Here is a 72,089-nt window from a genome sequence, read left to right as displayed (position 1 = left end):
CAGTTTCAGAGTCCATGACCATCATGGCAGGGAGCATGTCAGCAGGCAGGCTAGCAAGGTGCTGGAGCAGCTGCTGAGAGTCCACATCTTTATCCACAGCAGGAGACAAGGATTGCTAACTGGGATTGGCATGGACTTTTGAAATTGCAAACCCAGCCCAGTAACACACCTCCTTCAACATGGCCATACCTCCTAACCCTTCCTAAAGAACTGGGGACCAAGTATTGAAATGAGCCTGTACAAGCCATTCTCATTCAAATGACCACATGACCTCAGTGGTTACAAAATGGAGAAGCTGACTTCAATTCAGTCTCTGAAGAGCAGCCCGCCTATGCATGAATTGTGAACAATGAACCAGTTGCCTTAGCTGTCCCCAGGAGAGGCTCAGTGCACCAGAGCTCTCAGACTTCATTTGGTCTTTGTTCTCAAACCTAGAACTGTTTTCTTATGAACTATCCAATGCAATTAGCACTCTCCTAAGACTGCTTTGGCAAAACAGCTACAAACAAGCAATTTAAGTTTCTATAAACACAGGAATGTTTCCAGCAGCTCAAAAATCTTAAATGCCTTCTGGTCGCTGATCTTCCCATGTCTTATTTTGGGTTTTGTCTTGTGAAGTTTCAGCATGATAGCCAAAAACTGATTGCCAATGCCACCAAAAAAACAAGGGACTTCCCCTGCACTTTCATTCAGGGCTTTGTAGCTCCAGGCTCAGGTTTAATCTACTTGAGTTGCCTTTTGTGTGGTATGAGGATCTAGTTTTATTCTTGAACATAGGAAATTCTGTTTTCCCAAAACTATTTACTAAGGAGAATGTCCCTTCCCATTGAATCTTCTTGGTGGCCTTGTCACAGATCTTTTGAGCATGTGTGCTATGTGAGCTTATTTCTGAGTCCTCCATTTTCTTCCACTAGCCTATCTGTTTTAATGCCATTGCCAGGCTGTTCTAATTACTGTAGTTTTGCAATATGCTTGAAATCAGAGGTGTGGGAAATCCATCACCGCTTCTTTCTAAAGATGGATGTGGCTATTTGGACTCTTTCTCTGTTCCACATGAATTTTAGTTTAAGTGTGAGGGGGACACAAGAGAGGAGACATTGAGGTAAACAAGCACAATCCTCTGTTCTGTGGGAGGAAAAAGTCCAGAGATCTAACTGGTTGTGAAGACAATAGTTAATGACACCACAGGGTGACTTTCAAGTCACCAGGAAGCAGCTCAGCTGCTGGTTCCAAGAGACAATGGATGTGGTGCTTTGATGGATCACAGTCACATAGCATGTGAGACATGCTATCCTAAGTCTTACAAACCACTGTTCCTCACTCAAGATCTCTACCCCTATGGACTGAACATACAGAAAATGCCAAATGCAACAAAATTAGGAAGTCCCCTTGTGTGGACCAGAGCTTTTGGTGTTTTCATGAAGATCCCAAGGTGGAGTGGAGTGGCCAGAGCGCATAGAAGTTGTCTCCCCAAATTGATAAGAACAGAAGAGACAAGGACCCCAACATAGCACTTTTGAGAATGCCCCTCCTGGAGGCCAGGGATGCCAAAGAGAGTTCTGCTCCTGGCTGCTTGTTGTTTGCCACCCTTGCCTGGAAGCCATGTATGTGGATATGACCAAAAGTGAAAGGGTTCACTTGGACACCTTGTGATTGGACCAGGTGGACTGACCAGCTCATCTTACCTTACCCATGCCTCCCCCCAGTTTCTGCTATAAGTACCCATGCCTCCCCCCAGTCTCTGCTGTAAGTCTCCATGCCTCCCCCCAGTTTCTGCCATAGGTCCCTTTTTAAAGCCCCTCAACTAGCAGTTTCACCATATCCTACTTCTGGGGACCTCCCCTGCTCTACAGAAGCTCTCTCTTCTTCCTGCCTCTTAAGTGCCCAGCTATGAGTCTGCAACAACTATTTTCTATAACAACTCATCCTCTGTGGTCCACACATTGAATTCTTTAAATTCATGAAGTAAAAACCTGGTAGACACTAAGTGTAAATCTTGTGTAACCAGGGGCTTCATGCACCCTAGGTCCTAAGCTAAAGCCCACTCACAAGCAAAGGAAGACTGTAACTTTCAAAGACATCCCAATGTTTTCCATAGTAAACTGGGTGGTCTCATTGTTGGGGAAAATCTGAAAGAGGAGTGCATGGAGACTACTCTAGCAAGGATGTGAGACCATGTGACAACAGTATCTAGCGTGGGACCAGATACACTGAAATCCTATGGTGGTCATGTTGCAAAGTCTTCTTGGGATTTCTTCCCCCAAATATTTGGAAAATGCCTCTACTCCTTATCCCTGGGCAGAGGGCTGCTGGATCTGAGGCTCACTCTGCTTTTGGAGTTGTCTGTGGGTGTCTCTTCTTCCTCATGCTCTCCAATAATTGCTTCTCTGACACTCAGCAGGGGTAACTGAGGATAACACTTGGAATTTTAATCATCATTTCTAATACGCTATTCTCTCAACTGTCTTTGTCTCTTTAATTGCAGGCTCTATGCCACAAAGACTGTTTCCATAAAAATTGTTCTGCTTTCCCTGCCTATTCAAACTCAAGGTACTTGGGCAACAGGGCTGTTTTGTTTGTTTTGTTCAGGTTAATGGCTAAGAATTTTCTATAGAAGAATTGCTTTTTTTTTAACTGACAGCTTTCTCTGGGGTGATGGTGGTAGCCCAGTTCTTTCTAATAGTTATCCATTGGTAAGTCTTAACTGTGAATGGGTGACACCCTTGCCTGCAGTATACTATTAATGTTATTAATGGAACCACAGTCATACAGTCTTCTCATGCCTATCTCCCCTTCACAAAGCTCCTTCTGAGTCACTTCAACCCATTCCTGTGACCTGAGACATTCTCACCCCATGTGAGAGGACCCTTCTGTGTACCTTTCCTGCTGTGCCAGATACTTTCCTTTTTGATATGCCCCTCTTACTTCACCCTCCTGTGCTCCCCCCCTGGATCAGCCCTGGAAACTGCACTGGGCACTGCAGGAAGGCAGCCTGAGGTCAAGATATCATTCATTGGTCTGGTTTTATCTGGGTTCTGGGGAGACTTTTCAGCTCCGGCTGTTACCTACTGTCACAGTCAGTATATTTGTTCCACTTGATAAGGGGTTAGCCACAAGTCAAAACTCAGTTAGCAAGGCTACTTCCTCATTGTACCATGCCACACAGTCTCCAGATGTAGGTGCAGCAAATAGCAGCTATGGCCTGAAGTGTTTCAAATGGCCTGAGCCACCCTGGCTCTCATTCTTGTAATTAACTCTGTGCTGATTTAAATGTCTCTAGTCTGAATTTTCCAATTAAGGTCTGCTGTTCAGGTGATAATGTTTTGTGTGTGCTGAGATTGACCATTGGGAGCTGCCAGCAACAACAGCATTGCATGATGTTATATGTGTGTGCTGAGATTGACCATCGGGAGCTGCCATCAACAACAGCATTGCAGAAAAGCACACACAGAAGCAACTCTGCAAGACCTTACCAGGATGCTTCCTCCAGGACCCAGGATCTGAAGGCCCTGTGCTCTTTCTGTTGATAGGAGGGGGTAGGAGGGGATGGGGAGAATACATACAGGGTGGTATGAGGAAGGGAGGGAGGGGAAGGAAGGGAGGGAGGGAGGAAGGGAGGAAGGGAGGGAGGGAGGAGGAGGAGAGGCAAGAGCAACAGCTTGCTTCCAGGGTTTTGAATTTCTGTCTCATTGGCCCTTTCTACCAGTGCACTCACCCTGCCTCCCCTCAGTACCATGCTCACACACTGATCTTTGGACTGGGGTGTTTCATGTGGCTGGAGTTGCAGTTCAGTTGACAGAGGTTTTCCTATCCCCAGCAAAGCCCTGGGTTTGACTTACACGAGGCACAGTGGCCCACCTTGCAATAACTAATCTTGGTTGGCAATTGACACACCTGGAAAGAACAATGGGCAAGTGAGACATTGCCTCCATCAGGTTGGCCTGCATGCATTTCTATGAGGCCTTTTCTTTATTGCCAATTGATACAGGAGGATCCAGTCCACAGTGGGTGGTGCTATCCCTAGCCATGCAGGCTTAAGCTATATAAGAAAGCTAGCTGAGCAAGCCAGAGAAGCCAATCCACTCATTCAGCAACATCCCTCTATGGCAGCAGTTCCCAACCATGGGTTGTGACCCCTTTGGGGGATGTCAAAGGACCCTTTCACAGGGGTCACCTGAGACCATTGGAAAACACAGATATTTACATTACAATTCATAACAGTAGTAAAGTTACAGTTGTGAATTAGCAACAAAAAATAATTTTACAGTTGGGAGTCAACTATATTAAAGAGTGGCAGCATTAGGAAGGTTGAGAACAACTGCTCTATGGTCTCTGCCTCAGTTACTGCCTCCAGATTTCTGAACCCCTGCCTTGTCTTCCCCAGATGTTGGACTGTGACCTGTAAACTGAAATAAACACTTTCCTCCCAAAGTTGCTTTGGACAGTGTTTATCACAACAGCAGAAGAGTAGATAATGTACACCTATATTCCACACACTAGGGAGGCACAGGCAGGGGCGGGGAAGGGGAATTCACGGCCATCCTTAGCTACACAGTGAGTTCAAGGCCAACCTAGGATATAAGAGACCCTGTATTGTACCAGTGCTTACTTACCAAGATGGGGTTACCTGGTCAGTGGGAATTAAAACCAGGTCTGGATGGAGATGCCACAGCAAGATGGAGCCTGTGACCATTTATTGCAAGCAATCAGACATTTTACATTTATCATAAACAGAGTGAAATGGCAGTTTCCAGGATACAATAACATTTGCAAACTCTACCAGGTATACAAGATTAATGTCTAATTAATTGTCCTGTCAAGCTTCTATAGGCTTCATTGACTTCTAGAGAACACAGAGAAGCACGAGTGATCTGAGTGTTTTCACTGCCTGGGTTGCTCAGGAACTGAAAGGTGCACACGGCACCCTAGGAGTCAAAGTCTCTAACCAGAAGAGACCTATGACTATGATGCATGCCTCTCAGCATGGCTAGAGCAGACAAACTCCATGGTTCCCTGCACCGAATCAAAGAAAGAAAAAAGAATCAAAGAACAGATTGGAGCTGAATCTCAGCACAGTATGGTTACCTGACTGCTCACAACCTGGCTCCCGACCAGTGTTGATGAAGCGCCATTACAGAAGGCCTCAAGAATGCAGACAAAGGTGAGGAGCCCTGAACCCCATGATGAGGCTTAAATGGGGGAAGAAGACATCTCCATCAATTCTTTACAGATTCGGTTATGTAACAAACTCAGAATAGGGGGCCTACAATAAGCATTGCTCACATTCTACTGAAACTAGCATCTTATCTTGGGATGCGTCGTAATCCCATAGGAGTTTCCTATTGCAAAACCTTCCTTTATGGCAGGGGAGATAGCTCAGTGGATAAAGTGTATGCCATACAAGTGTGCAGACCAGAGTTCAAATCCCATCATTCAGATAAAAATGAGCCAGGCTGGCATGGTCACCTGCCTGTAATTCCAGAACTTGTGAGGCAGAGACACGGGGTCCTTAGGACAGCTACACTAGTGAAATCAGTAAACTCAGGGGTCAGTGAAAGACTGTTATGTGGGGGAAATGCCCATTGACTTAATTGCAACCTCTGGCCTCTACATATGCATTACACACACACACACACACACACACACACACACACACACACACACACACACACACAGGTGCGTGCAGCCTTACACATGCAAACATGCATATGCACAACATAGACACATAGGCATGCAAAAACAAAATCTTCCTTTGGTTTTTCCAATCACTGAGAAAGGAAATAGATAGATAAATAAATCCCTTGGCCTCATGGGTGGAGATTAGGGTTTGACAACTGGGCAGAAGGCTGTAGTTCTCAATTTTTGATGTGTGTGAGTTCCGCATAGCATTGAGAGTGCCACTTGTATTGAAGGCCAATTTCCAATATCTGAGTTTGTGACACCAATGGCCATTTCTTGGTCCCAGCATTGCCTTAGCTCTTTCCAAAGCTTTCTTTCTGAAACTCTGACCTCGTGATGTCACACAACCTGTGTCCTCTATCCTGTGCACTGCAGAGGTGTCTCAACCTGCACCCCTTTGATCAATCCCAGCTGTTGACTCAGGCCACCTATCACTTTAATGTGCCTTCTCCTGGAGTCAATGATACCCATATTTGCCTTGCTGGTCCAGTTTTCTTGTAGAACTGGATGTTTGTCTACTTCAGGTGTCCCCTTGCACATCTAGTGCCACCTACAGGCTGCACATTGGCAGGAAGCAGCCTGTATGCTTCCACAACCTCCACGCTACAGACATATCCAGCCTCAGCAGCTGGGATGAAAGTGCAGCTCCTTCTTCTCTCCTCCCTCAGTGAAGCCCAGAGGCTTGCACTACAAGTCACGACTTACACTACCACTCAGGCCACTTCCACAACTTCACTGCCACTCATCCATCATTCACCTAAAAGAAGTGTTCTACTGGGTTTCTGCTTGCCCTGTGTCTATTCCCTCCAGCAGCCAGCATGATTGTTTAGAAGACTATCACTATCCGCTACCCATATCCTTCACCCATATTGGTCAGTGTGCAATACCAAGGTGAGATAACCTGGTCCCCTGAACACTATGGATCCCACTATAATCACTCCCCCAAAGGAGGGCAATAAAAGGCTATGGAGAAGACTGGAGATAGCAAGAAATAACCTGGCTCTGGCTTGTGACCTAGCCCCTACACAGCACCACAATTCTAATCAGTTAGTCAGCCCTGAAGAAGGGTAGGGGAAGGTGTGGTTCTCTTCGGGAACAGTCCTTTACAGCATAGACCTTCTTGCTCCTATGGAGACCATGGCCTCCACTGCTGATAGCTATGCAGGTACTACTGGTCTAGGACATCTGCAGAGAGCTTTGGCAGACCCAGAGGGAAGCAGAGAGCACAGCTGTAAAGTCATCCTCAATAGGGTAGGACACGGGAGCAACTGGAGACTAGGAGACATCCCTTTCACACTGGTTCTGTGTGTCACAACCTCATATTGTATTTCAAGCACTTTACCAATCACAGGCGTAGCCTCAGCCTGTGATTAATGTTCACCAAGTTAAATCTGATGGGATTTCCCTCTTTGTGTCTTTTGTGACATGGGCAAAAGTCCCTTCAATGTTTTCTGTGTTTAAGGACCTCCAGCACCCAAGATAAACCAAACTGCTATTCAGTGATGGTGAGAGGCTCAGCACATGAACAGATTGCATTGCAGAGGCCAAGATGATCCTCTGAATCCACATAAGAGAGCAAGTTATGGTGGCAAGTCCATCCTTGCCATCTTAGCCTGGGGAGGTGGAGACTCCTATCTCTCTGGAGCTGGCTGGCCAGCTTGAACTTAGCCCAAGTTAGTGCAAGGTCCTGACTCAAGAAAACCAAGTGGGAGGTTCTGGAGGAATGACATCCAGGTCCTTGTTGGGGACACAGTGTTTTTCCACTCTTCCTGCCACCAATTCTCTGTCTGATTTCAGGTGGCCTCTGGCCTTTCTGGGCTTTATAAGTAAGTTACTTCTAAGACTCTTTCCAGCCTTTGTCACCAGTGTTGATTTATTTGTCAGGCTAAAAATAAAGTTCTCAGAATAGGAGCATCAAGTGGGTAACTTTATTACATTTCCCCTTTTTGATAACCGCATTTGACATCTCATTTTTCTCTAATAACAGGTTATCGTCACTTGGTGGTCCAAGACACAAAGAAAGTGGTGGGTCTACTGAGACTGTAAAGTTCTCACCAGGCTTCTGAATTGCCTTCCTTCCCTGCAGCACCTCACATTATTAGTTTTATTTTTAATTTGACAGCAGCCTCTGTTGGGTATCTATATTTTTTATTATATTTATCAAAATTTCTTCCTTGTGCCCATAAGGCATATTCCTACCTGATTACTGTATGAAGAAAAAAAATAAAAGAAAACACAAATGGACTGTAGCCAAACTCCCATGGCTATGCTAGTTTTTGTATTTGGGAGCGTCTTGTGTATTCCTTTTACAATTTAAGTGTTCCTCGTTGCTTGGTACAAATATGATTTTTCTGTGTCTGAAATCCCCCCTCCCCGTGTTTTACCTGCTGAAGCCCATCCAGTCAGTTTTGCAGACAACAAGACAATAATCCAGATGAAACTCAATTACCGAAGGGTTTGTGGGTAGGCATCAACTTGTCTCAGAAGAGTCTGGGAGTGTTATAATCTCCCCACTTTCCTGACGGCTTGGGTCATTGCAGACTTTCTCTACTTCAGGGGATTGCCACTGTTGGTCCCTCCTCCTCCTGAGAAACATGACAAGGTCCTTGGCTAGTTATGAGTGGTCTTGGTTTCCAGAAAAGGTAAAGAAGAAAGACAAAGGGCTGATAGTCATAGCCATTCATCTTGCTCATTCCTTCTCCCCTCTGCCCCTTCATTCTCTGTAGTAAAGTTTTATTAAATGTGTTTACTATGAAGGCCCCCTGTCACTATCTCCTGAGGAATCTGATTGTAAGGATAAGTCTTTACTCCATCCGCTGGAGCCCCACCACCACGTGGGCGCCCAGAATAACACACAGTGTCTTATATTAGTTTACAATGCTGCTGGCCAATTGACTAGGATTTCTTATATGCTAGCTCAGTCTTAATTATCATAAATCTATATATTTTATAAGACATATTATCGAGGATGCCTTCCGCTGACATCCTGTCCTCTTCCCGGGATCACATGGCAGCTCTGTAGAGAAGAAAGCAAGAGGAAGAGGAAGCGCCCTGCTTATATTCTGAGTCTGCCTGCTATTTCACTTCCTGCCTGGATCACAAGACCTCTTACTACATTTCCCAGAATCCTCCTCGACTCCTAGTCTCACCTATCCTGCTTCCTCATTGGCCAAACAGTGCTTTATTCAACAACCAATAAGATAAACATACACAGAAGGACATTCCCCATCATCTGATAGTATAGGAGAAAAAGTAGGGATGTTCATATTTATACAAAGAGCATTTTACTAAAGAAAAATAATACTGAGTTCTGCAGATCTTGGTAGCACACACCTATAAGGCTAGCACCCAGGAGACTGGGGCAAGATGTTTGAGGCCACCATGGGCTACTTGGTGAGTTTCAGACTAGCCTGAACTACACTTGAGACTCTGTCTCAAAAAAACCCTTCTCTGAAAAAAACAAAAAAAGAATTAACATCTAAGAGCTGTGAACTTCAGGGAGATGAAAATAGCAACATGGGCTTGTCTCAGAGCCTGTTTCTTCCTGGAAGGTCCCTGGGTTACTGGATCACTGTGGGGATCAAGTGTTTCTAGGTAGTTGGCATCTTATTCAGAGACTTGGTGACACGCACATAGATTGTAAAGTGACAAGGACACTTTGTTCAAAAGCAAACCAAAGAGGCGACATGCTGGTGGCACTTTTGTTTTCTTTCTTTCACCTCCTTTTTCATTAAGAATGTCACTCACATTTATGGTGGGTCCTCCCTCCTCAGTCACTCCTGTCCAGAAATGTCTTCACAGAGACACCCAGGAGTGTGTGTGCGCTGGGTCAAGCTGACAGTGGCAGTGGCCTGACTGTTACAAAGGAGCAGTGTGCTGCAGGTCCACATTCCCATGCACAGGTCTGGGCAACTATTGTCATATGAACTTCTTCATGGCACTGAAGTCAGAGTGTCAAGCAACTTTTCCTTACTATCTTAGAAATGGAACTAAAATTCCACATCTCTCACATTGTGTCAGTGATAGTCTGTCAGTGTGTGGCACTGAATGAGAAAGTACTTTAAAGTTTTCAAACACTTTTTCCCCAGATAATTCTAAAGAGTGAAATCTACTCTAAATACACAAAACAGGGGATAAAGAACAATATAAACAGTTTTTCTAACATTCTACTTGGAATTATAAAATTTAATTAGATTTTCATGTAAACATTGGACCCATGTCTATTCTTCCTTTGGCCGACAGGCTATTGAAACAATGGGTTCTACTTTCATTCTGTTGCTATGATAAAACACTCCAACCAATAACAACATGGGAAGGGAGGGTTTGTTTAAGGTCACAACGGTACGGGCTGGTTTTCTTTGTCACCTTAACACAAGCTAGAGTCATCAGAGGAAGGAACCTCAGCTAAAGAAATGCCTCCATGAGATCTAGCTATAAGGCATTCTCTCATTAGTGATCAATGGAGGAAAGCCCAGCCCATTGTGGGTGGTGCCATCCCTGGGCTGCTGGTCCTGGGTTCTATAAGAAAGCAGGCTTAGCAAGAGATGGGAAACAAGCCAGAAAGCAGTTACCCACTATGGCCTCTCCATCATCTCCTGTCTCTGGGATCCTGCCCTGTTTTTGAGTTCCAGTCCTGACTCCCTTCAATAGAGAACAGCAATGCTGGACTGTAAGCCTAATAAACCCTTTCCTCCCCAACTTGCTCTTTGGTCATGGTGTTTCATCTCAGCAACAGAAACCCTAACTAAGAAGATAGCACATCATTTAGGGAGGTCAAAGTGGGAACTCAGGACAGATCTTGAAGCAAAGGCCATGGAGGAAGCTTATTCCTCAGCTAACTTTCTGGTACAGCCTAGACCCACCCACCTAGGAGTCGTGCCACCCACAGTGGACTGAGCCCTCCCACATCAATCCTTAGCCAACACAATCCCTCAGAGGCATGGCCATGAGCCACTCTGGTCTGGGTTGTCACTCAATTGATATGCCCTTAAATGATTCTAGGCCATGTCAAGTTGAGAGATGAAGCTAACTAGGACACATGAAACCAAGAAATTGAAATTTCCTTAGAAATCTCATAGTGGGAGAAGGCTGAAGCCTGATGCTAGCTAGAGGAGAAACTTGTCTCTCTGTAAGAGATTTCACACATTTCTGCAACTTGTCATACTACTTTGTGGGTAAGACTGGAACCTAGGCAATGGTAAGCCAAGGATGGGTAGGGCCACATGGTGACAAGGACTGATAAGCTACGCAGATCCCTTGCTTCTTACTTCGACAAACCCCCCTGTCTGGATGCTGAAGATGGGTTTGTGGGGAGAAGCCACTGGACTCCTTTGTCCCTCTTCCCAATTTGGACACAATGAATCTTGCTTTTTTACTAGCTTACTATTTTTTATCTTGCATTTTACTATTATTTCTTAGTTTAATAGGCTTATTGAGGGTAGGTGGCTAAATCTGCTTGTTAGAGGGATCAGTTCTGTCCCTGACTCCAGTCAAAGCACCACACATGCGAGTCACGTGGAGTATTTAAGGGGCAAGGGACACAACCTCAATCAGTTCTTGATGATCAGTGTGTGCTACCACAGAGCAGCCCCCGTGTCCTGACCAACTTCCAGCATAGAACCATTGGTTTACTGGATTGTTTCCCTTCTGGACTCTCCGGAGGGCATCAATCTTAGTGTCTTGTTCACACTTACTGGCTCTGCATTTATCACTGCTTCTGGCACACAATAGATATCCAAACTCAAGTGTTGAATGCCTTGGTGGCCGCAGCACATTGGGAAAGGTTTTGCAAAGAATGACTTGGATCTTGAAGCAGGCCCATTTCTCATGTTTCCAAAGGAACAGGGCACCAGCTGGGATATTCTCTTGAGTACAGAAAAGCCTTCTGCCCATGACAGTGACAAATATATTAGCCAATTTGAGAGGTACAGGTTTGACTGTGATGTTCCAATTATGCAAAAGTGACAACAAACAGAGCTCAGGCAAATCATGCCACAGCCCTCTTTTTCCAGGCCTGCTGCTGCTGGGCCTCCTCTCTTGAGCTACAGGAGGGCCAACAGGAGGAAATGATAGGAATGATTAAGTATCTGGAGAGTTGGTGAACTGGAATGAAAACCTATGCAAAGTTAACTACCAAATAAAAATGATTTATAAATGCCAGTCGTACAGTCCAGACAATGAATGATGTTCCAATCAGGACAGAGCAGGGTAGGCTGACCTTTCAAGAATCAATCCCAAAGCAAAAAATTCACTGAGCTTCTCTTGCCCCCCGACTTATTAGTATAAGGAGGTATTCTTTCCACCATTTACAGTTTTCTTCTAGTCCTACTTTCTCCAGGCGGCATGACCATAGGACCTGTTGTGAGGGCAGAGCACAGTTATTCACTATGTGGGCACCTTTTTACACAGAATCAAGAGATTTTAACAAGTGAATGTTTCATTATAAACCATTCATACCATATTGTTCAAAAATAATGTTAGCACTATAACTTTTTTAAATGTTGATTACATCTTTTTATTAAACCAAGTGTACCCACAAGTACTTAAATTGTGCATGCAAATCAACTGAAAACACAAAACCTTCGGGCAGAGTGCAGGTGAATTCTGATTAAGAAAAAACCTTTCGTAGCAAAAGACAAAAGAACTTAAAGGAAAATAGTAATACACTCAGCTATTTAAAATTGCCATCTTAATCAAAACTGCGCCCAAAATAGACATACAGCAAAGTTTGCAAAAGCAGTGCCAGGGAAAATAAGGAAATAGAGGAAACAGTCAGATTATGACCTTGGATTCTCTACCACCACTGCCTCCTACCTCCCACCACACCACAGCAATCTAATCCACGACTTCATAGCTCTGGTCACTTCAACCATGATGGTTTCCAGTGTTTCTTTACCTTCCTTAGAATAGGGAAGTTTTCCAGTCTGATCCAGTCATCCATGTTTCTGGTACTCATCTTCCTTGACTCACTATCTCACTGAACATTCCTCCATGGGTCCAAACTCCCCTAACCATAAGAAGATCCTTACTTCTGACAAAGCACACCCTGCTCTGCACATGGCTAACCTCTTCATCTTTGGACTTCAGCCTCGAGGTGACCCTTGAACTGCTTTCCTTCAACATGTAATGGAAGGCAATCTTTTCCTTCCATCTAAATGTCTCCATCTTGAGGTGCCTTGCTTGTGCTTATGCCCCTGCTTCAAGTCTGCCAGCTCTGTGAGAGAGGCATATGCTCTGGGTTTTGTTTGTTTGACACTCGACCTACAAGGTGAGACTTCTTCTAATGCACTGAGAACTCACAGAGCTTCTGAATGAACACTGACAGAATGACCTCATGACTATGTGATACACACCAGCCATCATGACCACTATGTAAAGAGTCTATGTGTTGTCTCATCAGACCCTCCTGGATTCCTACCAGTAGAACACTGAGGTATTACTTTCAGTGACTCACTCTAGACCACAGATAGTGGTAAGCCTACTGTAGATTATCAATATAAGTCTTAATCGATAAACATACTCTTAGCTGGTATATGTATCATATCTTTATATCTACAAAAATACTTCTTTCTTTTAAATATTTTTAAAATTTGATTTTATTCTGAATGGCTCATGAAGCTGTGTGCTGGAATTAGCTGCATCTGGTCTGGCATCTGTCTAGCTGTGCACAGGACACAGTGCCTAAAACACAGAAAGTACTGTGTAGCACCCAGGCATAACTCATGCCACTTTCTTAAATGAGGTTTTCCAAGGACAGACTGTGGAATATTCCTTTGCACTTTGTAAATTACACTGTAATTGGTTTAATTAAAAAAAAGCTGACTGGCCAATAGATGGACAGGATAAGGTTAGGTGGGAAAAAAACAGACTAGGGACTCTGGGAAGAGAAGAGGGGAGTCAGAGGGGTCACTATCCAGACACAGAGAGGAAACAGGAGGTGCAAGATAAAAGAGAGGTAATGTCATGTGGCAGAATGTAGAATAACATAAATGGGTTAATTTAAGTTGTAAGAGCTAGTTAGTAATAAGCCTGAGCTATTAATAATTCATATTAAGTCTTCTTGTCAGTTATTTTGGAACTGGCAGGAGGGAAAGAAAAGTCTATCTCTTTTCCTGACCTGGAGATTATTGTTCCCATGGTGTGTCAGGATGTCAGAAAGATGCCTCACTGTCTGTAATATATCCTTCATCTCCTAGGGACAGCTGGAGAAATACAGCTGAATCACACTTCCTCGGGAACATGCCAGCTGTAATTCTGGGTGGGACGGGTGGCAGAGAGATCTTTATTCTTTAAGCAGCTACACTTGGTGGACAGACTCTACTCCACATAATTCAGAGTTGAATCCTTAACCTCCAGCGTCCATATTTGGAATAAGGATTTTAGGAAAATCATTAAGATTCAATGAGTCAAAAAAACTGACAGATTTATGCAGTAGGATTAGTATCTTTGGAAACTAGTGTGTTTTCTCTCTTTATGAATGGAGAAAATGCTGATTGATGACACAAGACAGCAGTCATCTACAAGGAGAATTCTCAGCAGAAACCAATCCTGGGACCATGGCCTCTCCAAGCTTCAGAACTATAAGAAGAAAATTTCTATTTTTTAAGCACCTTTATTATGGAACTCTGTTATGACAGGCCAAGATGATTAAGATGCTTCAGTGGGTAAAGACTGCAGATGCCCAGCCTTGTGTGGAATCATATCCCTATCTGCCATGGTTATCCAAGTAGAAACAAAACATTTTCATGACTAAGCCTAGCCCGTGAGTGATGGCATTCAGTTTTAATGTATAAACTGTGATTCCTCTGGACCACTGCATAATCCATGATTACACAATCATCTGCAATCCTCAGATTTCCCCCATGGGAAATGCCACCTGGTGCTTCTGACACGTTCCTTGAGAGTACTGAACTGTGCCTCAGTATGCAAATACAATTCAAATAACAGTAGTCAACCTGTAGTGAGACTCTAAAATGTGCCAGGCACTATCCTAGGAATTCTGTACACATTATTTAAGACTTCCTGAAGCCCTAAGACACCACCGCTATCTAACTTAGGAAAACGGGACACATCTGGGAAGTGATGAGGAACTAGATGCCGGACACCTGACTCCAGAGTCAGCTTCTCAGAGCCATGTACAAGCTGGGGGATGGGGACATGCAAAACAGATTTGTTCATGTCTATGTGGCCCTCCACATCTTCCCCAGCGTCTGTATCTCCCCCACAGGCTAGTTACTCTGGAAACTGGTATACCCACCTTTCCTTTTTCAGCAAAACTATCATGTCCATCACCATATGCTCAGCAAACACAGGTTAGCAGTGTGGCACTCACCTTTTAAATTCCCCACTTGGCATTCTTTCTCTTGTACATGTTCATCTTTTCAGTGAGCAGGGAACTTGGGTCAGCCTGTTGGGGAAGGTTCTAGTAAAGTTATCCCAGAATTCAGATTCAGTTCTTGTTTAGGCACAGTCTTTCCATGGCCTTGACTGAGATTTTTATTATTGACCTCTAACTGAGAGGAGATTCCCAGTGATGTCACCCAGACCTGAAAGCTGCGGTCATTACATCATTGAGACACCTGTACTCTTGGGCACTCTCCTTACCCCAACTTGCCAAGACTTGCCATTGATATTCCGGATAACTTGTCCTGTCACAAAGGAGAGAAATTTCTTTAACCAGGAACTATGAAGAGGGAATGGCAGGTATGTGGGTAAGAGAAAGACTGTGGAGAGAGAGAATGGCAGGGGTGTGTGTTAGGGAGAATGTTCACAGCATACATTCTGCTACCCATGCTGCTATCAGCAGGACTAAGATAGCAATTTTCAACAAACTCATTCACACCTAACATTGGCTGCACAGCTTGCTTTGCCTGATATATTTTTTCCATCAACTCCCTACACAACCCTATGATACAGGTGTTAATAACCCACACTGCCTGCAAGAAAACCCAAGCTCAGAGAAGTCACCAGACATAGGAGGAGAAGCTCACAGATCCTAAAAGTCCTGATCCAGGATCCAAGCTCTATTTAACAGACTTCAAGCTCCCTAAAATGGTAATATGGTCAACAGAGTCCAAAGTTCTCAGGATTGAGGTGGGCAAGGCAATCCTTGGGAAGACATAAAGCCCAGGAATTAAGAATTGGTACACACACACACACACACACACACACACACACACACACACACACACACACACTATCAAATAAAACAGCTGAATTGGGATGAATTCCCACCCAGGAACTTGAAAAAGCAACCCCACCTGTGTGTCTCTGAGCTTTCACATCCACAGTGGGAGGGCTTACAGAGAAAGGCTAAGGAAAGGTGAGATGAATGGCCTGTAAAACCCTCTAAGTTCAAATGAAGCTATTGCTGCCACTTTAGCCTGGACGCCTAATGAGCCATGCAGAGCAGCAGTCTCAAAATAGAGTCATTGATTTTTACACTCCTGGAGAGCAGACAGCACCCCAGTTGTGGTTGCTACACATTACTAAAAATGTATGGATCTTTCTGTTTTAAAAAAACCAGACACCTGGCATTGAAAATGTCATCAGACTGCGGTCACAAAACCTGGGAAGAACAGACAGTGTATGTGTAATGCTCACAAGATGACTAGGTACTTAGAACTAAATCTGATACAACACAACATATGAACAAATTATTTCTCAAACAATGGGGCCTTTACCTTTTAGCTATTTGGAAAAAAAAAAAGAAACTGTGCCTAATAACATCTCACCATCCCATCTTATTCCTTTGTGAATTTAAAAATAAGTAACTTCATTTGAATTAATCATCAATAACCACTAAAATTACTCCAGCAAAGTAACAAATACCTATGATATGCATATGTGTATACATATTATATATATAATTTATAACTTCTACATATGATGCCAACCAAGATACAATTTAACTTACATGTACAAAGTAAGGACCTATTCAGTCACTACTGACCATACTGCCACCAGGGTATCCTACAGGCTATGTCTATGTAAACATCAGATATCATGCTCACCATGTGCCAGGTGAGGACAGCAAAAAGTCTTATCTCTTGTCCAAGGTCACACAGCTGCAGGGCACCCTTCATATCCATGTGCTAAACACTTCTCTATAGGACTTCTCCTAATTGAGCACTGGATTTTACCCATATATGTCTACAACTGTCTGTACCTGACATTATGCAGTTAATCAATGAGTAGTAAGCATGCTCAAGGCATAATGCATTATGGCATATTCTAGGGACACAGGTGTGAGGGTGACATCACAGACCTTGATCTCCTGAGCTTGCCATTTGGTAAGCAACAAAAACAGCTGAGAAGATATCAGTGAGTGTGAGCTCAGAGTCACCCCTAAACACACCTAATATGACACTGTCCACTCGGGAGTCGGAACAGGCTTCCTGGCAAAGTGGCATGGAAGCTGAGACCTGGAAACTGTGAGGGAGTTTTAGCCAATCAGTAGAAGGGAAGAAGGAAGATGGCTGCCAACAAGGATGCAGAGGTCACAAGGTGTGCTAAGGGGAGACATGAACGTGTAGAGAAGGCTGAGACACCTGAGTCATCATAGAACTGAAGACATGCCAGGTGGCCAGAACGAGAAAGCACTGAGGACACTGTGGATCACACAGTGGGAAGGAGGGAGATGGAAAGCCACACTGGGGAAGAACTTACCTCAAAGACCATCCCTGAACACTGAGCATGGAAAAGTAGCTGCCCCGTGCCACCCCTGCCCTGTTTCTCTCTCTGCAGAAGTGAGACAAGGAGAGAAGACTTGTTGCTTCCACGGTGTGACAATTAATATTGACTGTCTAGAATAGCCTGGGATATATATCTCTGAGCATGCCTGGGGGTGCTTTAACTGAGGTGGAAAGACCATCCCCTGTGAATGGCACATTTCCTAAGGATCCTGGACTACAGACAATGGCAGACACATGCTGAGCAGTGGCTTGCGGTCATCTCTCTTTGCTTCCTGTTTGTGGATATCATGTGACCAGCTGCTTCATGCTTCTGCTCCCCTGACTTTCCCAGCATGATGGACTATGGCCTTGATCTGGGAGCCCAGATAAGCCCTTTCTGCCTGAAGTTGCTTTGGTCAGGGCACTTTATCACAGTGACAGGAAAAGAAACGAATATACAAGGCATACAAACACCTTCATATGCCAGTGGTGAGAGCAGTGACAGTGACAGCAGTTAACATGTGACTGCTCAATTGAGCATCCTTTAGTCACCACAACCTTTCCCAATCATCCCAGGAACCCTTAAAGAATAGACTTAGGGATGCATTTTGTAGTGTGACATTTTTGCTCCCTCAGAGCCAGAGTGGGCAAACTACATAGCCATTGTGTTCACATTACAATTTTTAAGCTAACAGATACTGAAGGCTATCCTTGTCAATGAGTCTTCAGACACTACACAAATATGAGTTCAGACTCCGTGGTAGGTGTAATAATCCTTTACCTACCGGATTTGTACTTAGAAAATTAAAGTTTTGTTATACCCAAACACATGGGCAGTTTCTGGTATCATTCTTGGCAAAAACAACTTTTTAAAAACTCACACTGAGTAAAATAAACAAACATAAACTAAACAAAGCAACAATCGGCCCTGTCTCTTCCTTGCTGAAGGAAATTGAGGATTTAAAGATCTTTTCAGTAAGAAAAGCATTATACACCCGGACACTGCCGAGGTCCTGGTAACAGTTCTGCCTCCATCCACCAGTCCAGGTAGCCAGGGGCTGTTTCCAGTTCCAGTTCAGCGGCCCTGCTCAGAGACATCTGTTGCCAGGGGTCTGCTCACTGGATCCGAACTCAGCAGTGGGATCCAACACACCTGGACACTGCCAAGGCCCTGTAACAGTGACACTTCCATCCAAGAGAAAAAGACAGACATCAGAGTATTGGATCTGTTTGCATCTACCAGAAGGGAACCTTGGTCCCATACCCACCAGGAGAGAAAGAGACTCCTGCTACAGCCACCAGAAGAAAGGATGAGAAGGGGACAATGTAAAAGCACATTCAACAACAGAAAACCAAATATGACGCCACCAGAGACTAGGAACCATACACCAGCAAGACCTGAACATCACAACGCAGATGAACCAGAAAAGAGTGACCTTAAAAACATCTTCATGAAAATGATAGAGGACCTCAAAGAGAACATGAGAAAATCCCTTAAAGAAATGGAAGAAAAAACAAGCCAAAAAATACAAGATATCAACAAATCTCTCAAGGAAACAGTTCAAGACCTAAAAACTGAAATAGAGACAATATACAAAGCACAATCCGAGGGAATGCTGGAAATAGAGAGCTGGGCAAAGAATCAGGAACTACAGACGTAGGAATGACCAACAGAATAAAAAAGATGGAAGAGAGAATCTCAGGAGTTGAAGACACACTAGCAGAAATAGACTCATCAACCAAAGAAAATCTTAAGTCCAACAAATCCCTAACACAAAATATCCAGGAACTATGGGATACCATGAAAAGACCAAACCTAGGACTAATAGAAGAAGGTGAAGAAATCCAACTCAAAGGAGCAGAAAACATATTCAAAAAATCATAGACGAAAACTTTCCCAACCTAAAGAAATACATGCCAATGAAAATACAAGAAGCCTACAGAACACTAAATAGACTGAACCAAAAAAAAAAAAAAGGTCTCCTTACCGCATAATAATCAAACCCCAAACGTACAGAATAAAGAGACAATATTAAGAGCTGCAAAGGAAAAAGGTCAAGTAACCTATAAAGGCAAACCTATCAGAATCACACCTGACTTTTCCATGGAAACCCTGAAAGCCAGCAGGTCCTGGATTCTACCTACACTAAGAGACCATGGATGCCAGCCCAGACTACTATACCCAGCAAAGCTTTCAATCAATATAGATAGAGAAAACAAGATATTTTATAACAAAACCAGATTCAAACAATACATATCCACCAATCCAGCCCTACAGAAAGTTCTGGAAGGAAAACTACAACCCAAGGAAGTTAACTACAACCAGAAAAATATAGGCAATAGATAACCCCACTTTACCAACAGTCAAAAGAAAAAAAGGATAGAATCCCACACATAATCTTGTCACCATCATCAAATCAAAAGCAAACAAGAATGAACAATCAAGGGTCATCAATATCCATCAACATTAATGGTCTTAACTCGCTTATAAAAAGACCCCGATTAGCAGCATGGATAAGAAGACAGACTCTTTCCTTCTGCTGCATATAAGAAACACACCTCAACTTCAAAGACAGATGGTACCTAAGAATTAAAGGTTGGAAAAAGATTTTCCAATCAAATGGACCTAGAAACAAGTGAAGGATAGCAATCCTAATATCCAACAAATTGGACTTTAAACTAAAATCAATCAAAGGAGATGAAGGAGGTCACTTCCTACTCATCACAGGAGAAGTCCATCAGGATGAAGTCTCAATTCTGAACATCTATGCCAAAAATACAAAGGCATCCACGTTTGTAAAAGAAACATTACTAAAACTCAAATCACACATAAAACCCCACACACTTATAGTGGGAGACTTCAACACCCCACTATCATCACTGAAGAGGAACACCAGACAGAAACTTAACAAAGAAACAAAGGAACTAATAGAAGTTTTGACGTAATTGGACTTAACAGATTTCTATAGAATATTCCATCCAAATACAAAACAATTTACCTTCTCCTCAGCACCACATGAAACATTCTCTAAAATCGACCACATACTTGGCAACAGCAAACCTCAACAGGTACAAAAAAAATTGAAATAACCCCCCGTATCTTATCAGACCACCATAATTTAAAGTTAGGATTCAACAACAACACAAATTACAGAAAACCTACAGACTCATGGAAATTAAGTAACACCCAATTGCACAATTCCTGGGTCGAAGAAGAAATAAAAAAAAGAAATTAAAGATTTCCTAGAATTCAATGAGAATGTAGACACAACATACCCAAACCTATGGGACACTTTGAAAGCAGTGCAAAGAGGAAAGTTCATAGCGCTAAGTGCCCACATGAAGAAACAGGAGAATAATCACACTAGAAAATTAACAGCACAACTGAAAGCTTTAGAACACAAAGAAGCCAATATACCCGGGAGGAGCACATGCCAGGAAATAATCAAATTGAGGGCTGAAACCAATAAAATGGAAACTAGGAGAACAATACAAAGAATCAATACCTAACCATCTCAAATACATCTCTGTAAATCTAGAAAACCTAACTAACCTAATTATAAGTTCTGACTATTATAGGTAACTATGTAACCTGTATTTAATTATGCATATCATTTTAAAAGATCTGTATAAACACAATACCTAAACAAGAGGAAACATATGCATATCACAAAATTGACCTTAAAGTTGTATCAATAAATGAAAATCTATACCAATGCAAAGTATTCATTCCTATATCCTATTCCCCTTTTCTTTCTTTAAAAAGAGATTGACTATGCTCATTATCATTTATAACTAACCCCATTAAATGAAAACAAACATTTATAAACAATATTTGGGAATATGGGTGTCGTTCTTTCTAAACTGCTTCCTACTGATTGGGGACGATGTTCATATACCATGGGGATCATGATAAAACATAGAAACCTGACCAAGTCCTTATTTTTGTAGTCTGTAAGGCTGTATCATCTCAGCTTCAGGGGCTCTTGCTTGATCAAACCATATTAGTCTGGAAGGAATCCACAGCTTTTCATTTTCTGTGGAAGTACAAGCAAAACCTTTATTACTAAGTAGCCTGTCCTTAAATTTAAATTCTGAAGTTAAAGCATTTTTAAAATGTATAAGTTGGATTAATTTAGCAGCATTTATAATCAAATGTATTTTAGCAGCAGTAATTTTTCCTCAGCAATCAAACAATTTAAAGACAACAATATGGCATTTAGTATCCAAATTCTCTGTGTATTTTTCATCTCTAGGTGGCTTTTTTACTATTCTACTTTTACTTCCTTTTGTTTCTTTTTTTCTGAGACAGTGTTTCTCTGTGGAAATCCACCTGCCTATGCTTCCTTCAGCATTCCTACCGGCGTTGGCCATCACAACCGGCTACTCTATTTCCTCCTGTTACTTTTTCTCTCACAAGCTTACATATATTTTTTAATGTAGTGTAAATCTTTAGAGGTTTTTCTTTATCAGGATCTGACTTTATCATCTCAGAAATGCCAAGTCTAAACTCAGAAGCACCTGGACGGCGTGAGCATATGGAAGCTGCTCCAATGTCTCTCAGCGGCCCGACAGGGCAGGTTGTGACAGCAGGTTTACCTCTTTGTCTGGGAACCTTGGGGCATGGGGTGATCCCACTCACTGACACCAGAAGGATCATTGCCAAACACCTTTCATGAGGCTTCAATAACCTTGATACCCAAGCCACACAAAGACACAACTAAGAAAGAGAACTACAGACCAATATCCCTCATGAACATTGATGCAAAAATTCTCAATAAAATACTGGCAAATCGAATCCAAGAACGCATCAGAGAAATGATTCACCATGATCAAGTGGGCTTCATCCCAGGGATGCAAGGATGGTTCAACATACAAAAATCCATCAATGTAATCCACCATATAAACAGACTGAGGGAAAAAAAGCCACATGATCATCTCACTATATGTCAAAAAAAAGCCTTTGACAAAATCCAACACCCCTTCATGATAAAGGTCTTGGAGAAATCAGGGGTAACAGGAACATACCTCAACATAATAAAAGCAATATACAGCATGCCAACAGCCAACATCAAATTAAATGGAGAGAAACTCAATGCAATTCCTCTAAAATCAGGGACAAGACAAGGCTGTCCACTCTCTCCATACCTCAATACTGTCCTTGAAGTTCTAGCTAGAGCCATAAGACAACAAAAGGAGATCAAGGGAATACAAATCAGAAAGGAAGAAGTCAAACTCTCACTATTTGCAGATGATATGATAGTCTACATAAGTGACCCGAAAAACTCAACCAGGGAACTCTACAGCTGATAAAAATACCTTCAGCAAAGTGGCAGGATACAAGATTAACTCAAAAAAATCTGTAACCCTGCTATATACCGATAACACATTGGTGGAGAAAGAAATCAGAGAAACATCACCCTTTATAATTACCACAAACAACATGAAATACCTTGGGGTAATGCTAAACAAAAAAGTGAAAGACCTGTACCATAAGAATTTTAAGTCTCTAAAGAAAGAAATTAAAGAAGATACCAGAAAAGGGAAGGATCTCCCATGTTCTTGGATAGGTAGGATCAACATAGTAAAAATGGAAATCTTGCCAAAAGCAATCTACAAATTCAATGCAATTCCCATCAAAATCCCAATACAATTCTTAACTGACCTTGAAAGAACAATTCTCAACTTTATATGGAGAAACAAAAGACCCAGGATAGCCAAAACAACACTGTACAATAGAGCAACTTCTGGAGGCATCACCATCCCTGACTTCAAGCTCTACTACAGAGCTATAGTCCTGAAACCAGCTTGGTATTGGCACAAAAATAGACAGGTAGACCAATGGAGTAGAGTTGAAAACCCCAATATTAATCAACACACCTATGAACACCTCATTTTTGACAAACAATCCAAATTTATACGATGGAAAAAAGAGAACATCTTCAACAAATGGTGCTGGCATAACTGGATGCGAACATATGGAAGACTACAGATAGACCCAAGCCTTTCACCCTGCACAAAACTTAAGTCAAAATGGATCAAAGACCTCAACATAAACCCAGCCACACTGAACCTATTAGAAGACAAAATGGGAAATACCATTGAATTAATTGGTACAGGAGATTGTACATTAATTGGTAATGTTCAGCTTCCTGAACATTACACCAGTAGCACAGATACTGAGGTCAACAATTAATAAATGGGACCTCCTGAAACTGAGAAGATTCTGTAGGCAGAGGACACAGTCAGCAAGATAAAACGGCAGCCCACAGACTGGGAAAAGATATTCGCCAACCCCACATCTGACAGAGGGCTGATCTCCAAAATACACAAAGAACTCAAGAAGCTAGTCTCCAAAACACCAAACAACCCAATTAAAAAGTGGGGTACAGAACTAAATAGACAATTCTCAATAGAGGAATCTAAAATGGCTGAAAGACACATGAGAAAGTGTTCAACATCCTTAGCCATCAGGGAAATGCAAATCAAAACAACTCTGAGATACCATTTTACTCCTGTCAGAATTGCCAAAACCAAAAACACCAATGACAGTTTATGCTGGAGAGGATGCGGAGAAAGAGGAACACTCCTCCACTGCTGGTGGGAGTGCCAGCTTGTACAGTCACTTTGGAAATCAGTATGGCGACTCCTCAAGAAAATGGGAATGAGTCTACCACAAGATCCAGCAATTCCACTCTTAGGCATATACCCAAAAAATACACATTCATATAACAAAGACATCTGTTCAACGATGTTCATAGCAGCACTATTTGTAATAGCCACAAACTGGAGGCAGCCTAGATGCCCCTCAACCAAAGAATGGATAGAGAAAATGTGGTACATTTACACAATGGAGTACTACTCAGCAGAAAAAAAAACAATGGAATCTTGAAATTTGCAGGAAAATGGATGGAACTAGAAGAAACCATTCTGAGAGAGTTAACCCAATCACAAAATGACAACCATGATGTGTACTCACTCATATGTGGATTTAAGACATAGAGTAAAGGCTTACCAGCCTACAATCACACTGCCAGAGAAGCTAGTAAACAAAGAGGACCCTAAAAAAGACATATATGGTCCCCTGGAGAAGGGGAAAGGGTCAAGACCCTCTGAGCAAATTGAGAGCATGGGAAGATGGGGGAGGGAGCTACGAGAATGAGAAGGGAAGAAGAGGAGGAATGCAGAGGCCAAGAGGGAACAGGAAGGTTGAGTCGGGAAGAATAGAAGATAACAAGAATGGAGATACCATAATAGAGGGATACATTTTAGGTTTACAGAGAAATCAGGCACTAGGGAAACGTCTGGAGATCTACAAAGATGACACCAGCTAACAATCTAAGCAACAGAGGAGAGGCTACCTTAAATGCCCTCCCCGGATAATGAGATTAATGACTGACTTATATAACACCCGATAGCCCTCATCCAGTAGCTGGTGGAAGTAGAAGCCAACACCCACAACTTATCATTGAACTGAACTGGAATCCAGATGCAGAGAAGGGCGAGGGAAGAGCAAAGGGGTGCAAACCAGGCTGTTGAAACCCACAGAAACAACTGAACATCGAGGAACTTTTGCTCGCCAGACTGATAGCTGGGATACCAGCATGGGACTGACCCAGACCCGAGGGACATGGATTTCATTGAGGAAACCTCAGAAATATACAGGACCTCCTGTAGTAGTTCTGTACTTATACCTAGCATAGGTGTGGACTTTGGGAGCCCATTCCACACAGAGGAATACTCCCTGAGCCAAGACACATGGGGGTGAGCCTAAGGCTCTATCCCAAAGGATATGATACTCCGATGACACCCTATGGAAGGCCTCACCATCCAGGGGGAGCAGAAAGGATATGTGATAGGTAGCGTTTTGGGGGGAGGGGAGGGGAGTGTTAGGGGAGGACTGGAGGGAGAAGGGAACTGGGATTGACATGAAAACAATCTTGTTTCTAATTCAAATAAAAAAAAGATTTTAAAAAAAGAGAAGCATTCATCCTTTGCCAAACACAGGCTTTGTGTGGTAGAAAACAATTTGCAAGTCTTCATTCAAGGACAAAGGTCTCCCATGAAGGTGTTGGGCTGGGGTTGTTTGTTTGTGTCTAATGCAAGGCAAAAGTAAGGAACTTCCAACACATACCTCTTTTGAAATCAGTGTCAAAGGGCACCTTCCTAGCTAGCTCTCCATGATAAAAGGAGATAGGTGGAGAACAGAGTGCTCTCTGGGTGGCTGGTCAGGATGATGTGATAAACCAAGGTCGGATGCAGACTCGGCAGCCAATTCTAACAGAAATCTGATTTTGTCTTGAGTCTCTCTCTATAGCTTTTAATCTATGCATTTTCTCAACCTTTATGATGTTAGCCAGGACTAGAGAAATGGCTCAACGGTTAAAGCCCGGGCCTTAGAAGCATGAGAACTAAAATTCTGATCCTAAAAACCCACGTAAATGTGGAGAGAAATGTGGCGTCCACCTGTGATTCCAGGGTCTATAATGGGGAGATGGGAAATCCTCCGAGCAAGCTGGTGATCTGAACTAATCAGACTCTGCTCTCAGGTGGAGCAGTGATGGGGGAAATTCCCAACATTAACCTGGAGCCACCACTCGAATGCACAGACAGGAAACATGTACTCCCACACAGCTGTGGGCCCATATGTTTGAAAACACACACGCCATGAGAAAAACAAAAAAGAATAAAGAGAGATGCTGTCCAGTCCCTTCAAATCTTACAGGACTTTTCTGCCAATGTCTCCATGTCTTCAGACACTTCCCCACAAACCAGCCAATCCCACAGGCCAGCCAATCCTCACATCATGGCACATTGAGGTTGGAAGTCTCAGAGATTTCATTTTTTATTTCATTCGTTCTGCTCTTCCTGTTTCTTTGATGTCATCATCAGAATTGACCTCAAATCAAGTTGACTGGGCTGCTGCTTCACCCATCTGGCAAGGTTTCCATTTTGTATGGTGTGCTTTTCTACCTCATTATTTCTTCTGTCTGCTTCCTTTATAATTTCTGTCATTTCAGTAGAGCTGAGGAGCTTAAGAGCAACATAGGCACTATAGAAAAAAAAAAAGAAAGAAATAAAGAAAAGAAAAGAAAGAGAAAGAGCAGGAGAAAGAGAAAGAAAAATAGCTTCTTTAAACATAAATAAAAATAGCTTTAGTCTTGAACTCCCAGCAGCTGTAGCTGCTTGCATACACCGGCACACAACAATCCAACCTGGACGGGAGGACTCAAAAGACCCCCAACCTTTCCTGAGAAGCTGCTGACACGTGATGACTGATGGAGGAGGTAGGGAAGTGTATTTTTTATAACTGTGTGGCCCCTGGAAGATTGACTATGATCCAGGGGATGACATCACACCCATGAGTTATACAAAAGGACATGAAGTTACATGAAAGATAAGGAGGCCAGAGATAGGTCTGGAAGGAGTTACAGGGAAGAGTGGGAGTGAACATAATCGAAATACACTGTATGCATTATTAAGTCCTCAACAAGTGAATAGACATATATTAAAAATAACTTCCTTTCAGAGAGTCATATGCCCGGCCTTCATCATGGATGATTTTGTTGGAATATTTTCCCATATACAACTCTTCCTTGTTATTGCAAGGTAGATATTTTTTAATAATAAGATGTGGCAACTCTGGAGATCAAATCTTCCCTCCAAAGGCTGATCATGGAAGTTGCTAACTTTTATAGCTGTTTTTTCACTGAGTTTTTAAGTTAATTTTATAAATAAATTTTATAGAGGCCTCAGATACCCAGGACAAATAAATCTCCCATTTTCTTTGCCGGGGATTCAGTAAAAGCCAGGTCACACATACGGTATTCAACCAGGTAGTTTGTGGCCTCAGCTGTCACTTCCTGCTCATTTAAAACCTTGAGGTCAGCTGGAAGGAGAGCTTCCCTAGCACTCTTTGGTTGTCTTTTGAGCTCTAGGCTCATACAGCGCCCTCTCTCTGCACACAGCACTGCACATGGGCATGGCCTCTAAAATCCCAAGTATCTGTGCTTTTCAAAACATATATAAGCGTTCATACTAGTCCATTTTCCATTGTTAGTACAACACAATACCCAGGACTGGATAACTTATAAAGCAAATATATGTATTTAGCTTGTCCAGTCAAGGCAGTACCCATTCTATCTTATGATTGTCACAATAGCAGCAAGAACCATGACAAAGTGAGACAGGAAGCCAGAGAATGTCAAGCTCATTCTTTCATAGCAATTCATAGAAATTTCATAACAGTTCATGCCTAGAACCAACCAGGCTCCTGCAAGAACTACTGTATCCTTTCTGAGTCCCCATTGATCCATTCACCTTGCCCCAGGCCCCACCTCATAAGAGTCCTGTCACTCTACCAAAACAAACCAAGCAAACCATAACTGCATCTTATTCCTCAGCTTCTCCTGAGTTGCCTCATGCAGATACAACAGGAAAGCATCTCACAGGGGCTCTCCCAGGGAGCAGCACTCAGGAATGGAGTTACAGGACCTCTAACAGAAAGACATGCATGGCTCTTGCATCTTGATTGTTGAATCAGCATGAGCAGCTGCTTGAAATTCCTCGCACACTTGGTCACTGTTCTATTGCTGTGAAGAGACACCATGACCATGGCAGCTTACAGAAGAAATCATTTAATTGGGGGTTTACTTACAGTTGCAAAGGGTGAGTCCATGACAATCATAACAAGGAGCATGGCAGCAGGCTGGCGTGGCCCTGGAGTAGTAGTTGGGAGTTCACACCTGATCCATAAGTTGCAGGCAGAAAGCGCTAACTGGGATTAGCATGGGCTTTTGAAACCTCAGAGGCCACTTCCAGTGACACAGGTCCTTCAACAAGGCCAGGCCTCCTAACCCTTCCTAAACAGTCTACCACCTGGGGACCAAACATTCAAATACAGGGGCCTAGGGGACCAATCTCAGTCACACCTTTCCGGCCACCATGGTGAGTTGTATCTTGAACTTTGGAACAGAATAAACCCTCCTTTCCTTACTTGGCTTTTATCACAACAGGGAAAGAAACAAACAGGCTGTGAGACAGTTCCATCCCTGCCCTGCTCCCTCTGCTCCCCAGAACATGAACTGCCATTTCTTCAAAGAGATGACTTGGTAATGAAGCAGAGAAATCCTACTAAGTTCCATAAGTCTCTTCTAATTTGTCTCTTAAAATTCAGTTGTTGTTTTTTTTTTCTTTTTGTCTTAATAACTCTCTCTAGATTGCTGCAAATCTTTGGTTACTTTTCACAAGCAGAAATCAAAACAAAAAGCTGGTGTCCTATCTTTCTTGCCAAGAAGGTGGAGGTTTTTAGAATTTAAGTCTAATGACTCATTTTATCTTCTACTTTTCTTTACTGATGCCCTGAATCTTGGTGGGCACATATTTAAAAACCATCCAGAATCCCTAGAAGCCTCTGAGTACCGCACCACTTCTGGAAACAGACATGTAGCCTCGGCTGTCCACATTAACACATCTGAGTCTGCAGACTCGCTTTCTGTTTTCTCAAGCTGTGTGAGGAGAGGTGGTGCAACACATTTGAGAAGTCGTGTCTGTGACTTTTCAATTCACAGGGCTTTGCCACACTTTGTGTATTGGATTCATAGACTTTGAAGAGAAAGACCAACTATGGCCTCCGCCCCTGCTTCTTACCCGTGACTTAGGCTGCCTAGGTAACAATTATCCTTTTATCTGAGGTAGAAAGAAGATCCATTAACTTCCTAAATGTCAAATATGCTGAGGATGCTGCCGGCTAAATGCATCAGTCAGTGTCCTTCAAACTACACAGTTGCATTCACTGGGAACAAGAACCATGTACCATATTCACATTGCTTGACATGGCACATGCAAATAATTTAAAACGTTTATTGATTGGCTATGTGGATCAAGGATTCAGTTCCAGAAGCTACTATCTTTGTATCACAAGTCACCAGACAATGTCAACTTAGGCAAGTTGTATTTATCAAAAATTATCTAATAAAAGAAAAGAAACTATAGGAAAATATTTTGTCACAAATCCTATATGTTAGTTCTGCAGTCACTCAGATAATGAATCTTAAGATTTACACAGCTATCAATGTACTATAATTCATATGTACAGTGAAACAAATGTGGGAACATGCAGAAACAAATTCCAAGAATTTCATTCATTTTTCTCCTCACTTCTTAGGAGAAATGCGTGACAAATTGCTTCAGTATAAGAAGCAACACGACACATCCCCTGGTTAATTTAGACTTCAAAGGCTAGCAAACCACTTACATGTATACATTAAGACTTTTATTTCATGCTTCAGTAGAATTTTCTCCTCTCTGAGTTAGTCCTATAGGTCAAACATGTTCAAATCACACTTCACATAATAGCGTAAAAGTCACGAGTACCTTTAAGTATAACCATTTAGGCTTGGAAAATGAGAACGCCTCACCCCTCAGAATAACTCTGTTCATTTAAAAATAATCAAAGATACTTTTATTAAAGATAGCCTCCCTGAGCTGAAACCACGCCAGTTGGTTGCAGCCCAGGTTGTTCAGGAATACAATCCATCAAAACCTGGTGACCTCCTCAAGGATGCACCTGACACAGAGACAATGTGTAAGGCAAAGAGAGCAACAGGAGCCATTGCAGTAGAGTGTACCCCCAAGGGTCTGGGACAGAGAAGTCATGCCTTGATCCCTACAGCTTGGTGGGTGTTCTACATATGGAATGCTAACCCTTTTGTCCTCATGGTAAAAGGCTTCAAAATGCCATTAGTGTAATCTTCCTGAAAAGAATGAAAATATGACACTTGTGCCTCTTCCTTTGGCTATCAAACTACTGAAAAACAAGATCTCCAAGGAATTGGGATTTCCACAGGAATCTCATACTGGGATAAGGAAAAGGCTGGGGCCAGCCAGAGGAGGAACTTGTCTCCCATGAAGAGATTTCACACAACTCTGACATCTTGTCAGACCACCTTTCCAAAGAAACTAGGATAGAGACAATACTGGTCCCATGATGGGAAGGAACACCCCTCTACCAGGACTGCTTCACCACCATGCCTCTCAGGCTCGATTTAAGACTGAACCTAATGCCAGGATCCCAAAGATGGATATGAGAGTCACTGAACCTCTTTGTGAATGACTCTCCTGCATTATGGTGTCACTGTCATTTGTCTGTTTAGTTCACCTGTTGGGCATGGGTGGCTGAAGAGGCTTCTTGGATCTGCCAGCTCCAATAAGACTAGGGATAGATCTTTTTTTTCTCTCCACTACTAAAGGAAGATGATTTTAGAAAACACCTTTTTGAATTCATTTTTATTCGTGTGGGGGGGGTGTACACATGTTAATATGTTCATGTGGGTGCAGATGCTTCTCACTGAGCCATTTTCCAGCCCCCACAGAAAACATTTAAATATTTGCTGAAGCCGTGGCTTTTCTCCTAACTTACAAGTCTATTAAAATTTTAGATAAGTATTTTTCACTTAAAAGAATCATAAACTGTTTACTAATGCTACTTATTCCAAACATGGTTACAGTATTTTTTTAGTTTGTTTTTTTTTATTGTTTTCACAGTATATAACAACACCCATGGAGTGCAATCTATTCTTATATAACTAGAGAGAAAGTCATAAGAACTATGCATTATTCTAATGGATAATATGGAATTTCTTCTCATTAAACAAGGTAATAAACATGACAGGGAAATGTTTGATAGTGTGCAACCTGTTTCAGCATTACAGACCTGGAAACAAGGACTTTCTGTGGAGTGGAAAGTGTTAAAAGCATCATTGTCCTCAGGAGAGAGTTCAGGTCAGTGACCTTCAAACAATGTTGGAGACAGTAGACATAGGGTCTCTGCTGTGGCACAACCATCCTGCTTCAAGGCTGCAAATGGCTCATTTAATTTGAGATAAGAACTCTGATGTATCTGTGTACATCTTAAATAACATTCTAAATTAAAGAATGTATCTCACTATTTATAAATGCCTGCAGGTTGTGATTTGATAAAGCACATACTGCCTAAAGGTGATTGATTCACTGTCGTGGTTTCCTGTTTTGTTTTATATTCTATGTTGATTCTATGTATTGACCCTTTATACAGTGATCTTGCTAAAATTGTTTAGTCATTTAAGGAGTTTTCTTTGTGGGCTTCAAAGAATTTCTCCATAGGCAATGCTGTCAGATGCAAATAGAGACATTTTAGCCTTTCCTCTTTGATATACTTTGTGACTTAGTTTTTTCTTTCCTCATTGCAATGGCTAAGTCTTTTTACTGTATCCTTGCCTTTTTCCTTGGATAGAGGGGGAAACATCCAATATTTTGTTCATGACTATGCCGAGAGCTGTAGGGGTTTATAGGATGCTGTTCTTGTTGTTTGATCCTGTCTGCCAAGTCCAGGCATTTCCTTTACTGTTAATTTGCTGAGTCTGCCATCATGATTGGCTGTTGGATTCAACCTACATATCTTCTATATTTATTATCATGTTTTAGTGGAGTAATGATAGTGGATAACTAGAATGGCATTAAATGTTGACCCAGTCTTGTATCTTAAAATGAACCTTACTTTGTCATGAAGTATAAATCTTTTTTTTGTAGTATATATTTAAGGGATGAAAGATGGTGTCCTGATACACATACACATAGTAAAATGATGATAGTAGTTAAGCAAGTTGACATATCTGCCATTTCACACAGTTGCCTTGTTTGAGTGATTTTTTTTAAAAATGTCTAAAATGTGTATACTTCTGGGTATTGTCAAGTAAATATTGCTGGATATAACCCATAATATTTTGTTGATTTTCATGAGAAATGTTGGTCAACATTTCCACTCTCCACTTTAAGCCGTCAGTATGTAGGAAATAGACAGTTAGTCCCAGGTGTTACTCTGGGGTAATTTATGTGAAAAATATCCTCATTTATTTTCAAAAGTTTGGAAATAGCTAGGCTCAGTGATCATACATATCCATGTCACTTTTATAGGATATGACATATGAAGTCCCTCATAAAATTTAAAAGAGAACCACCATGTTATCGAGCAACACAACTCCTGGGTGGTATGGTTTCAACAGGAACTGTTCCCTATAGGCTCATGTGTATGAACACCTAATCCTCAGTTTGGGAAGATATGGAGCCCTCAGGAGGTGGCGCCTAAGTGGAAGAAGTGTGCCATTGACTTCCCACTCTCGTTCCCATTCCTGAGTAAAGATGCAGAGTAAGCAGCCAGCTTCCTGCTTCTACAGTGATACCTTGCCTGCCTGTCCCCATGCCCTCCCCATCACAAGTGACTCTAGCCCTCTGCAACTGTAACTCAAAATAAACCCTTTATTCCTTAAGCTGTGTGGTGGTTTGAAAGAGAATGGCTCCCTTAGGCTCACATGGTTGAATACCTAGTCCCTAATTGGTGGACTGTACTGCTTAGGAATGATTAGAAAATGCCGCCTTTTGGGAGGAGGTGCCTCACTTGGGAGTGGGCTTTGAGGTTTCAAAAGCCCACAACATTCCCAGAAGGGGCTCTCTGCCTCATGCTTATTCAGGCTTTCAACTACTGCCCCAGCCCCATGCCTGCCTGCTTGAGCCATGCTCTCCACCATGATGGTCATGGATTCACCGTCTGAGGTCTCTAATAAAGTCTATCTTCTATAAGTTGCCTCAGTAATGGCATTTTGTCAACAGAAATTGAAAAGTAACTAAGACAAGTGAGTTTTATCAGGATATTTTATCACAGGAGAAAAATCCCTAATTTAAATGATGAACTTATGGGAGCAGAGAGCAGAATTGTGGCTATTAGGCTTCAATGTGGGTCTTTTAACAATGGGGAAACGATTGGTTTAAGGATATAAAACTGCAGTTGAACAAGAGGCACGGACTCTGTGAAGTCTTGAGGTCTACTGTGAGCATGATAAATATGGTTGATAACAATATGCTATATTTTAAAAGTTGTAAGATAGTATACTTTAAGTGTTCTCAAAACAAAAATGATTAATATGTGTGATATAACACGTTAATTGGTTTAATTTAGCCATGCCATTGTGAACATACTGTATCATAATTGTGCATTACTTTATTTATGAGCTAAATAAATGAATGAAAAATCTCTAATTTATTGCAAAATAAAAAATTATAAATGTTCAAGAGGCAAATGTGCTTCATGTCCTGACTGGATCTTTACACGATGGGTTCATTCATCAAAACATCACAGTGAACCTAATGAGTGTGTTCAACCATCATCAATAAAGACATCCACATAGGACCAGAACCCTGACACATAAGTCAATCCATAGCTAATTATCCATGGACACCTACATGCATGTGCTCAAGCACTCGGACACACATACAGAGAGAGAGAGAGAGAGAGAGAGAGAGAGAGAGAGAGAGAACTTAAAATTAACAATAATAAAAGTAGCTTTTAAAAGAACAAAACCAAGAGTAAAATTAAAGAAGATAAAATAGTAAAGAAAAAGAGGAAAGTAAGAAAATATGTGCAAATATAGGTGTCAGTTTTGAGCCATCATGACTAATTCTATTTCACATAGAACATTCAATACTAAGGAATCCGACAGGCTTCGACAACTTTTTATTGTGTTCTCAAACTTAAAAAAAGACACAATTTCAATCTAGTTGCAGTGGGGAAGTACACTCTAGTCAGGATACTTCAAAGAAGAAATTTTATTTACACTTGAAGAAAATCAGTTCAAATCACAAAGTGTAGGTTCCATGCAGAAATTGAGGGTGGAGAGACCCCAGAAGGGCTTATTTGACTTGAGTGCAGGAATATGGACTCTGAATTTTTAGTGTTTTTGCTTTGTAAGTTTAATGGCATTCATGCTAGAGCTGCCATTGTGAGATACATTTGAATGGCAGCTCTTTAAGGAACAAAGACAACAGCATCAGGCACCAGGCAACTCACACTAGTGTTTAATAGCAGCATTTAAGCAATATCAATAGCAAAAGTCAACTTACAGCACACATAGGTTTTTTTCTTTACTCTTCCTACTTCTTTAACCAAAAGCTTTAAATAGAGAACCACAGGCAATATTATATTTATCTCTTGGAGATAGTAATATAGGCAAAGACATGCACATATTTAATTAACAGTGACTTAAAACACTGACTTCAAGAGTTCTTATGTAACAATTTTGAGTATTGTTTTAAAATTTTGCGTTGGGGTTGGGGAAGGAGTGTTGAAGTGCCCTTGCCTTCTTTTGAAGAATGGCTACAGTCCCCTTGTGTTTCTGGGGTTACCTCAACGCCAGTAGCTGAATGGATATGAAGAATCTGATCAATGCAAACAGTGGAAATTCACAGAGATTTAAATCCCATGTCATCTACAGATAAATTGTAAAAAGTGAGAGATGAACAAAGGGATCAAGACTGTGTTGGAGAAACCCACAGAAATAGCTGACCTAGCCATGTGAGAGCACATGATGGGACCTCTGACAGTGGAACCAGTATTTATCCCTAGTGCACAAATTGACTTTGGGAGCCCATTCCCTATGGAGGGATACTATTTCAGCCCAGATACATGGAGTAGGGCCTAGGCCCTCCCCCAAATGATGTGACAGACTTTGATGATCCCCCCCATGGAAGGCCTCATCCTCCCTGGGGAGTGGATGGGGGTGAGATGGGGGGGTGAATGGAGGCCATGGGAGGATGGGAGGGAAAGGGAACTGGGATTGATATGTAAAATAAGATTGGTTCTAAATTAAACAAATTAATTAATTAATTAATTAATTAATTAATTAATTAATCCCAAGTCAGCTCTCTTCCCCTAGAGCCATAAAGTTGGACCTTAGAGGTTCCTCAGTCATTGTGAGTAGTTCTGAACCCTGGACACATGGAAGCCTTATACCACACACCCAAAAGCCTTATACCACACCTTTACCCTCTGATCTAGAAGCCAGGTGGTGGCTCTTGACCAGTGACTTCAGATCACCAGCAAATGGACACCACAGAAAATGCTGTAGATACATTCATCCTTGCTGCCATCTACCCACAGGCTAAGGCTGCAAAGACACCCACACCCTGAGTTGCTCATCTCCACTGTTGCTCAAGCCTCTGCTCCCAGGGAGGGGAAAGCAGGGCTATCTGTACTTCCCAAACCATTCCAAATTTTAGACTCTTTTCCAGAACCTTCCTTTATAGGTGAGGATATCTAACAAAAAACCCCAAGAATAACTTGCCAAAAGAATTTAGACCCAAAAGGAGTCCTCCCAACTATCCTCCTCCCTTCAGTGCACATGGCTCAGTCAGACAGAACTTGAGAAATGCACAGAGATGCTAAGAAAAAGACACAGAATCAGATGCCCGCTCTTTCTGTCATCTTTCCAATTACCCCATGATATGCGAACATAAGATAAGACACTAGAAAATTAAAACATGAAAAGTAGCACTCTCAAACCCCATGTATAGCTTCTGAACGTGTCTATGTTATAATTAGGCTTTACTCCTGGAGCTGTTGCCTTTAATCTTTTATCCATGCTAGCTCTGTTTTTAAAATATCTCAAACCTGGACTTTGATTACTCCCCTCACAAATGTAAAGAACCAGTTTAGTTCCTCACTGGATGGGGAGCTGAGAGACCCATAGCACAGACACCTAGAAGCTTGTGTGTCTCTGTCTGCCTCTGAGCTTGCTCATGGAAACTAGTTTCTTTGCTGCCTCCATATAAGCAACAATCTCTAGAAGCAAAACCAAAAAGAAAAACAAAAACAAAAAAAGAAAAACAAGCTGCTTGCTTTCAGTCACACAAACACTCTCATAGCCAATGCTATGGGTGGGTTTTCCCAATGTTGTCCAGTGTTGTTCACAGTGATTCCTTCCATTCTAATTAGATGGAGCCCCTCCTAGTTCTACCTTCTTGAACATTGGCTGCTGGTAATTGGAGTCTTTGTTTCACCAGTGATACCTAAGGCCACGAGTTCAATTAACAAGATCACCCCGATTCCTCAAGGTCACCAGGTACCCCTGGGTCCTAGGCATCTACAGCTCATCCTGTCTTGTGGCATGCCAGAAAGAATAAATATGCCAGAGGCTATGGAAACTCAGTTACCAGCTAGGATGTTCCCATAGAGGTGGGTCCAGGAAGGGCAGGCAATTCATGGGTCTCCAGAGCACATCGTGGTGGAGCTTCCCCGGGGGACTCTGATGATACCGGAGGCCAGCTCTGGAATTGAGATTGCTCTCATTCTGCCGGCATGCCTCCATCACTGAGTCGGGCATTTCAGAAGTAACCACACACCAGGAATAAGTTATCAGTGGTGTAGCATGCTCAAGGCCTACATCCCCACCAGAGGGGTGTTATGCCAGTCATGTCTGGCCTGCTCTTGTGTTATCTGACTATGGAAAAGAATTGATTAGCCACCTTTGATCCGTTATGGAAACAGATGTTTCCTGCCTATGTTTGCTGCTGGAGCCTGCACTTCTCACATTTAGCTGTTTAAAAAGTAATTATTGTCAGGATAGCCAAGAAGAATCCTAAGTCCAAAGCAAACAATGAGAGCATGAAAAGCATGACCAAGCTCTAGCTATCCCTCCTCACTGACAGAGTCTACCCAAGCGTGGAACTAAGGCTAAAGCTAAGAAAAGAGCAGGAGAGAGTAAAACAAGGGGTATTTGAGAAGAGGAAGGATAGAAAAATTCACACAAACCAGAATCAGCACATGCCTCGTGTTTTCTGTTCTCTTTTCAGAGGAAGAGTTCACAGGTGTCTGTGGTTGGCTGGCCTGGAAGTTACCTACTAGACAGAGGAAGTGGAAGCTGCTTGACCAACAATCTCATCTCCACTGTACTCCCATGGAGAACTCCCCAGAAGTGCAGAAACCCAAAAGCAAGCCCTAGATCCCACTTGGGGTTTCCAGCAAGGGTTTGTGCACTTGTAGTCCACAGATCCTGAGCAATCCCAGGGTCCTGATTCCTTGAGTCCCCTCGGAAGGTCCAGGACTGGCACTGATTCCAGTCACTAACAAAGCTCTTCCTTCTTGGGACACAATGACAGGTGGCCATGTGGTCAACTGTCCCTGGAAAGGCTGGCCTGAGACTATACTATATGGAAGGGTTACCCACAGCCCGAATCAGGCAATCAGGCTGTGCTACCTCCTCTGTCACCATGTGGCCGGGCAGCTTTAATGCCCAAAACAAGCTAAGGTAGAAAAGGCTCTGCAGATCCACAGACATTTGATGCCACATAAATGAACCAGCTTTAACAATCGTTGTCTAATCTTTTGAAGTGCAGTGCTGTGGTAGACACCATCTCAAAGAAACCTACAGCACTCAAGTCTCAGTCAACTAAGGGTTATCACACTGACTCCCATACTCCAAGGTGCTAGAGAACATGCATGGAGACCAGATTCAATCTAAGTCTTTTAATACTTTGACATCTCTGAGCATCCGAAGCTATATAGTACAGCCTACGATGTCCTGATATCTGTTCTCCAGCAGAAAGATCAGACTTTCCACCCAAGGTGATGTCATAATCCTGAGCAATAGGATGGACTCTCACACAACCATTCAACCCACCAGCCCCAGGCAGCACTGTGTGGATTCAGAAAATCTAGATGGAGTCATTCCTACAGGGCATGTAGAGGTAGAAAGCTCACTTCCATCCCCTCTCCTCACTCACTCATGGCCATACTACTGTCACTGTACCCAGAACAGCACTTAAGAGCCCAGGATGCTCATGGAACCAGCAAGAGGACTGACAGGACACAGCAGATCACCAAGACCATCCAGGAGTAAATGTCTAGGGATGCTGATGTTTCTGCATGCCATCAGCACACAGACAGGATCACCTCAGACCCACAGAGCAGCTTCTGAGCCTGTAACACTGAGAAGAGCAGCCACCAGGTAGAGCCAGAGGCACAACATGGGCACAAGAAAAGAACTGAACACCCTGACTACTGTGTGACTTGAAACATACTAGCCTCACACAGAAGTAGTGTACATCCACATGAGAAGCCTTTTAAACAGTTCTTTATGCTCAACTCTTCCACTTAAGAGGGAAAATATTCAATTATGGCATCAATTTAAGCCATGTACAATTACCATTTGAAAGCCAATCAGCAATGATGAGGCCGTTGACCACCTGCTGTGTGTGGTCATATAATAAACAAAGTGTTAACTAGACAGATTATTAACAGCACATCAAGAAGAAACCCAGCATGCCACTCTTTAATGGCCAAGGATCTGACTCACTTCCCTAGACAGCCACTTACAAATTGAAAACATGGAAACATTTGCAACCAGCACAAATAAGAACCAGCACATTCTAGACAGCTGAGTTCCCCCAGGGAATCATCCCATTCATGCATTTCTCCCGTTTCCATGATCTGTGATATGTAAGCATGTGTGTACCAAACCCTTAAAGAAAGCTAAGAGCATGATGCAGCCACACGTCCGTTGTTCTTACAATGCAAGGCAGTTTTATTGGAAGCATGGCGATGCTCAAGGACGCTAGCCCAAAATGGAAGGAAGCAGGTTCTTAGATAGGTGGCCCTCTCCCAACAGAAGCATCTGACCTGGGGTTTCAGTCAGCAGAGAGGACCTCTGTGCACCTGAGAGGTGGGGGAAAGCAGTGACCCCACCCCTTGTCCTGACTCATAAGCATCTCCAGGCCCTGCATGACTCATGAATCCAGCAGCCAGCCCTCTCTCTCTTCCGCCCTCTCATACCCAGGGGAGGTAACTGAAAACCATCAGGTAAGGATTTCTGGAGAGGCAAGAAGTTGAGAGAAGAGGATAAAAGTACATAAGTTGGGCAGAGGGGGACAGGAAATCTTTCTACTCCCAATGTGTAAATAGAACAATTTAGTCAAAAGCAACAACAATTTGCCTAAAATATTCAAAAAGGAGCCTCAGTCTCTTACACTGCTGAATACATACAGTGGTCAGAATAGCACAGAACAAGTCTGTTACAATACCTCTTGGGAATGTTGCTGACTGTACTGTAAGTGGGAAGCTAGAATGTGTGTGTGTGTGTGTGTGTGTGTGTGTGTGTGTGTGTGTGTGTGTGTGTGTAGCAGCCAGCATTTCCCCTATTTAAATATTCCCAAGTCCATCTCTCCAGGAAAGGCCCCACAGAATAATAGCTGCCTCAAAGCACTGAAGCTGAAAAGCCATAGAGAAAACATCAATTTTCTTGAAACACCCTAAGAAGGAGAGCTCTTCAGCCATCTGACTTCAAAGGCCCACACATTTCCTCTTCCTCCTGGCTATAGGATGCATGTTTGTTGTATCAGGCAGGTGGTCATCATCCAGTGTGGGGTGGAGGGGAGGTCACCAGCATCCAGTGTGGGGTGGAGGGGAGGTCAACAGCATCCAGTGTGGGATGGAGGTCGGAGGTCACCAGCATCCAGTGTGGGGTGGAGGGGAGGTCACCAGCATCCAGTGTGGGGTGGAGGGGAGGTCACCAGCATCCAGTGTGGGATGGAGGGAAACTCACCAGCATCCAGTGTGGGATGGAGGTCGGAGGTCACCAGCATCCAGTGTGCCTCCAAACTGATCTTGATAATCACCAGGAAGAGCCCCATTGGAAGAAGTTTGGCACATTAATGGGCTCTCCCTGTACCCATCTGGATGACTGATCTGGCCCAGGTCTTAGAGACACTTTGCAGAACACTCCACTTAGTTCCTGTCTTTGCAGGAAGTAGGCTAGGATCAGGATCCCAAGCTGTTTTAGAAATACACTCAAACTCAAGGCAAAGAGGAAATTATTAGAATGGCAATCCACAGGAAGCATCTCCAGTTGCAGGAGCAATGGGAATCAATGTTTAGCAAATTTGGGCTCTGTGGGTGCAAGTTATCACTCTCTTGCTGTAGCTCTGACCTTTAGACACTTTCATCTGGGGAGGGCACAGCTATAGATGTGAGAACACATGCCACCAACACTCACAGCAACACACCTTCCAGACGAGCTCTGCCTTAGCCATGCTGCCATTAAACACTTGCATCAAAAATGCCTCTGACCATGAGAGAACAAGGGAATCATTACAGCACAGAAAAATCCCTCTCACACACAGGTTTGACCAAGCCCCTCTGTGGACAGTATGAATGAAGAAGGCATGAATGAAGAAGGCAGCTTCGGGTTCCACAAACCACATGAGGTATCTGTTTCAAGACAAAATACTTCTGTTCCAACACTGAATAAAGTCCAAACAAACAAAAAATTTATGCAAAGGGCTTTAAATTCTCTTTAAAATGCCCACCTACACCAGCATGCATGTTCTTCCCTGGCAACCACTGAAAACTCATCATTCCCCATGATTTTAACAGTTTTCCTTTTTCCGTCCAGAGAATGACTTAGGCCTTTGCAGATGTAAACACTGTTTACGAGGAGATAGTCATGAAAATAAATGGATGAGCTAGGAAAGTTAACAAGCCAAAAGCTTACATTACATTTGTATTTTAATCTAAATTACATACATCATAGGAAGTCCTGATTTGGCACAGAAACATCATTTTTGTTTTTTTTTTTTTTTAAAGTGTCTTGCTTTTGTCTCCTGCCTTCTAAAATATATCAAAGCCTTAAATCTAATCATTTTTCTTCTGAGATGGGACAATTAGTATTTTCACAGCATTTTCCTACAGCAAGTATAAATAAATATGAAATTGTCATGAAAATTACATTTGTGAGTTAAGTGGTAAAGATTCTAACTCTAAATTAACATTATCCTGGGGAATGATATTTGAGGTAAATGATTGTGGTGTCTGGGAAGCTATGAGGACAGAAAGCCAAGTCCATGAAGTTTTCGGATGGGCTGATGATCCACAGTGGAGACCCTGTTAACTACTATGTTGACAAGGTCTTGTGCCATGTACCCCTCAGACAGGGTGTGCTGGGCATCAACATGAAAATCATGCTGCCCTGGGACCCAAGTGGGACCCTGGGACCCAAGAAGCCTCTGCCTGATCATGTGAGCATTGTGGAACCTAAGGATGAGATCTTGCTCACCGCCTCATCTCAGAGCAGAAGGGCGGGAAGCCGTAGCCACCTGCCGTGTCCCAGCCAGTGCCCACAGCATAACGGGGTCTTGGCAGCTGCATCTGGAGACTGGATGTTGTCCTGTACAGACATTTAATAAAATCTTGCACAAAGACACAACAAAATTTGAGGAAAATGAGCATTAAACACTTGTTGGGACAAATTTAATGAAAAAAAAAAAAGTATGCCTGTGCAAGACTATATAAATATATATTCTCCTGCGTGGTTCTTTTGTTTTTCAAGACAGGATTTCTCTGTGGCTTTGGAGGCTGTCCTGGAACTATCTCTTGTAGACCAGGCTGGTCTCAAACTCACAGAGATCCACCTGTCTCTGCCTCCCAAGTGCTGGGACTAAAGGCATGCGCCACCAATGTCCGGCACCCACATGGTTCTTTACCTTCAGTCATTCTGAATCAAATGTCTCTCTTGCTTTCTCCAAGTTGTATATTACCCAGGGTCTAACTTAATTTTGTCCAGTTTTTGATCCCACAGAGGTTATTGGATGACTGGTTTCATGGGTTCTATGAACCTACAGCACACAGTTTTCTTTCTGTAGTTCTATGAAACTACAGCACACAGTTTTCTTTCTCAGGACTCCCCTTGTGGTGCCTGTGCCAGATTGGAAGTTGCCAGCAGAGTCCTGGGCATTGCTTAGTTTGCCCTATACTTCCTCATTCACAGAATTGTTTCCAAGTAGAGCCACTGCTGATCTCCTGAGGTGAACTTGGTGGTCCTCATGTCCCCAGACAGACCTCTGGCCACCCATAAAAGCAACTTTGAAAAGCCACCCCTCTTCCACACAGAAGATGTGCCTATCTATTTGGTTCAATGGAATAAAATCCACTATTCTGTGCCACAATTGTATTTCAAAACATACAGCCTAGAATATTACCTTTCTTCTCAAAACTAAGGGAAAATAGGTTTTCCCTAAATTAACTGACTTTAAAAGGTAGATTTCAAATATTCTTCATTGTGTTACAGAACTGGTCTTATTCAGTGGAGATCTGAACATGTCTGTAGAATGCTACTGGACTCTCACCCCTTGAGAGACATGAACTATACAGAATTTTCTTTTCTTTCAGAAATATAATTATAAAATGGAAGAAAGCTAGAGAATAATCTTCAGTGGACCCAGGGGTTCCTAAATGATCAAGTACTTTAACAGCCGTTGGATGTTCTTAGAATGCTATGAACTGTTCCCTGTACCCTCTTCCCTCTAGCCCATGTGGGAGCTAGGGGACAGGAGGCCCCAGAGAACCTTCACACATGGGTGCAGTTGGTGGATGGTGGGGTGTCTATTCGGCTCTTGTTTTCTTTAGTATCACTGGGGACCGACTTGTGGATATGGCACTTGAACACTTGCTTGTACGCCTTCCGGAAGTTTTCTGAGAGAAAGGCGTATATGATGGGGTTCACCGAGGAGTTGCTGTATGCCAGGCAATGGGCAGTGATCCTGAAGAAGAAGGAAGCTTGAGTCAGCGGGAAGGCTCCGAACTCAGCCCAGAGGTGAACAACATGATGGGGCAGCCAGGATATGCCAAAAACCACAACCACCACCAGGACAGTCTGAGCAGTCTGAAAGAGAGGAGTAGAGGTAGAGGGTTGGCAAGGAGATGGTTGCTGCGCAAGCACACCAGTCGCCAGAAGAACACAGCACTGTAAAACACACCCCAATATGTACTCATCCATATGTACTTCAGTGGGATAGAATAAAATGTTAAATTTGACCTCTGTCCATCATCTTAAGACCCAGCTGTGGCCTTATATGGTCCTGACTCCTAGGCATGTGTTCATTGTGGATGTGGTAAGAGTGAGATTGGAAAAGAATCAAGATTAAGGACTGTCACTCAAACTAGCAGAATTCTTCCAGCAGCCATGAGATCCAGAGCAGGAGGATCCAGAGCTCTGAACCAGTGTACAAGACCCTGACTCATTAAAACAAAACAACAACAGAAACGCAAGCCTCTTCCAGTGTGCGCACACCAAGTTCCACGTAGAGTCTGGAACTCAGACAAACACTGACTGACATGAACAAGTGGGAGATGTTGGTTTCTCCTCATTACTGAAGCCAAGATAGAGACTAGGGGCAGGGGCTAGCATTCTCACAGAGTCATTCTAAGTGCAGCCTGTAGACCAACCAGTCATATCACTTGCTACCTTAACTTTGACCTTCCTCTTGTTGCTCTTAAGTCAAAAACACTCAGAAATTTGGGGCAGAGTCTCCATGTTCCTTAATGATTCCCACTGAACAGACAACAGGAGGAAACTGACATTGGCTTGTGATCTCAATCCAGGGAACACATAGTGACTGGGATATGTACTCTGTGCACAGGCCAGGCCTCTCAACTGGCCACCAACCTAGAAAGCAAGGTAAACCTCAGAAGATCTTTTGTAAAGGTCACTTCTGACATGGACATAGTACATGGCAGGACTTCCTCTACTGCTTCTCATGAAAGGGGATCCTACTGTTCTAGAATGTTAAGTCTGAAATATAGGACATGGTGCCTACACATCCAGGACTGAGTCTTGACAGCAAGATAAGATAATAGTAGAAGTTCATCATTAAGGAAGGTTGAGAACCAACAGTTAATAAATGACCAGACTTCTGGTGGAGAAGGGAAGCTGGATTTCAGGTCAGGAATAGCAAACACTATGGGGCATGAGACAGGGGAGGCATCAAGAGGCATCATGGATTTTGCAAGATTTACTGGCTAGACAGCAGCTCTGTTCATCATCTTTCAAAGATGACAAACCTCATGACTCGATTTCCTCATTAATGAAGGAAATTAACCAACAAAATGATTCCCAGATTGTGCCTGGACCATGTGAGCACTAAACCAGCTCAGCTATTAAAAGCCCACAGGCAGGTGTTACAAAGTGAAAGCTTACCTATTAAGTCCACTTACAGCCTGGGCCACAGAGCAAATGTAATTAGCTCACACATATTAAGGAAGTGTTTGCTATCAATCCATTTGCCCATTAGTGTATGAGAACTGCCATTCTCTGGTGATTTCATCAAACAATCTAGAAACAATTATGTCCACACTACAGAAGAACATAGCCTCCTCCATCTAAGACAATCAGGCTGTCTCTACAAAAGTACCACCCTGTCAATAATCCATGCCATTGCGTCTTTAAGAAACATGAGCTAAGTACAAAGATAAGAGCAGGTCTATACCTTGGCAGCCTTCGGATAAGATTCATATCTTATCAAGATATGAAATTCAAATGGCTGTGTGGCAACTGTTCCTCTGAGCATTTGTGGTTCGTCCAAACGTGACCTCTAAATACTTGCAATCCCTCTGCTTTTCTCAGAAACATGCTGGTTTCTTCATGGTCAACTGGCAGCTTTGAATGCAAGTGCCTCATAACTTATGATATTAGGAAAATTTATAGATGAGTATTCATAAGAACTATTATCTACCTACAAGGGCTCCTATGAAAGCTTACTACAATGCTTCTGCGTACACAACAGTCCAGCTGGGAAATTCAGAGACACTACTCTCTCCTGAATGTCTCCTTAAGCTCCAAAGTTCACCTGAGTTAATGTTCTTAGCTTCCTCATGTCTGTGTCCTACACACAAGCTCTGGGTCTTTGTCCCAGTCCGTGAGTTCACTTTAATTCAACCACAGTAGTATGAAAAACCAGATATTCCCAAGAGTTAATCGTCTTCTTCTGCTGCTCCTCCTTCTCCTTTTTCTTCATTCTTTTTGCTTTTTCAACAAATGTTAGTGGAACTGAAAAGAGCATAATTTAGCAGTAGAAACTCTCTGCCCTGATTAGAAGCTGTCCTTCTTGATGGATGATGGTTCCTTGAATATATAACTCAGAAAGCAATATGTCTAGAATACATCAGCTCAAAGTTAAAGATCTCTTCAGAATAATGCATATGTTCTAATCCAATCCCAGAACTGTGGTAGATCAGTGTGTCCATCATTAGCCCAGATCATTCTGGGCCCTGTCACTATGACTGAACAGTTATTAGATAGTTACCTTGGAATCTGCCTCTGTGTACAAAGCTCAGGAGCTTTAGTGAATCCCTGATGAACTGCATAAAAGCCACAATAAAACTGGGGTTATCTCGTGGACCTTAAGTGAAAGCAATTAAAGAGGTTTCTCTTGATACTGACAGTTCCCACGGCAGAAGCATTTCTACTCATAGACAAAGCAAAAGAACCTGCCTCTGCTGTATATATCCCTCTGATGTGAACTCCCTGCACCGGAAGTGCTAGCCTGTAACAGACACACTGCTCTATATGAGAAAGGAGGTTTTTAATCTTCATGTCTAACGTTGTGTCCCTGTTTCTTACAAAACCATTTCTCCTTACTGGAGACAGTGTGGTACTCAGCATCTTCATTACTGACACCATTCACATATGTGGAGAGCAGAATACTAACTACCATGGATGGATAAGCAGTATGCACACTTGAGGTTGATCCTTTTATTAGCCTGGTTTACACTGGACCCATCTAAAAAAGAATTGGGGGCTGGAGAGATGGCTCAGTGATTAAGAGCACTGGCTATTCTTCCAGAGAACCCAGGTTCAATTCACAGCACCTACATGGCATCTTACAACTGTCTGTAACTCCAAGATTTGACCCCCCTTACACAGACATACATGCAGGCAAAACACCAATGTGCATAAAAAATAAATAGATTAATTTTTAAAAGAAAAAAAGCTGGGTGGTGGTGGTGCATGCCTTTAATCCCAGCACTCTAGAGGCAGAGACAGGCGGATCTCTGTGAGTTCTGGGCCAGTGTGGTCTACAGAGTGAGTTCCAGGACAGCCTCCAAAGCTATACAAAGAGAGCCCTGTCTTGAAAAACAAAACAAAAAGAATTAGTCTCCCTTGAGCAGTGAGTTGCTCTCTTCAAGCAGTCCAAGACATCTGCCTTTGCTTCAAAGAGTCTCATTCACAATGTGTCTAACAGAACTCGGCTGGGAAGCAAAGAATGAACACAAGGTGAAGACATGAAAAGCCCCACGCAAGTTGTGTGAACAACAGCCAGAAAGCTCAATGCACAAGTCAGGAAACAGGGAATGCAGCTGTTCAAAGAGCCTAGAAGTTCATGAGACATCAGCTAGCCTTTGACTGGGTTTCCTTCAGATGCACCCACGCAATGTGCTGCCTAGCCCATCCCACCATCCTCCCTGCAGTACCTAAGGTTCCTGTCTCAGGCCAGTCAGCCTCAAGACAGAAACATTTTCCACTACATGTGACTAGCTGTACAATGTGTCCATCACAAAGGGCTGGACTTGCCCTTCATAACCATGATAGATCTCACGCAGAAAGCTCTCTCTGGTGATGTGAATGTGTATACCCCCAGACTCATGGGCTGAAATCTGATTGCCAAGATGACAGTATCTAAAGGTCAGGCCATTAGGAGAGGATGAGGAAGAGCTCTCCAGAGTACAGTCGTTGTCCTTATAAAAGAGCCCAGAGAGCTACCCACTCCATCCAGCATGTGTGGGTAGAGAGAGAATGCTGGGGCCAAAAATCTACTGGTACTTAACCTTGCTCTTCCAGCCTCCAGAACTATAAGAAATAGATTTCTACTGTTTAGAAGCTACACATTGTAAGATATTTGTTTTGTCACATTAATAAATGGTGCCACCGAGAAGGCCCAGAAATATAATGGTGTCAGAATGAGCAGCAAACTATCAAAATCTCTACTCCACTGACCCGTTCTCCATTGGAACCTATTTCTCATCAATCCCTTGCTGGGATTTGGATGTGCGATGTCCTCTAACGGGCTCACAGAATTGAAACTTTGGTACCCAGCCGAGGCTGGGCTTTGAGATAGGGTCTAACTATAAGAAGTCAGTCACAAGGAGTGGACCTTGAGGTCTCTCAGCCCAGCGCCACTTCCTGTCCCTCTCTGATTTCTAATGATGATACAATATGACCAGCCACCTGATGCTTCTGCCAACATGCCTTCTCTAACATGATGAACTATACCCTCTTGAACCCTCAACCCAAATAGTCCTCCCTCCCTTAAATAGCATGTATTTGGGTATTTGATGGTAGTAACAAGGTAAGTAACACAGCCATTGATCATCCAGATGTGTATTGCATCAGTCTCCATCAGAGTACAAAGTCATCCCTTACAGAGTAAGCACTGAGCATATGTCCTGATGACCTGTGCTGAGATCCAGAAAAGGGTCCCTGGAGACAATCTATGATGGGGTGCTGAGGTCTGGGCTCTTTTCCATCTCAGTCTGTCTTAAGGCTCCTCTGTCTTCCTTCTCCGCATTGCCTGCTTCTCTCTCGCCCTCTCTTTCTCCCCCGCCCCCGCCAGCATCTCTTTCCTACCTCTTTCATATACACACACACCCCACCATCATGTGTATTTGTTCTATGCAAACAAAAAGGCAATTAAATCTATCAGACGAGCTCCGACATCTGTTCAGCAGCCATGAGGGGGTAGAGTCTGAGAAGGGAGGAGAACCATCTCCCTTTACAGTACTCAAACTTTCTTCCTTGTATAGTGGGAATGAGCAAAAGGAAAATTTTATGTAAATAGGCATTCATTTTACATGCGCACAAGCTTACAAAATGGTCATTATGCTCTTCATTATAAAATAAAAGAGAGGTTTTCCTCATCTTCCCTTACACACATTGTTTCTTCTAGGATCTTTTCAGCTTCTCACCAACGTCTCTTCAAAGACAAAGATGAGATTCAGTGAATTTTTTTTTAAGGAGAGCAGCTGCAGCCTCTCGATCAGATGAACTGGTTTTTGTTTTGCAGTCAAAGGAATTAAACCTCGGGCCTCATGCATGTCAGGGTAGGCTCTACCAAGAAATTGCATCCCAGCCCTTTTCCATTCACTCTGCATTTTTAGACAAATTGTGTTTTGCTAAGTGGCTAGGATTGGCCTTGAACTCCAGATTTGCTATCCTCCTGTCTGAGCTCCCCAAGTAGCTGAGATTAGATTTCACCACCTGGCTTAAATTATTTGAATTAATACTAAATATTTAGCATAATGACGGGTATCTACTTCACTACTAAATCCCAATAAGCCCCTCTTCTCGAGTGTGTGTGTGTGTGTGTGTGTGTGTGTGTGTGTGTGTGTGTCTGTTTGTGTGTGTGCAGTCACGATTGTAAGCATGTGCTTGTGGAAGCCAGTGGACAACATTATGTTTTATTTCTTAGGCAGGCTCTCTCACTGGCCTGTGGCTTACTGACTAGGTCGAGCTGCTGGCCAGCAAGCCCTGCCTGTCTCTGCCTCGACAGTTCTGAGATTACAAGAGCACACCACCAAGTCCACCTGTTCTTTTCTCTTCTTTTCTTTTTTTCTAATTTATTTGTTTATTTTATGTATGAGTGCTCGATCTGCAAGTATGACTTTATGCCACAAGAGGACGTCAGATCTCAGTGCATGTGGCTGCTGGGAATCGAACTCAGGACTCTACAAGAGCAGCCACTGCTCTTAACTGCTGAGCTTCTCTCCAGCCCTCTTCTTAAAAACAAAAATAATAATTAAAAAAAACATGGGTTCTGGAGACCAAACTCAGTTTCTCCTACTTGCATACCAAGCATTTTATTGACTGAGCTATCTCTCCATCTCCCTGAAGGATGTTACTGTCCAAACACTCATCCTACTGGACGTCTTTGGACATCCATGTTTTTCTAGTGATGCTTGGCTCCCAAAGGAAGCCAATTCCTTTCAGAAACCAGAGGTCAGCTTGTTCCTGCACAGTACCTACACGCTATGAAGAGCCTTCCAAGGAGAAATTACACCAAGTCCTTAATTGTTCTTAAGGACACATTTTCTTAGAGGTGAGAAGTTGTGCTTGAAGGGAAACTAAGAGATTAAGAGAATGTAACAATGGCGTTAAAATACAGAATTGATAGCAGAGGAGGGAGCACAGTGTTCGGGGCTGACTCCTGTCATAGAACTCATACTTCGGCAATTAGTATAAAGAAAGATCCGCAAGCTTAGAACTAAACGCACCTAATAACTGTTGGGAGCTAAGGAAGGGCCAGGGGCAGAAGTCTGAGACAGTCATCAATTCTTAGACAGCTTTCCCCCAGGCCACACCCCATCCACCCCTCAAAGAGGGTTAGGCCATCTGTGAATGGATGTGAGGATAACTTAAAACAAAAAGCAAGCAGAGCTCTCCAAAATTGACAGCCACTGCACCTGTTTGAGAATATTACCTTTTTCTTGGATGCTTCTGACTTTTTTGACATGTTCTTCAACTTTTTATGCAGATGGTTAAGGACCTGCAAAATAAAGACAGATAAGATGTGTTTACCTCATGCTTTGCTTACACATTGCCTCTTCTTCAGTGGCAGCCACTGAACATTCTGCTGTGATCACACTATTGTTTACAAAACAATGAAAATAGGAATGCATCATAGATCAAAACAACCCTGAATCAAAGTCAATGGATACGTTCAGAGGTATCCCTGAAGACAGACAACACCCAGACATGGTAGAGTCCATGAGAATGCTAACATGCTCAGAGTTTCTTGAGGGAAAGAACCTCCCCTGAAGGTGGGGTATGGCTTGCTCCTGCAATCCACTGCTCTCCCTGCTTTAGTTCTTTCTGCCGAAGAATCTACATGCCTAAAAACACCAGGTCCTGGGGTTCAGTGACAGCTCAGAGACCCACTGAAAACTGGAGACCCAGGCTATGGGAGTTGATGATCCAGTGAAGAAAACCTACTGAACAAAGAAGAGACTTTACAGTTACTCTGTGGATTCCCCTGTCCTGTGCCAGTTTCAATACTTGCTACAAACCTCTCCCATTACAGATCTCTTCGAGCAAAGCACCAGCTAGCAACGCTGCTTTCTTGTGTAATTCAAACACTGTGTGGTCTTATATTTTTGGTTGTAAGCCTAGCCTTTAGCAGCTAAGCCATCTCTCCAGTCTCACTATGTGGCCCTTAGACATAACCCCCCTTTTAGGAATTCGGCATCGTTGGTGATGATTGCAGGTTTTACCCTTACCATACCTGTCAGTGAGGTAAGGTAGCTTTCATTCATTGAGAACCCACTCTGTTCTCTTGCCACTGTGATATTTGGGAGAAATTATATCAATTATATATGGGAATTTACAGTCTGAACTTGCTCCCCGGTTTGTAACCTGCAGAGCTGGCCCAAGGCTTATTTTCTCTATTCTGTTGGAGAACTGGGAATAAATGGCAAAGAGCTTGAAATGGGCTGCAGGTTTCTGAAAAGGCTCTCAGGACATGGACGCATGTTCAAGCAACTTGGATGTTTTCCTCCAACACCACAGCATGGAAATAATGTAATCGAATTGGCCTGGCCGCCGCTGAAGCCTTCTCCACTCTGACAGAGGCAGCACCATCAGTCACATCCTAATTGAGAAACCTCAGGATTCATTTACCAGCCTTCCCTGCCCTAGCAGTCAGAGCCGACAACCAAGCAACCGTCTCTGGTGTGAGTCTCTGCCTTCAGATTCCCTGCCTTACCAAGACACCTCTCACTGCTGAAAACACATCAGTGTCTGTCAGCCACACAAGCCTCTGCTTACTATGGGAGCAAGTGGACAACTTGCTGGTGCATTGACAGTGAAGTAGCTCTGTCCTGCCAACAGAAAGTACATAGAAGGCAGTCACCGAGGGGTTTTCAATAGCAGCAATGAGAAAAGCCTGTAAGAGGGAGGTGAGGCTGGAGCCAGGAGCCTGCTGATGGAAAGGACAGTCCAGCTAGCTGACAACAGCTGGCATGATTGTAAATTCTTATATATGACAGCAACAACAACATTCACAGCATCTCTCCCAAATATGATAGTAGCAAGAGAACAGAGTAGCCTCTAAGCAGCTATTCTAGCTGGAAACCATCTTTTGCATAGATGTTAATATTTGCAGACTTATTAAAGCAAAAACAGATATGCTAAGTGCAAAACCTGCAAGATGGTCATATGTCACCAGTGATGCTGAATCCCTAGAGGGAGTTGTCTAAAGAACAGACATCACAGTACTGTGGGTCACAAGGAAAAGAATACGGATATGCTGAAAGAGTTCACTAAAGGCATAAGTATGGGTGGCATACTTCTTGATGTTAACTGGGTTTACATAGTCAGGCCAACTAAGTTGGGTTCCAGTTCAGGAATTCTGCAGCACCTAAGCATATTGACTTTGCTGATCAGTCCACAGAGATGATTCCAAATGTGTTCTTCTTAGCTCTGTTTTCCCTCCACAGCTCAGGCTATAAGCACATAGTGGCACAAGGTCCTGCCATCAAGCAAGAGATTGTAGACATTGGGACCACTTATGATTTTATCTCTGGAGACAATGAGCATAGTGGGCATGCCCTCACTTCAGACCTAGGAGGGCTCTAAGCAGAATGCATGCTGAGGACAGAGAGTGGCAGTCAAGAGCCCTACAGTGCAGAGAGGAGCCGTCTTGAAGAACACAGGCTGCTCCAACTCACTATGCTCTCCAGGGTCTTTGAGGTGCAAAGAGCTGTCTCACTAAACACAGCTGAGAAGATCATCTCTGAATCAATGAATAAATGCAATTTATTCATTGATTTTTTAAAAAGAAAAATCTAAAATACACACCAATCTCAAGTGTTATTTTGGCCATTTGTGGTTCCTCGAGTTGGCCCAATTCCTTGGACATATAGCCAGTTCAGAACCTGGCACTCAAGTTCTAGAGTCATTAACTAGATGACACTTACTTACTGCCTGACAGAAAACAGCAACTCCAGGTCTCTTATCTGTAGCTATTTAGGGCCTGGAATAAATGTGCAAGTATTAACATTGACTCAAAAGATGTTTGCAGCTAGACTACTTGGTGAGAAGCCAACTATTTCTGGATGAAAAAATAGTCAAATTTTCACCCATTCATTAGTTCCTAGACTTTGTCTTCTGTGGGACTTTTGTAGACTCTTTATTGACAGCCTGTTTAGTCCTAAAAGTTTACTTTTTCATTTCCACAAAGATGGAAATGGTTTTCCCCCTAGGGACTTGGGGCAGGGGATGAAGAGAGCCTGTGTTTCCTTTTCAAAGTAGCAGTTAGGAATTTAAAAGAGCAATATTTTAAGTACAGCTCTAGTTCCCAGCCCCTGTCCTCCAGAGGCCAATTAATTGTCATCTCCTGAAACCCCTTCTTTTACCAGACTCACCATCTGGTCAGTTGTTGCATCCCTCTGAAAGTCCTCTTATTAATAAGATAGAGATGGCAATTCCCACCCAGAGGCTCGAAGACCAAGCTCATGGGTGTGTGTGCATGCCCCACAACTCACTGTGCATAGAAGTCTTTGCCTTGCATTTGAAAAGACCAAAGGAATAAATTGGCTACTTCCTGACAGCTAGGCTGTACAAGCATCTTGGGAGCCAGTGTATTCATTTAAGTAATATGGCCATTCAAAAGACATACTGATCACATAGACGTGGGGAAGATGGATTCTTTTAAATGTATTTTTCTGGTGGAGATGTACCTTATAGTGGGATGTAAGAAACCATTGCTTTTCTAGATAGGAAGTTGTTTATGGTCCTACTGCCCACAGTCCAAAAGATTGGGAGTCAATGAAGGATAAAGTTGCATGGAAACTTTAGAATTTGCCTTGCAGGGATTCCCCCCTTCCCCGCTAGTTCTCATAGTACCCTAAAAAGAGATATGACATTGAGGTTATCTCAAGAACCTCATCAAGTGGCCACTAAAAATACACTCTGGATGATTAATGGTGCATCAGGTGGTGATTGAGAAGTCTAAGACTTTTGATTAATGTAAATGCCCATTTCTCTGCAATTCCTTAGGAGTTGTGAGCCACAGGTTCTTCCAAAATCATGACGACAAGATAGATAATCATATAGCTCCCCTCGCTGTGTGTTCTTGCTGCCCCTTTCCAGACCAAGCTCACCACCTGGATCCCCAACGCTGTCCACAAAACCTTGCTGGGAAACAGCAGCTGCCCTTCCACCCATGGTGTGTCCCAGCAGATCTGGGACACACACCTGCCTCTGTGCTTTGTGAGGCCACCTGAGGCAGAGCTGCAGTGCCCTTGAAGAAAAGCAGAATGAAAGTCTCTCTAGACAGGAATGCGAACTCTCCCCAGTACCTCTCAAACTCTAAGTTAACTTTCTTGTGTCACAAATCATTATAGAGCAAGCTGAGACAAAATGGAATGGAGAGGTAGAAGGAGCAGAGGAGCAGGATGCTAGAGGCTTGGTCGGGGGGACAGTGCTCCCCACTCACCTTGGCATAGCAAAAGCAGATGAGCAGTAAGGGCAGGAGATAGCCAAAGACGAAAGTGCACACCACATAAGCCTTCTTGTGGAGCTGGTTGGGCCAAAGCTCCCAGCAGAAGGTTTGGTTGTTGTCCCGATAGTAGAGACGCTGGTGGTAGGCCACTGGTGAGGCCATGGCGATAGACAGTGCCCAGATGAAGCCCACGCCCAGCAGCGCATTGCGGGACACCCTGAGGGAGGAGGAGCGCCGCGAGTGCACGATGGCCACGTAGCGGTCCACAGACATCGCGGCCAAGGTGAAAATGCTCACGAGCATGGATACAGTGAAGAAGTAGTGTGTGAACTTGCAGATGAAGGCGCCCAGCACCCAAGTGGGCAGTGCGTACACGGTGGCCTGGAAGGGAATGCAAAAGAGCAGATAGGCCAGGTCTGCGATGCTGAGGTTGAGGATGAACAGGTTGGTGGTGCTGCGCGGCTTGCCAGGTTTGCTGCGCGCCAGGACAGTGATCACCAGGCTGTTCCCCAGCACGCCCATCGCGAATATCAGGCCGAACACCACCAGCGTGATGAAGTTCTCCACGCCGATGCCAAACAGCAGCCTGGACTCCACAGCCGCGGGAGGCTCTGGATCACTCCCGTTCCCCTCGTTCCCCTCGCTGAGATTCAAGGTAGCCAGTTCCATCACTTACTGGCACACCCCTTGGGTGTCTATGCAACGGAAAGCGCTGGGAAGGAGTGCCAGGCAGGGAAGGCGGGCTCTGGGGATAGCTGAGAATCTCCGGGTGTCTCGGCACAGTGCAGTGAGAGCGTGTATCTCCAGCCAGAACCCCCAGCAACCTGAAAAGAGAGCAGGGGGCAGCGCCCCGGGCCGCGCCTGGTCAAACTGTCCTTGGTGCCTGGCCTGGCTACAGAGGGGGCGGTGCTGCAAGTACCTAGTTGAACCTTCCCATGCGGGGGCGGTGGACTCCACAACACAAGAGGTACTGGTCCTCTGTGTGACTCCTCCGATTGCGAGCTGGGCTGATAGGACTCGACCACGCGATCAGCCTGGTCTTTTGCGCCTTACCGGTTCTAATCCTTTTCTGGCCGTGTCCCCTTGCTCCCGCAGTGCCGTGGGGTCGCACCTGTTGCTCTGAGCCTCTTTATCCAAGCGAGCTGTCAGGGCACTGTGCTGCACACCTTGGATAGTGCAGAGTCGCTGAGCTTCCCACACTAAGCGCTGCGCTGCGCTGCGGCTCCCTCCTGCTTTCTCCCTGGTCTTCTGCAGGGCAAACCTCTCTCTGGGGTTCCCAGTGGCGGGCAGAGTTTCTTCTGCACGGGGGGGGGGGGGGCGGGCGGGGGCGGCGAGCAGTAAGAACTCAACTGCGTCTCCCCTGTGCCTCCGGAGTCCCTCCTGAAAAAGCACAGCTTGTTCTCTGAGCCTGGGCGCCCTCACCCAGATGGGTGGCAGCCCACCTCCTTGTTGGAGAGCTGCTCTGGTCCCTCGAAGGAGACTTCTTCGCACTGGCAGCCAAGCTGAGTAAGCTCCTGTGCGCGACTGGCTGAGGCGACAGGCTGTGCAGCCCTTCTGCCAACCGTACCCTGGTCTTTCCCGCTCCCAGCAAGAGCAGAAATAAACCTCACAAAAAAATCAAAAGGTTGGTCCTGCTACCGGAGGTGCTGTCACATTCGCTGCCTCTTTCCCTCCCTCATCCAGTCACAAGCTGAGCAGGGAAGAGGCAGGGGTGAATGGAGTTTTCATTAGGAGCGTGTCCTGCGCACACCGTACACCTCGGAGATCAGTCATTTCCACCACACATTACTCATCTGCGTGACACGAACGAACGGAAGCCTTGACAAGTGGTGTGTTTGTAAAGAGGTGTGGGACTTCCACCACCGCTGAAACCAGGGCAAACCAACTAGAAACAGCTGCCTATCTGGTAGTAGACACGGAAAGAAAACCCTGCCATTGCATGTACACGGTGTAGGAAGGGCTTAACTACGTCGCTTTCAAATAAGCCAGGGTCCTCCAGTGTGTGCGTAACCACAACTGTTGGACACAAGGCCGGAGGAAGAGTAAACACAGGCAGGGTCCTGGAAAAGCTCTGTGCCCAGGACATTGGCTCCTAGCACAGTCCAGCACTTCAGGGAAACGTGCACAATGGTGAGGCAGCAGCCACTGTACCTTGGGGATTCTGGGGACAGTCTGACCTCATTTCTCCCCCTCACCAGCTCTCTTGGGACACTTTTGCCATACAGTGCATATCTGCTAGTTCTTTTCTCTTCTGCTTAATGGAGGAAGCTCCCTTATGAAAAGACGTTGTATTCATTTTATGGAGGGCATGTCAGCTGTTACTAGCGTGCATCTAAGCATCCTAAGGACATCAGTTGCCTTGCCTTTCTCACCAGTAACACTCTGTGGCCGGCAGCTTCACAGGGTTCTGTCCTGTCCCTAGTTCTATGACATATGACCTATAAAGGTCATATGTAATATGACTTGAGGGAGTGGCTTAGCCTTGGGGTTTCTATTTTGATTTGTTCTGGTGTGTGTGTGTGTGTGTGTGTGTGTGTGTGTGTGTGTGTGTGTGTGTGTTTCTGGAAGGTGGTTGAATCCAGGGCCTTAGGTATGATAGGCAAACACTCTACCAGTGATCAATATCCCCAGCAAGAACTTATAGGGATTTTGCTCTTGTTTTTGTTTTCATGTGGAGTAAACTTTTCATTAATTAATTACTATCCTGTGTGTGTGCATAAGTGTGTTTGTGTGTGTGTGTGTGTGTGTGTGTGTGAGTGTGTGTGTGTGTGTGTGTGTGTGTGTGTGTGTGTGTGTGTGCTGGCACTCATGGCAGTCAGAGCAAACCTTTTAAGAGTCACTTCCTTCCACCATGGGCTCTGGGGATAGAGATAGAACTCAGTCATCAGGTTTTCTGAGCTGTTTCTTTGGCCCTCTATGGATTATTTTTGACGTGACAGGCATATAATGAGGTTACATCATATACACAAGTGCACCACCCATCTTAAGATACTTAAAAACTTATCAATATGCTTGAAGACATTGTGTATGCTAATGACAACCTCACCACAGTCACCTGTGTGGTCTGTCGCTCACTTCCAAATGTACATGTGATATATGCTTATGTCCCTCAATGGTATTCTCTGGTGGGGATTGAGGGTTTCATTTTTGCTTTAGCAGCGTGAGGAGATATGGTTTGCACTATGATTTACATTTTGTCTTGGTTTGCAACATGGATTGCATCTGTCTTTTGTTTTTTTTGCACTCTTCCCCAATCCTATGATATCCTCAGAGCAATACACAAATGAGAGACTCAAATCCAATGTGCCCATCTGTTTCCCAACTGGTGAGTTTGGTCCATTTCTGTGTGTGGCTGTCAGGGATCCAAGTGAATTGGTTTGTTGACATTCCCTGGACACTTCTCTGTTCCGTTTCCTACAAGCTGCTCCCTCTGCTGTTCTTTCCCTGGAATGTTCTTTTTAATTATTTATTTATTTAGAGACTACTTTATTGGTTTTTGTAATCAAACCCACGTAGATAAGACCTTACATATTTGATACAGTATGTTACCCCTGTGCAAATGGGAAAAAAAGTAAGTTTAACATTTCTAGGCCAATATGGCTATTAATTTCTGTACAATGCCAACTCAACATGGTAAACTGGGATACTTCTCTGGAATGTTCTATAGCCCCCTCCAGAGAGCTTTCTCCTGACTTCTGAAAGATTCTGCTCCAAGGTCAGCTTCTCACAGGGGTTTCTCCTGGCCGTCCTTTTGCCATTTCACTCCCAAGCTACTGTGTTTCCTTCCTTTGCTTTCTTGCCCATTCTCAGTCTTTGTCACATGTCATATTGTAGTGTTATATCCTTTTAGATGCCTTGTCCATAAACAGATGGGATTGAGAAGTGTGAAGCTGTATGGCTTAATTTTGAACTAATGTGACATTCAGAGCTGGATACATGAGTCTAGAGCTATTATCTGTCCGTTAGTTAATAGAAATTAAAAATGAACTGTTATGACTCACTCCCAAACAGTTCAGCCTCAGATCACTGTAACTCTCATCACTTTTCTACTTAGCTCACCTGGCTCTGCAGCCAAGTTGCTTTATGGACTCCCCTCTATTGGAGATCACCACCAGACAGCCAAAGCCCATTTCCTTCTCCAAGACTTGTAGCTGCCTGCCTTTGCCTCCTGGACCCATCAACCCATTGACCCCTTGGAAGCCCCTTTCCCTCAATCAGAGAGTAAATTTAAATTATTCCTTTAGAGTATGACAATGATGGAAAGTGCTTGGTCCTTATTATCCAGCAGCACTTGACCAAATTGTTCTTTCCTCAGTCCTTATTTTTGTTCCCAAGAAGTTGGCTCCATGGCCTTCGTAATTTTTGTAGATGATTTTCTTTTCTCTGTTCCATTGTCTTCCTTTCACTGCTGGTGTTTTGGAACTGCCTCAGGGTTTGTGCTGGTATTTACTTTTCAGTCCCCCTGCCTCAAGTTTCAAGAACTCAGGAGTAATATTTTCATCAGTTCTAGAAAATTCTTGACCATTATCTCTTTAGTTGTTGATTTTCCTAATTCTTGCTTCTGCCCTGGATTTCTGAAAGACCTGCAACTCTCTCCTCTGTCTCTTAGTCATTTGATCTAATCTCTCATCTCTTCTCTGGGCCACTTTCCTGGTGGCTCTCGGGTCATGAACAATCCATTTCACTACTGCTCTTGAATTCCAATAGATGATTCTGCCAAGTATACCAGGACTAGTTTTTTAATAATATTTTTCTCATTATCTATGTTTCAAATCACCCTTTTTATTTATTCAAGTACTTTTAATGTGATAATTTTATATTCTGAGTATTACAATGTATGAACAATCTGACCTAATATATTCCTATCATTTCTCCATAGTTAATATTTATTTGTGTATCCTGTTTGCAGTTTCTGTTTGTCTTTTAATTTGTCATTGGGTTTTTATCCTGCTAGATTGTATCTGTGGGAACTTTATGAACCCTGAGCTCTGGGTATATTCTCATAAAACTGTGCACAGCTCAGGACATAGTAAAGGTGAATTAACCTGGGTGCCGCGGGACTCACAAAGGAGAATTATACTACAGAGAAGCACAAGACTCCAGGGGAGAACCTGTTCCTTCCTCCTGATCTCAGAATGCAACACAGCTTTCTAGGTTTCCTCTGATAGTTCGCTTGCCTTGCTGTCTTGCCGTATAGTCATGTAACCCTGCCCCCATTCTCTGAGGTCCTCTACCCTCATTCTCTGGGGGTCTATGAGCTCCTTTGGGGGCAGAAATGAGCCACACCCACTTCCAGCAGGCTTTGCTGCACTCAAAGAGCAACTCCCAAACTTAACGTGAAAGGTTCATTTTTCAGGCCCATGAAGAATCTGCCATCATGAACAACTCTTCTCCGCGTAATGACTACCTTAGCAACAAGCCAAGTCAATTATAGCCACAAAGGCTTATTTTTTGCTAATGCAATACATAGTCTTGGACTGACTAATAGTCTGCTCTTCATTCAATAGTTCTACATGAATGTGCTGTCATCCAACTATAGAATGCCATAGCATCTCATACAGTTCATTAGTTCAGGTGACCTCAGGGCAATGTTCTCATATGCCTATAAAGCAATTAATTAGTTAGTCATTATGAGCTCCCCTTCTTTAGAATGAAGTGCAGGGAACTTAGGAGGGAGGAGGAATGCACTGCATAGCTTTTCTGTAGTGTAGCGAGTCTTTTCTGTAGTGTAGCGAGTCTTTTCTGTAGTGTAGCGAGTCTTTTCTGTAGTGTAGTGAGTCTTTTCTGTAGTGTAGTGAGTCTAGCGAGTCTTTTCTGTAGTGTAGTGAGTCTTTTCTGTAGTATAGCGAGTCTTTTCTGTAGTGTAGCGAGTCTTTTCTGTAGTGTAGCGAGTCTTTTCTGTAGTGTAGCGAGTCATTTCTGTAGTGTAGTGAGTCTCTTCTGTAGTGTAGTGAGTCTTACCGCAAATGTATGATGAATACACATGAAATAGTTCACAAATCGTACTTCTACAAATCAACAGTCATTCAAGTATTCATAATAGTCGCAGAAAGCTTTACCTACACATCACCCAAAAAAATCACCAGGTGCTTCACAAAGGGGACTTGGAATTCAAGTCATGCACAGTGACACAAACATCTAAGAGGCAGAAAGCAAGACACCTCCGAACAGTGTGGTCTCCTCAGCAGCACCCTTTACACTCTCCCATCAAGCAAAAGAAAATATTTGTTTTAAGGTTGAGGACAATTTTATTAAAATTGGAGAGAACAGAATCAAGACAGACAGGCTGTGAAACATGGCAGCTGCCTGAAAGACAGACAGAAAGAAAATTGTGCCTTTTCAGTTGGGGTCCTAGAAAGTCCCGCTGGGCTCAGCAATGGAGCTTGGCAAGCAACAGTAGGGCAGGAAAAGATAGAGGCTAAAGCTTCAGCAAGAACAAGGGACAAGGTCCAGAGCATCAGGGAAAGCATGTCCTGGCTTTGAGTAGTATCAGATGAAAAGAAAAACAAGGTTCTCTGAGTTAAGAGAAGTAAACACACCAGTGCCATAGTCCTGCTTGCAAGTGGGCAAGCACCTGTCCTATCTTTTTTTTTTTTTTTATTAATTCAAGTTAGGGGCACCTGCCCTATCTTAACAAGCCTGTTCTGCAACACCAGGGAGCCAGGCCCTCTCCTCCATGAGATGAGTACAGGGGACTGGTAGGTGTTGCTGTAACTCTTTCCAGCACTGTGTGGATTCACCCACATGATGTGATGCCCCCTGCAGCGCAGCACTGACTTCCAGCTAATTAAGATGAAGAAACGGTTATCTTCCACGTACATACGTGATTCTTTTATCTTCAGTATTCTTTTGAAACAGCTTTTTTTCCTTTGACTTTTGCATTTTCTTCCTTAAAGCCAATGTGAGTTCCAGAGTTTAAAGAGAATGACAGCTCTCATCTGTCCAGTTATCTTCATGGATTTACTCCCTGTCTCTTCTGTTAGGTTTCCAACTTTACAATACAGTAATTGATGAGTGGGATGTCAACTTTGACCCCAGGAAGATACCAGAGAGAAACAAATTCCTCCTCTTGTTATTCTTGACAACCTGGCTCATTTCTATTTGGGGAGCCCTGGGGAGTCCTGCCTGGTCTAGCCCAGCCCCTCCTCCACAGTCAGGCATGATCACTGAATCACCAGGAGGTACAAGGGATGAAGGACTTGTGCTCTGTATACTTGGAGCTATGACCTCTGTGGTGACATCTCTTAGCAGCTAGGCTTTGGCTGGCACTGTGAATAGGGGAACTAGGCAGGGAGAACCAGGAGGGGCCATCTTGGGGTTGTTCTCTGCCTCTCATTACATCAAGGTATGTATTCCATGGCAAGAATTTCTATATTCCCAAGTTTGTTTTTAATGAGTAATATTGTGCATAGGAGCTGGCTAGATGGCTCAGTAGGAAATGGCTCATGCTGCCAAGTCTGACAGCCTGAGTTCAGTCCCCAGGGTCCATTTGGGACTTTAAAAGTTGTCCCTTGATCTTCGTACTCACACTGTGGCATGCATGTGCATGTGCGCTCTCACACTTTCTGCATGCATGTACACACACACACACACACAGAGAGAGAGAGAGAGAGAGAGAGAGAGAGAGAGAGAGAGAGAATGTAATAAAAAGAGAGAGAGTGTAATAAAAATGTAAAGGAGTTATTTACATAAAGTAACATAGTATTCAAGATCCTAAAATTAATACCTCTGTTTATTTCTGAATTTTTAAAACATTACAGAATTTCTTTTCTGTTCTTGTTTTTGTGGTCTTCTGTAGGCTTTTTATGCCTATTTGTGCATCTCTTTCTCAAGGCTTGAGGAATTGTCTTCTATAATTTTACTGGTGATATTCTGTATGCTATCACCATGGTATTCTTCTCTGTCTGTAATTTGGCAATTTGATATTTCATGGGGTCCCAAAGCACTCCCAAGTTCTGCTCATTTGTTTTTTAAATTTCCCATTGACCTTTACTGAGTGATCCAATTCCTCTATTTTGTCTTCCAACCCTGACTCTGTTTTTAAAATGATCCATTCTATTGATGATTTTTTTTTTCAGTTTCAGTATCCTCTTGCTGTGAGTACCTGAGCTCTGGCCTCTGGCTTCTGGACACTTCCCTCCCTGCATGGCCTAGGAATAACAATCTGTGCTCTTGTCTAAGCCCAAGAAACCCAGACCGGCTCCTGCCCTAAAGGCTAGTGGGAAAGTCAGCCGATCCTGGCCAACTGAAGACAGGGAAAAGCACAGCAAGAAGTAGCTGAATATAATGATGAAATTCAAAATAAAATAGACAATGCACAAGCCAGCAAAAAGAAATTGAAAGCAGAACTGAAATATAAACTCCTCCATTAAAAGAGGTCAGAATTGATTGTCAAAATCCTGAACTCTGGATGACAACATTTGTCAACAATCCACAAGTGCTTGGGAGGTCCACATCAGAGTTGAAAGGACAGAATTTGAAGACATAAAATCCGGTTACAGAATAGATTTCTATTTTGGTGACATTCCTTACTTTGAAAATGAACTTGTCTGCAAAGAATTCCATCTGAGTGAGAGTAGTGATCCATCTTCAAAGGCCACTGAGACCGAATGGAAGTCTGGAAAGGATGTGACAAAACGTCACACAGAATATGGCCAGTAGGAAGAAGCAGTGTCAGCGGCCAGAGAAATTCTTCAGCTGGTGTACTGACCTTTTAGGAAGGTTCAGGTGATCCAGGAGAGGTCATCAAAGGAGATGCTTGATCAAATCTCTTGTGGTAGTATTTGGTTCCTGGTACAGGAGGAAGAGACAATGAGGAGGAAGAGGATTGGATGATATTGGGCTTGAGGATTCAGCCAAGGAATCAAGTACTGTGGATCTTCACCTCCCCTCCTCTCCTCCACATCCAGTCCCCAGTCTCATCCCCAGCTCTCTAGCAGATTACCTGCTGTGGACTCTCCTCACTCTCTGCCTCCATCCCCACGGCTACAGGCAGATCCTAGTGGAAAACCCTGCTTTCCTGCCTCCTGTGAACCCAGCAAAATTTTCAGTCACAATAAACTGAGAAAATAAGATATTCCATGATAAAAATACTTAAATAATATCTATCTACAAATCCAGCCCTACAGAATGCACTAGAAGGAAAACCGTCAACCTAAAGAGATTAAGCACACCCAAGAAAACACAAGGAATAAATAATCCCAGACCATCATGGCAAAAGAGGGGAAACACACACACCAACAAAATAACAGGAATCAACAAACAACACTCATTAATATCTCTCAATGTCAAAGGTCTCTCTCAATTCCCCAATAGACAGACACAAACTAACAAATGGATGCAAAGACAGGGTCCATCCCTCTGCTGCATCCAAGAGATACACTTCAACACCAAGGATGGACATCACCCCCGGGTCAAAGGATGGAAAAAGATATTCCAAGAAAGTGAATATGAGAAACAAGCTGGAATAGCCATTTTAATATCTGACAAAATAGACTTCAAACCAAAACTAATTGGAAGAGATAAAAAGGGCCACTACATACTTAATCAAAGCAAAATTCCAAGAGGACATTGCAATTCTTAACTTCTATGCACCAAACACAAGGGCACCTAGGTTCATAAAATAAACTCTGATATATCTAAATTACACATTGACTCTCACACATTGATAGTGGGAGACTTCAACACCCCACACTCCCCAATAGACAGGTCATCCAGGCAAAAATTCAGCAGAGAAATGCTAGAGCTACCCAACATCATAAAACAAATGGACATGACAGATATTTACAGGACATCCAAAGACAAAAGAATAGACCTTCTTCTTAGCACCTCCTGGGACTTTCTCCAAAATTGACCACATACTTGGTCACAAAGCAAGTCCCAATAGACACAAGAAATCTGACATAACACTCCACATCCTGTCTGACCACCACATACTAAAACTGGCTATCAACAACAGCTGAAAGCTTACAAAGTTGTGGAAGCTGAACAACTCACTACTAAATGAAAAATGGGTCAAGACAGAAATTAAGAAAGAAATTAAAGACTTTGTAGAATTTAATGAAAATGGATGCTCAATATACCCAAATGTATCACACACAATGAAAGTGGTTCTAAGAGGTGAGTTCATACCACTAAGTGCCTACATTTAAAAATCAAAGAGATCTCATACTAGTGATTTAACAGCACACCTGAAAGGTCTAGAGCCAAAAGGAGTAGATGTCAAGAAATAATCAAACTCCAGGCAGTGGTGGTGCTTGCCTTTAATCCCAGCATTCAGGAGGCAGAGACAGGCAGATCTCTGTGAGTTTGAGGCTATCCTGGTCTACAGAGTGAGTTCCAGAACAGCCAGGGGCTGTTACACAGAGAAACCCTGTCTCAAAAACATAAATAAATAAATAAATAAATAAATAAATAAATAAATAAATAAATAAATAAATATTAAAAACTCAGGGCTGATAGCAATAAAACAGAAAGAAATTTTAAAAAATCAATAAAACTAGTGTCTAATTGTTTCAGAAACTCAGTAAGATTGACAACCCCTCAGTCAAATTAACTAAAGGGTGGAGAGAGAATATCCAAATTAACAAAATTAGAAAAGTAGAACATAACAACAAACACAATAGAAATCCAGAGACTCCTAAGGACATAATTTAAAAACCACCAAACTGGAAAATCTAAGTAAGTGGATAATTTTCTTGATTCATACACACACACACACCAAAGTTAAATCATGATCAGGTAGTAATTTAATCAGACATATTTAGTTAAATAGAAATAGTCATTCAAGTCTCACAACCAAAAACAGCCCAGGGCCAGATGGGTTTAGCTCGAATTCTACCAGACTATCAAAAAAGAGTGAATGCCAATACTCCTCAAATTACCCCACAAACTAGAAACAGAGGAGAGAAAAAAAAGGCTTTCAGACTGCCCAAGTGTGATCAACCAGTCATGAGTTACTTGTAAATAAATCACAAAGTGTGTGTAGAGTCATAACATGTATGACAGCAAGGGGCTGAGAACTTCATGGATGGCCATCTCTCTAGTTAAAGAAATTAATCCCTGTCATTTTGCTCTGTGAACTTTACTTACAACAGCTACATATTGAGAGTATTGTGGGAAGCTGTCTTTTGGGGCCTTCAGTTGGAGCCAACCGACTTGCCTGGTTTGTGTCTGAGAAGGGGAGTGTGGATTGAGAAAGGGTAGGTAAAGATGTTCAGAGAAGGACAGAGACACAGGATAGCGTCAGAAGGACAAATCTTGTGAACACTGAATGCCTCTGGTTTATTCTTCAACATTCTTAAGTACCCAACCAAAAGGGAGAAAGTGGCAGAAGACTTCTATTATCATGTTCAAGTAGCAAAAAGACTTCCCTTCATCCCCCAGGCATTTGGTAGCCACACCTGTTATCCAGTCTTCAAGGTCAAGAGTGAACACACCTGAGCCCAAGTCTATTTTATTTATTTAACTCATCCACTACCAAGGCTGAAACATCCTGCAGCAGCCAAGCATTAGACCTTAAGGTCCTTGGACTTATTAAGGACAGTTTTGAACTCTCTGACCTTGAAGTGGTCCCATCTTTATGGGACCCAACAAAGTATATCCAATGCTGCACCCACAAAATCTTTCTGAGAAGTATTTGCAACTCGTGACACTTCCTCAAGTGAAAGGGAGGTATGAGGAGTGACAGTCAAAGCTAAGGGTTCCCAGCTCCTCCTGCTGCTCCCCCACCCCCACACAAAGTACAATATGGTGCAAGGTTCCCCAGAGCTGCAGCCTCCCAACTCCCATCTTCACAAAGGCCTCAAGCCCCAGACAGGGGGAAGGGCCAGGGAAGAGCACTCATTCCTCAGGGGCTGTCCTGACTCTGCTCCCTCCGCCACTGAGTTGAGTCTTCCCCCGTGCAGAAGTGCTTTCTTGGTTAAGCAGAAGTAACGCTGGGCAGAGAGGCTTGTGCGGGTCTTTCTGAAGATTCAACGAGGTTATTCTGTAAAATGCCAAGAACGATGCTAGCATAGGACAAGTACAGGAGAAGTGATATTTTGAAGTTTTGCATTGATTTTAATTATTTGCTGTTAAGAGCACATTAATCATGCTAGCATTTTCTGTATTTATAACAGAATCACTTGTGTTATCTTAGAATCTTACATCTCTCCTGATTGTATTCTTCCACATTTCTCCATATTCATGACCTTCTGGGTATCCGCTGATACAATGGCCAGTTGATATAAACATCACCAAGTACAGGTAATTCAAAACATCTTTTTATTTTAGTTTATTTTTAGAAACAGACTCCTAAGTATCTCAGTGTAGCCTTGGGGCTGATATGTAGCCAAGGATTACCCTGAACTTCTGATGCTCCAGTCACCACCACCACAGAGCTGTGATTACACTCTTGGTCTACCTGGTGCCTGAGGATCAAACCCAGGGCCTTGTGCATGCCAAACAAGCAATCTGCTGCCTAAGCTATGACCCTAGCCCCTGCAATTGGAAATATCTTAGGATTTTAAGTTTTACACCAGTTCACCATAATGTCACTGCAAATGTATTTCCTTATCTTTATGCAAAGTACACTTCTTTTCCATAGACACATACCATCTTGATATAAGAAGTAGCCCGGGCACACAAAAAGAAAGCAATCTATATTAACATACATGTTGGCCCAGGTTAGACCGTGATGTTGGCATGATGCTTTCAAGCTAAACAGATGTGGCTTGTTAGTAATTCTGAAACACCTGTCTCATCAAAGCCTTTCCCCAGGGACCCTAAGCAGTTTTGAGCCACACTGTCTCATCTTCTCTTGCCTCCATTTGTCGTCAACTCTCCCTTTGTCTCTTTTTCCTGGGTTTTAACAAACTGTAGGTAGCATGGGCCACAGGAACACCATTATTACAGAAGAGAGCCTGCTGTAATAGCAAAGATGAATGGATGTGACTAATTTTGACATTCAGCACTGCTTTTAGTAAAGGGCTAGTACTCTCAATTTTTCTCCCAAATTGCTGCAAATATCAAAACAAAAAGAAAGTTTGGAAGTCCAAATAATATCTGAACCACAAAGGAAGGAAAATGGACAAAAGTGACCACAAATACTTCATTAAATCACCCCAAAACATGGAAGCAATGGGGAGAGGGGGCAAGGAAATGGAGTCGGCTGTCTTCACAAGTCCCAGAACTTTCCTGTGGAAAGCAGGTGGAACAAACTAGAAATCTAGATGTTTCCCCATGGCCTAAGAGCTGGGCAGCACGCTGCAAAGGATACCTACCCTGCACCCACTAAATTCCAGCCCTCATCACCACTCACAGGTGACGTCAAACATCTGCAAAATAAATGGTACAAAATGGACCAGAAAGTGGTGGTCCACTACAGATGGTCATGAGATCTACTCAAAGGCAGACCTTGACCCTATGGGGCTAGAGATCAGCATTGGGACATCCACAGACGCTGTGGACCCTCCAGTGAGTAAAGAGAAAACAGCTATGTATCCAGTATAAGAAATAGACACTCCTATGCTGTGTCAGTTCAGAATAATCAGCCAAGCGTAAAAGGTCATCTAAAATCATGAGGTACATAGGTAACATGCAAGAGCAATAGAGATAAAAAAAAAAAAAAAAAAAAAAACTGGCACATGACCAAACAAAGCCATTTCCTCAAAAGGGAAAACTGGTGAAATTTCCAAATAAACAGTAAGGGCTCACAAGTAGCTGCAGAGAAGAGCATACATGCTCAGACTGAAGGAAGCCACTCCATGCCTAGAATAAAGTTTCCACCTGTGAATTTACAATTTGTTTTCCTTTCCTCCAAAGCTAGCTGAGGGCATCCCTCCTATAAAAGACAGTGTGTGGCCTGCTGTGCACACAGGATATTGGTACATTCCACGAGACACTCGAGACTCAGTTCTCTTGTAAGAAAAAGACAAGCAGGAACTCACAGGAATGCATTAACTTGACAGAATTTCGAGCCTGAGATGGGAAACACCCTTAAGGAAAGGAACTCATTTGGTGTCTATACACTGCCCTGACCCCAGCCCTGAGAAACCTAATTCACTTCCTACATCTCCCCTGGAAGTCAGCAGGTGGGAGTGATGCCTGCACCTCTTGGCTGTCTCCATCCTCCAAACCCAGATAAAGTCCCCTAAGCTTGTTTTATCCACTGCCTCTTCACTGTTGAGAGGGCTAACAAGAGAAATCTCAATTACAGCACCGATCCCACTGCCACAACCCAAAAGAAACAGCACTGAAGGGAACATTCTCCCCTCTGTAGAGACTGAAGCAGAAGATATATAACTGGGAAATAAACCCAGCCTTGCATAAAATAATGATTCTCTCAACAATTTTGGCAAATGTATACTGGCAACTATAATAACTTGGGCTGATCATAATAATCCAATAACAGTTTAAGAAAAAGAAATTGCTGAATCTAATTTGTTATGTCAATAAAGATGATATAATGGGCAATATTAAAATATATATTAAGAATAAATCCCCACTTAATGATTGTAGCAAAATAATCTGACCACAAGTTCCCATTTCTGATTTCTGAAGTAATCCCCAATTATTTTCATTATTTTTTTTTTCTTAAACTCGCATCTAAGACCAAGAAACAACAGCATACTTAAGAGCAGACCTCACTGAAGATGTTCCCATAGAAATTGGGAAGGATGCAAAGGCACTTCCCACAGTCTTTACCACAGAACATTGTTCACCAAGAAAAATAGCATAACACATTATCCCTTAACAGATCAGCCAAGAAGAAAAGAGCTGCATTTGTCTAGGAAATAAGGATGTAGAAGCTCATAAACCAGTGGGAGAGAAAAAATAAATAATATTCCTTCAAGTCAAATTCAAAACATTCCAAACCCTCATGCTTAGACCTATTGGATGTCGCCACAATTGCAGCAGCTATCCCTGGGGAAGTCAACGGTGTGAATAAAGATGTATCATTAAGGCTGTCTATCAAAAGTCTGCTTGTTATGGGGAAATTTGCAAATTAGCATACTTCAGTTGAGAATTTTTCAGCCACAGCTTTGTAAGATAGAAGGTAGTATTGCCCTTTTAAAATCTGAAAAGCTTAATACTGTGCTTTAAAAAAAAAAAATGAGAAACTTGAAAGTTTTTGCTTAGTTTCCTATTGCTGTGACTATTAGTTGAAGTTAAAAATAAATAAACAAATAAATAACAAGTAAATGAATAAACAAACAAATGTAAGGGAGGAGAGGCTACTTGAGCTCACAGGTCAGAATAACACAGCTCATGGTGCAGGGGAAGGAATCTCGATGGGAGCAAGTTGGCCCACGGCACTGACCAGAAAACAAAAAATAGGGAACTCTAGGAATCAGTTGGACTTTTTTCTTTTCCCTTTTTACTTGGTCTGTGCACCCAGTCCTTGAAGCCACCACTTTGAGAGTGGGACGTCCCTTCTAGTTAAATCTCTCTGGAAACACTGTCATAGACATACGCACAGCTGTACCTCCTTAGTACCCCAGGTGTTTCTCGATCCAATAAATCAAAATTAACCACCACAGATCATTGCAATGGCTAATTAACAAATAAAGAGTCATGGGAATTTTAAAGTGAAAACCTAAACTTGTGCTTTGAAAATGGTGAGAGAATACAATCGACTAATTTCCAGCCATTGTGCTTAAAATTTTAGTGCTGTTGGCAATTAGACTTTCCCAGTGTGTGCTCCCTTGAATGAGCAATCCACGGATAAGAAGAGAAAGGGGGTAGGAGGCTCACAGTGGAGCATGAGGTAGCAGTGCTCGGCACAGGCTGTGTCTGTCAATCATTTGAGGAGCTCACCACTTTCTCTCCAATATAAACTTTTTAGACACTTTCCCCAATTCTTCTGCTTGGTAAGGGCTGACAACATCTGGACAAAAGGGAATCAGAAGAGCAGTGTCTGTGTTAATGGAATACGTGTGGCTGGACATGAAGTGAAAACAATGGGAAAGAGAACAGAGTTTAATTTGGATGATGATTTAAACAGGCAGAGGGAAAGCTTTAAAAATCCTAACAAATGAAAGAGTCAAGGGAAGGATAATATTGATCCTGAAAATGAATTGTTTCGTCGTGTAGCTACACAACAGTGAAAAGGTCAAGTGTTACATTTGGAAGAGGCTGAGGCAGGTGGACAAAGAGCTGCCATCTTCATCTGGAAGGACACATTAGGAAAATTAAAGAATAAAAGGGGGTGTTGGAAACTTCTGAGTAGCCCAGGGGTGGGTGTGGTTACAAGTGGAGGGCCTGCTCTGGGGTGTGTTCTGCAGAAATAAATACATTGCAGTGGATGCACATGAAAGATGCTACCTGCCATATTTTAGGAGAATAAGAAAAGTAGCTGTGATCCATCTATTCTAGGAGTATCTACCCCTTCTATGTGGTGTAAAGCCCTGAAAAAAATAGCAAGGAACTCGTGACTAGGTCTGTGCCAGCTGGGAGAAGTGTCCACATTCGAGAGTGGAAAAGAGTCAAGCTCTGGAACACTATGTGACCTGTTCATATTTTGTATATGAACACAGATATTTACACATATGTTGCATGTTTTCCAGAGTAGAGAAAAATGTAGAGCCCAGTCTAAACCCCATGAACGAAGTGTACCTCTCCTTTGCCAAACTCCGCTGCATGCTCTGGCACCTTTTTATGAACATGAGGATTTTGTAGCTGGCCTTTGTGCTGACCCGGCACAAGAGGCCATCTGTTGCAGCCACAGCTCCTGTTTCCCACACTCTCAGAGATGAGGCCCTGGCTGAGCTGCACCAGAACTTCCTGATCTCGGTGAGGACTCTTGCCTCACCTTTTCAGTTGTGCATTCATAGCTTTTAATTTCTCACTTGCAGACATCTCAGACCTACAGATCATGGACTGCATGCACCCCAGACCAGCTCTGAATGTAGCCCAATGTTTGTAGATACATTATTTTGAAATGCCAAAAGATGAGACACCCCTACTAGCAGAAATAGAAAAGCCAGTAACCACCATCCGATCACAGTGCCATCTAGTCGTAGTCATAGCCATCCAATCTGCTAGCTTGTAACTCACCACATGCAGCTCCTCCCAGGCCGTTAGCAGTCACCAGCTCCCATCAGAGCAACACATGGCCAGGTGCTCTCTGTGGTGGGCTTGCAGTACCCCTGCCCCAGCCCTTCTCTTGTGAAGAAAGCTGAGGAGGAAGCACACTTGGTGTCAGGTCAGGTCTCCCTTCATCACTGCAGCCAGAACTTAGTCTGGAGCAACATCTAGCAGGTCAACACCTGCCAGGCAGGGGCACCCACAAGAACAACACATATCTGGACCTCAGTGATGAATTAACGGGATCATGACATGCCCGGTGATAGCGCCAGGTTGTGGGCTCCCAGTTAGTAGACTGAGCCTTCATGTCTCTGCTGCTTGCAATGATAGGATGCTGCTAGTTCCCATGACTACACCAAATGGTCTAATTAGCTTCTGAATCTCATGAGGGTTGATTCCTTGTCCATCCCTTTCTATTTGATAGTCTGGCTGAGCTTACATAGATAAGTGGGTTTCTTAAGTCTAACAAATATCACCACAAAATACTTAAGAAGGAGGCAAGCCCTCTGATAATAAAGTTATTCCAAGATAAGCTAGGGTCTATGTGAACATCTAATGTATTCTAACACACACTGAAGTGTAAGTATAGAAGTTCACTGTAGGACTCTAAGGTCCATCAATTGTAATGTTTAAGACAGAATTCACACTGTTACTCTGGGACCAAAGTCAAGAATTCTAGTATAATTATATTTTTATTTTCAAGTGCCTTCCCCTTGACCTTCAGAGCATCAAACACATCAGAATCCTTAATCCCACTCCAGCTCAATAAGCTGATTGGTCAGGTTAGGCTGAGATAGGAAGAGTGCACTAATCTGATTGGTCAGGTTAGACTGAGATAGGAAGAGTGCATTGATCTGATTGGTCAGGTTAGGCTGAGCTAGGAAGAGTACTTACCCACCTGCCTGGCTTGCAGGTGCCTTCCAATTAGAGCAGTGGACACTTCAAAGGCACTTAGAAAAACTATCCCTGGAGGAGACCTTCAGCCTGTTCTAGGGTGAGCCTCCAAATAATCTGAAGCTGTTTCTCTCCCTGGCCAGTTAAGGCATGTCTCTCCTTTCTTTGCCTGTGATCTAAATCAAGACACTCTGCCACTGGCCATGTATAGTGTATTCTGCAAGGAATCAGCCCCAGGCAGATCTCAGCACCCACCATTTTACAGACTCAGACAGGATGCAGCTCTCAGCCCCATACACTGAAATTACATCTCAGCTCTTGTAACAAAGGTTTTAACTGGTGGAAAAAATATTTTATGAAAATCATTTTAAGTAAGTTCTAAATATATTTCTAAATACACCCTAAAGTTCTTTTCTTATTTCTGGTTTCTCTTCCATGCTATGCCAGTTGCTCCACAGGCAACAAAATCATCCTAAAAAGCGTCAACCATTCTTTCACATTGAACCCTTTAAGCCTCTTGTCCAAAGTCCCTAAAGAGAGCATGAATCCCCTCCATATCTTCCCTCTGGACCGTTAGCAGCTTCTCACGAACCTCAACCCCAAATACACTACACACACACACACACACACACACACACACACACACAC

At 43.1% G+C, this 72,089-nt stretch overlaps 1 protein-coding gene and 1 pseudogene across 1 annotated transcript; one reads left to right on the top strand and one right to left on the bottom strand.

Moving 5' to 3' along the window:
- Positions 1-41,009: 41,009 nt before the first annotated feature.
- LOC118238186 lies at positions 41,010-41,338 on the top strand (annotated as a pseudogene).
- Positions 41,339-41,597: 259 nt separating this feature from the next.
- Positions 41,598-54,149, bottom strand: Galr1 (galanin receptor 1). Its single transcript, XM_027403759.2, has 3 exons — positions 53,475-54,149; positions 49,461-49,526; positions 41,598-42,871 (listed from the first exon to the last, which is right to left on the bottom strand). Exons 1-3 carry the CDS (start codon positions 54,147-54,149, stop codon positions 42,557-42,559), a joined length of 1,056 nt encoding a protein of 351 aa, XP_027259560.1. The 3' UTR covers positions 41,598-42,556.
- Between the last annotated feature and the right edge of the window lie 17,940 nt (positions 54,150-72,089).

The sequence above is a fragment of the Cricetulus griseus genome, chromosome 2 (genome assembly GCF_003668045.3).
Source record: "Cricetulus griseus strain 17A/GY chromosome 2, alternate assembly CriGri-PICRH-1.0, whole genome shotgun sequence".
NCBI lineage: Eukaryota > Metazoa > Chordata > Mammalia > Rodentia > Cricetidae > Cricetulus > Cricetulus griseus.
The sequence above is the reverse complement of the archived record's forward strand: the minus strand, read 5'-3'. Positions and strand labels throughout refer to the sequence as shown.

Excerpts from the sequence above, each read along its gene's own strand:
- Galr1 (XM_027403759.2), bottom strand. The coding sequence starts at position 54,149 with ATGGAACTGGCTACCTTGAATCTCAGCGAGGGGAACGAGGGGAACGGG. Across the intron at positions 49,527-53,474 it reads TCTGCTTTTGCTATGCCAAG|GTCCTTAACCATCTGCATAA; the intron begins GTGAGTGGGGAG and ends TTTATTTTGCAG. Across the intron at positions 42,872-49,460 it reads CAGAAGCATCCAAGAAAAAG|ACTGCTCAGACTGTCCTGGT; the intron begins GTAATATTCTCA and ends CCTCTCTTTCAG.